The 72089-nt window shown below is 43.4% G+C and overlaps 2 protein-coding genes across 2 annotated transcripts; one reads left to right on the top strand and one right to left on the bottom strand.

Moving 5' to 3' along the window:
* Positions 1-312: 312 nt before the first annotated feature.
* LOC141134126 (extracellular calcium-sensing receptor-like) lies at positions 313-27020 on the bottom strand. Its single transcript, XM_073623711.1, has 7 exons — positions 27016-27020; positions 22793-23005; positions 20317-20608; positions 17663-18484; positions 6281-6508; positions 4098-4221; positions 313-1223 (listed from the first exon to the last, which is right to left on the bottom strand). The coding sequence occupies exons 1-7, from the start codon at positions 27018-27020 to the stop codon at positions 313-315; spliced, it is 2595 nt and encodes an 864-aa protein (XP_073479812.1).
* A 3244-nt stretch (positions 27021-30264) lies between these two features.
* LOC141134125 (extracellular calcium-sensing receptor-like) lies at positions 30265-65981 on the top strand. The gene is made up of 9 exons (XM_073623710.1): positions 30265-30420; positions 46469-46596; positions 50032-50253; positions 52287-52578; positions 54596-55269; positions 56485-56554; positions 58517-58744; positions 60172-60391; positions 65077-65981. Exons 1-9 carry the CDS (start codon positions 30265-30267, stop codon positions 65979-65981), a joined length of 2895 nt encoding a protein of 964 aa, XP_073479811.1.
* Positions 65982-72089: the final 6108 nt, after the last annotated feature.

Genomic DNA, 72089 nt, shown 5'->3' with positions numbered 1-72089 from the left:
TACAACTTGTATTATCTAATTTTGTAACGCAAAGTGTAAAAATTATCCAGGCTGTAGTCTCATTGATATTAAAATTTATTATAAACATAGAATGTTAAATACTATTTGTATAAAACACACAGAAACACAATTCATAAATCAGATAATGCCCAATAATACATCCATGCAATACTGTATATATATATATATATATATATAAATTTTACATTTCACCGAAAGCTACAAAATTGGACAAATCTTCCAGGGAGAGTGATCATCTGACCATTTTTAGTTTTAGATAAAACACTCATATCATGGATTATTATCTACACTCTATTCCCGGCCTCTGTCTTTCCCCATAAGATGTTCTTTGGAGTTTATTTCTGGTCGAAACAGGATGATGAAACATTTAGGAAAAAACATACAGACCACTAGAGCCCAGCTTGATGACTGTATTGCAAAGATTTCCATGGCTACAGTGTACTTTCCTTTTGAGCTGAGAGATGCCGGGATGTAGGAAATCCAGACACTTAAGAAGGCCAACATGCTGAAAGTGATAAACTTGGCCTCATTGAAGTTATTGGGGAGTCTTCTGGCCAAGAATGCAGCAACAAAACTGATGGAGGCCAAGAGGCCAAGATATCCCAGCATGCTCCAAAAGGCCGTGGGTGAGTTCTCATGGCATTCAACAACTATGATTTCAGGTTGTGTTTCTGTGTTATTTTGAGGGAATGGTGGAGCAGCCACCACCCAAATACTGCAAAGAAGAAACTGTAGAAGAGAACCGGTGACAATCACTATATAAGACACATAAGGACTGGTCCATCTCTTTAGGTTGCTTCCTGGTTTGGTGGCCATAAAGGCACACACTACCATTATAGTTTTGGCCAAGATACAGGAGACACAGAGAGCAAAGGCCATTCCGAAGGCAGCCTGGCGCAGAAGGCACTTCACAGGCTCAGGATAACCAATGAAAGTCAAAGAACAGAGAAAGCAGAGTGACAGGGACAATAACAGAATACAACTTACAGAATAATTATTGGCTTTGACTATTGGTGTGGTCTTGTAACGAAGGAAAAGTTTAAAAATGGAAATTGGGATCATGGAAGAGGAAAGGCTTGTGGCCATCAAAGTTATTCCCAACGGCTCACTGTATGAAAGATACTCAATGGGTTTTGGAATACATTGATCTTTTTTTGTATTCGGCCACATATCCCATGGACACTTGGAACAATCTATGGCATCTGAAGATGGAGAATAATTATAAATATGCTGTCAAAACAAGTCAGAGCTTAAACATATTAAGTGCACCTGTCATTTCAGGTAGACATCCTATAGTTATTGTTCAATAAAAAAATAATCCAGGAAGTGAGAAGGAGCGATAGCACTACCCTCCCTCTCACCTCCCATGGTAAAGTGCACAGCAGGTCTTGTGACTCTTGGTCACCCCACAGCAGCTAACCCACAAGAGCTGTTGACATATTCCATCACAATATACAAGTGATGACAGATGTCAACAGTGCATGTACTCATACACAAGTATCAGAACTCTGCCTTCCCCGTCATCTAGCTGCTGCTCTCTTTCTTCTCCCCAGGTCCTACACTAGTCACTCGCAAACTGCACAATGTTCTCATATATTAGCAGTGACTGCTACTAGGCTCTTGACTGATCTCATGCAAAAATGACAGTGATATTGCTTTTGCGAGATGGTACCGTTTTATGGGAGATTAGGCTTTAAATGCCTTCTGTGAATGTATGGTATCAATTTTGTCAAGTGCCTAGAAGTGACTGCAAAAGCCTAAAGCTAAAAAATTATGCCTTACGCCAGAGGCGGCGCTTGGCTACCAGCGCTCAACCACTCATGGATTATTGTAAAACCAATGATATTAATGAGAATAAATTGTTACTGTTAATATGACATACAATAAACAATGATGATAACTAAAAGAAAGGGGGGGGGGGATAAGCGGGTAGCCCTTATAACGAGACAAAGGAAAGGGGTGCTGCTGTCAGCGTGGAGAAGGGACTCCATTTGTGAAAACAAATGTGGGCAAGGGGGGAGGAGAGACAGTGTAACCACTCTAGTGTAGTAAGTTCCAAAAAGGTTTTACTTGGATGTAAGTAAAAATCTAAGTAAAAAGGTTTTACTTAGATAAAAATTGTATACTCACAAAAGTGAATGAAAGACACAGCTGAGGAAGAGGAAGGTCCCTCCAAATGCGTCCTGTGACCCTGGACAACAGGTGGACATCACCATCCATGGCCTATGACTCTGGGAGTGAGGAAGCCGAGACATACCGTGCTAGCCGGGCAGTCTGAGCAGTTTCCCTGAGCAGCCGGTAGCACAGCAAGCTACACTGTCTATAGCAGTCTATCCATCCATCCAGCTGCATGTGTATAGGACTGTGTCTCCACAACAGGCTCATCCTCCACTTGGTTTTTACATGTGTGTCTTTCATTCACTTCTGTGAGTATCACCTTTTTAGAACTTACTACACTAGAGTGGTTGTGCTGTCTCCCCCCCCCCCCCACAAGTGCCTAGAAGTAACCACTACAATTGTTTGGCAGCATTGTGCAGAAGGCCGGTGACCAGTCACCAGTGACCATGTAGGCGACAGAAGGCCAGGGGAGAATGGAGGAGGATGACAGCTACTTAAGTGGGCAGGCTTAAAGCTGAGGAGGGTCCCCTGGCAGAGCAGCTTTGAGGCCAATGTCAGCATAGTACCATGTTGCTTCTAGAATGTATCACCAGATAGGTAAGAGGGGTGACAAACAACAGCTAAACAGGAAATGGTGAAACCAGACATTAGATTACTTCATGGTTGAGCTCAAAGTAAAAGATATATTTCCCCAGGTGGTGAGGTTGTTGCATGGATGATCAGGGACCAACATTAAAATGAAAAAAAAAAGGAGAAAATGCCTTGTAGGAAACACAATAGGGAATACAAATTGTATCAGGGGAAAAGAGGTAAAAATGAAACACACGCACTAGCTAACAAACTCTAACATTAGCAGTTTAAATTGGCTAATATTGCCATTTAAAGAGGAATGCATGTTGTCACAGGGGGTTATTCAGCCATATCCCTCTGGGTGGAAATGGAGCCTGAGGCTATAAAAAGGACAGTCATTTGGGGGAGAATGCAGTGTTTGAGGACCAGGCAGAGAGAGAAAAGAGCTTTGGGATTTAGGTGCTCCAGAGGCTTTTTCAGCAGAGGGAGCTAAGTAGGATCAGTCCACATAAGACAATAACATAGACTAATGCCGCGTACACACGAGCGGAGTTTCCGTCAGAGTAGACTCTGACGGTCTTTCCGACGGAGTTCCGCTGAAACGGATTTGCCTACACACGATCACACAAAAGTCCGATAGTCTAGAACATGATGACATACGACGGGACTAGAAAAAGGAAGTTCAATAGCCAGTAGCCAATAGCTGCCCTTGCGTCATTTTTGGTCCATCGGACTAGCATACAGACAAACGGTTTTCTGGATAGGAATTGAGTCCGTCGGAAAGATTTGAAACATGTTCTATTTCTAGGTCCATCAGAATTTTCGAAAAAAAAAAAAAGATCTGATGAAGCCCACACACGATCGGAATTTCCGACGGAATGATTCCGTCGGACCTTTTCTGACGGAAAGTCCGGTCGTGTGTACACGGCATTAGTGAGCTATGTATGAAAACCAACAATCTGACAGCCAAAACTTAGAGTTGAGAAGATCCCACTATACTTCATTTCATAAGAAAAAAGAATATGAAGTGAATGAGGAAAAAAAGAGCAAAAATCTCACCACTGACTATTCTTAATGGAACAACTGTCCCTACTGGAACATACCATTATATCAACTGTTCCTACCATAAAGCTTTCCATTCCCACCCACTTTTTATACAGTGACAATGATCCACAGGACAAATATTGAGGATACATCACTAAGCATAGGAAACCAGACAAAAAAAAAAACCTTACAAAGGTTCTAATCCTCTTTCACTTTATCAAAAACAAAACTACATTTTGACCAGGATGGCATTTTAAAACCAAAGAGAATAAAGGGACAAATGTACAGTGTGTGCCTTTTCTGCAACTAAATTGCTTTTTTGTTTTTTTCATGAATCTACTTACCTGTGTTATTAGAGATCTCGCCTTGTGGACAAGGAACACATTCAAAGCAGCATATAGGCTCTCCTCTGTGGGATGCCTTCCTGAACCCTGGCAAGCAGCTAACACTACAAACAGAGACTGGGACCTGGGAAGAATATAGGAATGGATTCAAATTTATTGTAGTACAAAGGGATAAGAAGTTTGGTAATAGCTCGACTAGATAGAGAACATTTTAGAACATGATGGAAATTTGTTGCATGAGGCTAACCATAGACAGTGTAGAGCTCACCAGTGAGTTCAGTCCATGCCAGATATGTTGTTTCAGGGCTTATTGGCTCACTTTTATTTAAAACGAACAAAAGGAAAATCCAAAAAAACAAACAGTTACCCTCGCAGGAGTTCCCACCCTCACTGCAGCAAGTTTAAGTAAATTACCTTAGCCTCCTGGCTTTGTTTTACAGCTGCTCAAGTCTCAGGCTTAGACCATTTATTTGGTCCCACAGACCAACTCACTCTTAGCACTGTTGTGCTCTCGTGCAACCTCTACAAGTAACACTCAGCTCTATCTTGCAGCTCCCTGTTGCTCTGGACCTCAGGCTTAGGTGTTCCATTACAGACTACATGTGCACCAAACAGACAAGTACGCCCCATCGCAGCCTCACAAACTTCTTGGGAGGGTGGAATCCCAAATTGCTGCTATGCCTTTGATTATAACAGGTGCTGCTATGCCCTTGATTATACTCAGCCTGCTGGTCTCTGGCAAGAACTGAACTCAGGATTTGTGGCTTCTTCCCAACCAATCTCTTGCTCTTCAAAACCTCCAAGATCCAAACCTCCAAGCTCCAGACCCTGATCGGGGAATTACTAAACCTGAAGAAAACCAAAAGCTTAGTTTTCTCCGCTCTAAATAGAATTCTGGAGCCCCTTACTCTGCTCACTCCGAGATCCAAATTCAATCCAGCTAATCCAGTAGCAGGGCCTCACATTGTTCAGCTAAAATAACCACAGACACAAGGACAAGAGTATGGACCTGGCACCAAACCATAGGTGCAAAATGATTTTATAGTGAACTAAAAATGTAAATAAAAAAACCTTAGATTTTTAGCTCTGTCCCTGTAACTTTCTATTGTGATCTCTAACTCTGACCCTTACAAATCTACAGGACCTATTCTAAACTATGATTCATGCCTCTTTGCGTAAGCAGTGTGAGCCAACTTAAAATGTATGAAACGTTAACCATGAGCTTCTCTTATTTGCCTCCTTTTGGTCTTGTTATATCTGTTCGATAAAAAAAAAATAAAAGAATAAAAAAGGTTGATTCTGTCAGAAATCTTGTGGGAGCTTCCGGTGCTCTCTGACCCTGCAGATTGTTTTCTGTTAGCATTGTTCTCATTGCTCTCTGGACTAAATAACACCTGCTTCCTATGTTATGGAGATGAGGAGAGAAAAAAAATGTTCTGTAGTCCTAATACACTTGTAGGCAGGTGCAGTCTACTTTCTCCACTGCAGGTGGCATCTCCCGCAGTGGCACTGCAGTTGGAGAGGAAGTCAGGAGGAACAGGGTTTCTCTATGGTTTGCTGGCTCACTTGGGAAGCTATCCCATTAGATGCTGCTGCCCCATGTGACTCTGGTGGCCATGTTGGGTCAGGCAGAGCCTTTTTAAGGCTCTGGCTCCCAGGTTTGGCACATATTTGCTAGTTGGTAGAGTAGAGACAGTTACCCCATCTGGTTGGGACAGAACTAGCGGCAGCGAAAGGTTCCTAACAAGAAGGGAAAGCTTAGGGCTTGCAACTCCTCTAGACACCTGCCCACACGAGGGCCAGACCGCATTCTTCCCATCTCTACAGGGGATATCAGTTCAACTAGATTGGTTGGGCTGCCTTACCACTGGGTTATTTGTGAACTGTTTCTGCTTTATTTAAATACGAGTCCTTTCACTGCACTGGAGTATGTTATTCCCGCCGCACAGCGCTACACCCCATCTACACACTCCTCCTTGGGTCCCAGTGCACTCAACAAAATTAGCCTTTTCAAATATTCTACCTTACTAAAAATAAAAAATGTATGAAAATAAGTTGAAGAATGATTTGATGCACCGGTATTCACTTCTACTGATGCCTATGTGTAGACCTGTTCCAACACCATTGTAATTTATGTCATTATAGTCACAAAAACAGATTTAATAGCAGATGTATGGATTTACCTCCTGTCTGCCATTTGGCCACCGCACTGAACTTGCATTTATGGAGAAGGTTTTTCCAGATGAGGCCACACTGTCGTAGTTTCCAACCTTTACCTGGACCATGGCACTCTCTTGGTTCTTTTGCCAATTCACAACATCATATGCAGCTGGTGGATCCCCATTCTCATCAAAGAAAACTTCTCTCTTGTCACTTAGTTCAACCCGTACTTTCTTCAAGTAGTGCAAAAGCTGTACAGATAGCAACAACCCAGCAACAGAGTTACCTTAAATTTAATCAACAAACAAAATGTGTGTATAGTGTAACTTAAAACTTAAAATTAATTAGCTTTTGGGAGCTTACAGTATTCAAACCAAAGAAAGACCAATAAGAGTTAATTTGGGATTGATTGCTACCGGGGATGAACAAACTTCCAGGTACTTGCACAATACAAATGCATAAGGTCCTGTATTATGAATAAGCAAATGATGGAGGTTCAAGTTTATTACAGCTTTTGATATTTGCCATAATGTTTGTTACCTCATAAAATAAAAATATTAATTTTTGTTGTAATATGTGGACCAAAGGATCCCATGGGCAATGTGGTCCCCTTTTGGGAAAATAGTCATTTTTCAATTTCTACTAAAAGATTGTGAAAGAAAATCTCTAATATTAATAATAAAGAGGCCAACATTGGCCTCCTTCTAAAACAGCTAATTGGCTGGCCATTATGGTGATCTGGCTTTCTACGTCACTTTCTTACTATAAAATAGGGACGTGAGAACTACTGTACATGTTCATAAGATTGGCATAACACCAAGGTCAGCACTGACTGCCTATGTCATTTTCTTATTTGTAGAAATATCCCTGAATGAATTTAAAAAAAAGATTGAGTTTCAAAAAGTGAAATTAATGGTGTAAATGAAATGTGTCCCCATTCTGTAGAACCTGCCATAGGCTCTCCAAGGATTGGAGCTGGAGTTCATGTCTACTGTTGTATACATTTGCAAATAGGGGTAGGGGTTGGGTTTGCAGACTTAAAAATGCCACCACCAATCAGTTATTTGCTGGGTCATCGGTTTCCAAGATCTTGGTGCTCATAGATCATGCCACGCTTTAGGGCTTGTATGTATTGTGTTTGATATGTTTATTTCCAACTTTAGGAGCTAGGTTAGTGTTAGGGATTTAATTAAGGCTTAAATTAATGTCAAGGGATAAGGGTTAAAGTCTTCCCACTCGTCAATCTGTAAATTAAAATTTGAAAGATTGCGAAAGATGCCCATCACTGGGATCCATCAGTTAACACTGTATCCTTGTTGCATTTCAAATTAATTTCATATGCAAAAATACAGACACTACCGCTCTACATGTTTCGCTTCGAATTAGCTTCTTCAGGAGATTCTAGAGTGCTGTATGAATTGATTGCTAAAGAAATATAATAAAGAGGACAAAAAAATAGAAATAATGACATAAAGTTAGAAATGGAGCTGTTGCATCTATCATGATCCATCAGTTAACACTGTGTGTGGGTAGTGACTCTTAATCCCAGCTGTCAATGACAGCTCAGGTCTCCATTATTGACTGTGAACCAATCAGAGTGCTTCCTGATCATGTGATCACTATGTCAGCTATGACATAGTGATTGATGTCATGCAAGCTGGAGGCTTTATCGATAAAATAAGTCTCTAGCCTGCAGATGCCCCTTTAGTCTGAAGTTGGCAGTGTTCCTCTGTATAACCGCTTCAGCCCCGGAAGAATTTAGCCCCTTCCTGACCAGAGCGTTTTTTGCGATTCGGCACTGCGTCATTTTAACTGACAAATGTGCGGTCAGGCGATGTTGTACCCAAAACAAAATTGACGTCCTTTTTTTCCCACAAATAATAGGATTTTTTAAAACAGCTTACCTGTAAAATCCTTTTCTTTCGAAGGACATCACGGGACACAGAGCCACAGTAATTACTGATGGGTTATATAGGTATCACTGGTGATTGGACACTGGCACACCCTATCAGGAAGTTCAACCCCCTATATAATCCCTCCCCCTTGCAGGGATACCTCAGTTTTGTAGCCAAGCAATATAGTGTATTAGAAGAGGGGTGGGACCTCTGTGTCCCGTGATGTCCTTCGAAAGAAAAGGATTTTACAGGTAAGCTGTTTTAAAAAATCCTATTTTCTTTCTCGAACATCACGGGACACAGAGCCACAGTAATTACTGATGGGATGTCCCAGAGCAATGCTACCTGAGGGGGGGGAACCACGACCAAGTAGGGTGCAATCAGACCTGAGGACCCTGTACCGCTGCCTGCAGCACACTACGCCCAAAGGCGATATCCTCATGCCTTCTCACATCCACCTGATAGAATCTGGTGAATGTATGAACTGAAGACCAGGTTGCGGCCTTGCAGATTTGAGCCATAGAGGCCCGGTGATGCACTGCCCAAGAAGCACCAATAGCCCTTGTGGAATGTGCCCTGATCTGAAACGGAGGAATCTTCTGTTTCAAACCGTAAGCTTGAATGATCAACTGTCGAATCCATTTAGAAATGGTAGCTTTTGACGCTGCCTGTCCTCTATTGGGACCCTCTGGCAGCACAAACAAAACATCCGTCTTGCGGATCTGAGTAGTTGCCCCTAGATAGGCCTTAACTGCTCTTACTACATCCAACGAATGTAGAGATCTCTCTTCCGGAGAACAGGGATCTGGAAAAAGGAAGGTAGAACAATGTCTTGGTTTAAATGAAAATCAGAAACCACCTTCGGTAAAAAACTAGGATGAGGGCGTAGCACCACTCTATCCTTGTGTATAATCAAATAAGGCTCCTTACAGGAAAGAGCTGCTAATTCTGATACTCTTCTAGCAGAAGAGATGGCCACCAGAAAAATTAATTTCCTTGTCAACAAGACCAAAGGAATCTGACTTATTGGTTCAAAAGGCCGTTTCTGTAACACAGCCAGGACCAAATTCAAGTCCCAGGGGTTTAGGGGCGCTTTAACCGGAGGATTAAGACGCATCACCCCCTGCATAAAGTTTCGGACCAAAGAATGCGAAGCAAGTGGCCGCTGAAATAATACTGATAAAGCAGAGACCTGGCCCTTGATGGTACTCAAGGCCAGCTTCATCTCTAATCCCATCTGTAGAAAATCAAGGATTCTACCTATGACATATTTCCTGGGATGCCAACCTCTGGATTCACACCAGGTTATAGAAGCCTTCCAGACTCTATGATAAATCATCCTGGAAGCTGGCTTCCTTGCATTAATCAAGGTAGATATGACAGGACCTGAGAGCCCACGGCTCTTCAGAACGTGGGTCTCAATAGCCAAACCGTCAAATTTAGCGTTTGTAAGGCAGGATGGAACACTGGACCTTGAAATAACAGGTCTGGGCGTTCCGGTAGTGTCCACGGGGAACCTACCGTCATCCTTACTATTTCTGCATACCAAGTCCTTCTGGGCCAAGCGGGGGCCACCAGAAGTACCGACTTCCTTTCCTGCCTGATCCTGCGAAGGAGTCGTGGTAGTAGCAGAATAGGCGGGAATGCGTAAATCAGTGAGAACCGATGCCACGGAATCACCAACGCATCCGTCCCGCATGCAAGAGGATCTTTTGTCCTTGCCACAAATCTGTCTATCTTTTTGTTGAATCGGGATGCAAAGAGATCTACATCTGGAACCCCCCATCTTTGGCATATGGCCCAAAAGACGTCGGGATGCAGAGACCATTCCCCTGGAAGTAACTGCTGGCGACTTAGATAGTCCGCCTGCCAATTCTCTATTCCCGGGATGAAAACTGCCGATATGCATGGCACATGCATCTCTGCCCAGACTAAGATCTGGTTCACCTCTTTTTGAGCAGCTCGGCTCCGGGTGCCTCCCTGATGATTGACATAAGCCACTGCTGTGGCATTGTCGGACTGGATCCTGACCGGACAACCCTGTAGCCTGATAGTCCAGGCTTTTAGAGCTAGATGTATCGCCCGGATCTCCAGAATGTTGATGGGTAAGGTCCTCTCTGTCTTGGACCATACTCCTTGGACCGCAGCCTGTTCCAGAACTGCTCCCCAACCTGACAGACTGGCATCTGTTGTTACCACCGTCCAGGTAACCGGTAGAAAGGATTTCCCCTTCTGCAGGTTTTCGGGTATGAGCCACCAATTGAGGCTGTGACGCACCGCATGCGACAGGTGCATCGGAAAGTCTAATGCCTGAACCTTCTTGTTCCAGGTCGACAGAATACTGTGTTGCAGCATTCTTGAGTGAAACTGAGCATAGGGAACTGCTTCGAATGAAGACACCATCTTCCCTAGTAGCCTCATACAAAGGCGGACTGAGGGACCCTTCTTGGTCCTTACTGTCAGAATCAGCTCTCTCAAAGCAGTGATCTTTGCCTGGGGTAGAAATATTTTCTCCTGGCTTGTATGTATAATCAGACCTAAATATTCCAGTCTTCTTACTGGTTTTAGGAAAGACTTTTCTAAGTTGAGGATCCAACCCAGGTGTTCTAGATACCTGACCGTGGTCCTCAAGTTTCCATTCAAAGAGGCTACCGACCGGTCTATCAAGAGCAGGTCGTCTAGGTATGCTATGACAGCTATACCCTGAGCTCTTAATCTGGCCAGAGGAGGAGCCAAGATCTTTGTGAACACTCGAGGTGCAGTGGCTATCCCAAAGGGCAGAGCCATAAACTGGAAATGGCGCCCTCCTACCTCGAAGCGCAGAAACTTCTGATGAGCAGGAAAAATGGGCACATGCAGATATGCATCTCTGATGTCTATTGATGCCAGAAATTCTCCTCCCTGCAGGGTGGGAACTACTGTTCGAATTGATTCCATGCGGAAGGATTGAATCCTTAGGAATCGGTTCAGATCCCTTAAGTCCAAAATGGGCCTGACATCCCCATTTGGCTTTTGGACCGTAAAAAGGTTGGAATAGAAGCCCAATCCCTGGTCCTTTGCGGGAACTATCATAATGACCTCCTGCGACAAAAGTCGCTCTAACGCTAGAAGGAGCGACTGCTTCTTCTCTGGGTCTCTGGGAACATTTGATCTGAGGAACCGAGGAGAAGGGAATTCCTGAAACTCCAGCTTGTACCCTAAGGTTACTGTGGAGACTACCCATCTGTCCTGGAAGTCCTCCTGCCAGAGCTCTGAGAATTGTCGCAGTCTTCCCCCCACTCGAGTGAGCGGGGGCGCCCCCTCATGCAGAGGTCTTAGTGTTTTGCCTAGTAGGCTTCTTTCCCCAGGACTTCTTTTGTCCCTGGGGTTGACTCTTGTCTCTGGACCCTGATGGAGGCGGCCGTCGAGACTGCCTGGAGGCTGAAGCCCCCGGCGCTGGGGAAAGAGTCCGTTTGAAAGAGGGACGCTTACTCTTCTTCTTGACAGGTAAGAGAGTGCTTTTCCCACAAGAGATTCTCTTGATATAGTTATCCAAGTCCTCTCCAAACAACCTTGCACCACGAAATGGAAACCCAGCCAGTAGCTTCTTACATGGTGCTTCGGCTGACCAATTTTTCAACCATAGGATTCTACGTATATGCACCAACCCCAGTGAAAGACGGGAGGTTTGCACGATAGAATCTCTAATGGCGTCAACCACAAAGCATAAGGCCGCTGGAAGGTTAGCAAACCCCTGGGCCTGCTGTTCAGGTAATACTTTGATGACCTGCTTAACATGGTCTCTTAAGTATTGACAGACTCCAATCGCTGCTATTGCAGGTTGGGCCACTGATCCTGCTAAGGAGAAAACATCCTTCAATAGGGATTCCATCCTTTTATCTACAGGATCCCTGAGCATCTGAGCATTGTCTACAGGACAAGTCAGGCTATTATTTATGGAGGAAATGGCGGCATCAATAGCTGGTATTCCCCACATTTTAATAAACCTTTCTTCCATCGGATAAAGTGTTGAAAACTTTCTCGGCGGAAAAAAACGTTTGTCTGGGTGATCCCACTCAGAATAAATAAGCTTTTCAAGTAAAGTATGAACAGGAAAAGCATGTGCTGCTTGGAAAGGTTTCAGTGACCCCAAAGCAGAAGAGGATTCTTTAGCAGTTTCAGGTATGGGCAACTTAAATGTGGAGCGGACCAATCCAGTGAGGATCTGCACTAAGACTTTCTCCTCTTGGGAAGTCGCAGAGGGTCCCTCTCCACCTGAATCCTCCGAAGAGGAATCATCCATCCCATCCCGATCCTCTGAAAGGGATTCATCTCCTTTATCCCAGAGCTCCTCTGTCTGAGGGTCTTGGGGAACAGAGGAAAGCCTAGTGCGTTTTCTTCCACTGAGTGAAGACGTAATCACGGCCATTAATCTTTCCTCTAGACCATTAATGGTTGAGGAAAAAACCTCTTGTGTAATATATACAGGGGCTGAAGTGCCAGAAGCAGGTGTAGCCCCTGACCCCGATGGCTCTCCCTGGCTAGCCGTCCCTGGCCCATCTTTAGGGGGGAAGGATGCTGCCGACAGGGGGCCCTCAGAACCTGAACGAGATCCCCTAGTGTCTCTGGTTCCTGGGGTGCTTGAACCTCTTCTACCCATAGTGCAAAGCAACAAGGTGTGAGGTATACAAATGAACACTGTCCGCTGAGCGATGTAGTCTGGCTAAAAGCCTTGCTACCCAATGCTCAGTCTGGTGTTACTTCAGTAAATGCTGCCTAGGAGAATGCCTGTGTCCCACCTTACATGCGACCGTCAGCTCTGTGTCTCTCAGAAGGCTGAGTGCACCTGTACAGAGTGCCTTTAATAGCCTGCAGCTGGCCTGAGTGGGAGTCTAAACACACTGTGCTGACATCCCGCCCCCTCCTCTACCGCCCCCCCCCCCCCTCGAGTTTTGAAAAAAACGAGCGCTTCCCGCACTGCCGACTCTCCTGTCATGCTCTGGAGAAAAGGCTGGGGATGGGGGGGGGAAGGAGGGAGACTGGTAACAAGATTTGCCTGAACGGCTATCTTCAGAGATGGTGGCCATTAGGCCACAGAGCCCGGGTGGTATAACCACTTTCTAGACCCCTGTGGCCCCTCTCTAGCCTGGGGGGGGAACATTCAAACATGAGAAATCCCCCCATCCACCTTACCTGCTTGCAGCCTGCTTGATACGCTGGGACATACACAGCGATTACAACACCTGAGACAGACATTCAGCATGTGTAGGTTTGTGCTCTTGGCAGCCCCCGGTGGTCACAATAGGCATAGCATGCATTTACCTTAAAGGAGAAAAGCCACTAGAACTCAAAAATTCTGTGGAATCTCCTCTTACCTTATCCAGCCGCAGGGTGCCGTTTACACAGACCCAATCTTCACCTCTCACGGTGGGCTCCGTTTGAAAAAACCGTCAGAGACTGGGGCCCCCATCAGTAGGGGGATCCAACAGTTCTGGGACCGTAAAGCACCTCGCCAGAAATTAGGAAGTTTAAAGCCATTTTCTGATCTGCGGGGTCCAGCTCTCTAAAAAGAGAAGCATTACGGGTAAAACCTCGTTTCTTCGGACACGAGGCCCGGGTACCATTCAATTCGGCCATGAAAAGACACTTTGAATGGATCCGGTTCGCCTGGCTTGCCCCAGTATAGGATCTTAGGATATTCCCTTTGGAGCTCAGCACAGGACATCTTTACACGTCCATCACCTAAGACACTGGCGTAAAAACTGAGGTATCCCTGCAAGGGGGAGGGATTATATAGGGGGTTGAACTTCCTGATAGGGTGTGCCAGTGTCCAATCACCAGTGATACCTATATAACCCATCAGTAATTACTGTGGCTCTGTGTCCCGTGATGTTCGAGAAAGAAATAGCTTTCTTTTGGTGGTATTTGATCGCCTCTGTGGTTTTTATTTTTTTGCGCTATAAACAAAAGAAGAGCGACAATTTTGAAAAAAACACAATATTTTGTACTTTTTGCTATAATAAATATCCCCATTTTTTTTTTTTAAAAAGCCAATTTTTTCTCGGTTTAGGTCGATATGTATTCTTCTGCATATTTTTGGTAAAAAAAATCACAATAAGCGTATATTGATTGGTTTGCGCAAAAGTTATAGCAAAATAGGGGATAGATTTATAGCATTTTTATTATTATTATTTTTTTAGTAGTAATGGCGGCGAGCTGCGATTTTTATCATGACTGCGACATTATGGCAGACACATCGGACAATTTTGACACATTTTTGGAACCATTGGCATTAATACAGCGATCAGTGCGATTAAAAATGCATTGATTACTGTAAAAAATGTCACTGGCAGTGAAGGGGTTAATAATAGGGGGCAGTGAAGGGGTTAACTGTGTTCCCTGCTACGTGATTCTAACTGAAGGGGGAGGGACTAACTACAGGAAGTGACAGATCGTGGTTCCTAGCCAATAGGAACACACGATCTGTCGCTCCTGTCAGAACAGAACAGGGAAGTGTGTGTTTACACACACTCGTCCCTGTTCTGTGTCTCCTGGTCACGATCGCTCATGGCTGGCGGTCATCGCGACCGTCAGCCGCTAGCATCGGCACCCCCCGCTATGCGCAGGGGAGCTAACCTGCCGCAGTATAACTGTGGCGGCTGGTCCGGAAGCAGTTAATAATGTAATTGTTCGAGGCATATGGACGATGATAAATTTGGCCTGGGCATTTAGGTGTCAATGACCTCTGATCACAAAAGGGTTAATGTTAGAACTGTGGTTTATAAGTGTAGCGGGTGTCTCACTCTATAACCTGCAAATCTGGCCAAGCTGGCCGAAACAATGTACACAGGTTTTCCAGCTGGAGTTTGGGAGAGCTGTCTGCTAGCAGCTGTAAGGGGGATTTTTCACCTCCTTCTTCCTGTTTTCACTGACTGAGTTAATGTAATATGAGCTGGCACACACAAAGCTCCACATTCAGTGGCCTCTCTTGTGCCCCTATTGGCCTGGAAGAGGAAAACCAATTAAGGGCACAGTTACAACAGCCAATGGAAGAGATTGTACTGAACTGAGGAGAGAGCAGCAATTAATTCTTAGACATGCATTTCCCACACAAAAATGGCCCCATAGACCGGTATACAGGGAGAAATACAAATCCCAGCAGGCTTTGCTGACAGGAAAGTAAAAGACTCCATTTTGTGTCCTGAGGTAGAGTTCAGTCAGCGACGAGAGAGTAAAGAGATCAGACCCGAGGGAGAGATGCTGTCTCTCAGATGATCTCCCTGCGCGATTCAGACCTCCACCGCAAGTTGGGACATCCAGCCTGAGAGAGGGGGATCCCAGGTGAATATTGAGGTGCATCTCCACCAACGGTGAGCTGTTCCAGCATGTGTGGACCGGTCAGGTCACCATGAAAGCCTGCCTGTTCAAGGACATTCTCTAGGGCCCTGTTGACAGGAATTGGTGAGAGCGCATTTCTGCCCATCTGCAGGGAACAAAGACACTGCACTACAGAAAAAGTTATTTGAACACTGTATGCAGACATCATTGCTGGTAGTCATCTTGCTGACACTTCTAGTACTACAGGGATAAAGGATAAGGCTATCCATTTCTGGGACACTGTATACAGACATCATTGTCCTCTCAGCTTGTTGCACAAAATCCTGTCTGTTTCACTTGATAATCTGGGCCAGTTATATTGTTTGCCCTGCTATCCAGGAGTTAAAGTGCACCAACGAAAGTGGCTAGCTGAAGACACCAAATCTTATCTTTTCTTCAAAAAGTACTGAAGCTGTTAGTTCCATACAGATCCACACACATATTCAGGGCTCTGCATATGTATTGGGTGTGCAGGACAGTTTATCTATGAAGTTAAACCATTGTTTATTGACTTGAATAGGTGTGTAAAGTTGGGCCTGTGGTGTCAGGGGAAAGTAGAGAGAGGCTAATTTGAAGGGCAATATTGTGTTTTATTTACCATTTAAGTGTGGCTCTGCTCTTGGGGACATTCTAGTGTTTGGAATCCCCTGAAAGCAGCTTGAGAGCTATATTGCTCTTAAATCTCAGATATTGCTCTCTATGTTAATTACTCGAATATATCTTGTTACTGTCTGTTACTCTTTTCCACAGAAATATTGCAGTAAAGACAATTTCTGTGTTTTATTATAACGTGTGTGTTTCTCATTGGTTACTGCACTTACACTATTGCCAGGTGTGCCAGAGGGGGCTGAGACTGTTATTGGGGTTGAAAGGCAGAGTAACGGACTGAACTAACTTAACTGCTGGCCGACCAGCCGCCGCAGTTTTTCTGCACCAGAATAGCACGGCTGGGAGAAACGGCGCTACCTTACGTCTCTTCACCTATTGGCCAATAGGGGGGATCCCGAAGCGTGTGCCCGGAGCCGATGCGAGTGCCCGGCGGGTGCGATGACTGCTGGGCACCTGCGCTCGCTCGTGACAGAGCAAGAACCGGGATCTGTGTATGTAAACACACAAATCCCGGTTCTTTCAGGGGAGTAGAGACAGATCGTGTGTTCATACTAAGTATGAACACTGATCTCTCTCTTCTCCTAGACATTCCCATCCCCCCTACAGTTAGGACACACCTAGGGAACACAGTTAACCCATTGATCGCCCCCTAGTGTTAACACCTTCCCTGCCAGTGACATTTATACAGTAATCAGTGCATTTTTATAGCACTGATCGCTGTATAATTGTCAATGGTCCCAAAAATGTGTCAAAAGTGTCCAATTTGTCCGTCACAATATTGCAGTCCCGATAAAAATCGCAGATCGCCGCCATTACTAGTAAAAAAAAATAAATAATAATAAAAATTCCATAAATCTATCCCCTATTTTGTAGACGCTATAACTTTTGCGCAAATCAATCTACGTCAACCAATCAATATACGTTTATTGCAATTTTTATTACCAAAAATATGTAGAAGAATACATATCGGCCTAAACTGAGGAAAAAATTAGCTTTTTTTAAAAAAAAATTGGGGATATTTATTATAGCAAAAAGTACAAAATATTGTGTTTTTTTTTTTTATCAAATTGTCGCTCTTTTTTTGTTTATAGTGCAAGAAATAAAAACTGCAGATATGATCAAATATCACCAAAAGAAAGCTCTATTTGTGGGAGAAAAAGGACGTCAAATTTGTTTGGGTACAACAATGCATGACCGCTCAAATGTCAATAAAAGCGACGCAGTGCCGTATCACAAAAAATTGCCTGGTCATTGAGCAGCCAAATCTTCCGGGGCTGGAGTGGTTAAGCAGCTCCTGTGGGTATTTTAATGTTTAACTGGATATATCTGTAAGGGTTAGGTTAACTGTTAGGATTATGGTAAGCCTGGGGGTGAGTGTTAAAGATTAGATAAAGGATTTTGTTATCCAAATATTAATTATAACACAAGCAAAAACATGAAATTAACTATTTGTTTAAATGCAGTATAAGGACAATGAATATTTATCTCCTAAATTTGCATGGATTGCATATGTATTATCAAACTCATATTTGGACAGTCTTTTACCTGCCATGTTTTAAATTTTCCGATATCTGCACACGTTCCCCTTGAAAAGGACCCTTCCTCATCTTTGCAAAACATAAGGTCATCAAGAGCTTTAGCTATAACATAGACAGCAGTGTAAATATTGTAAGATGCTCTCAGGCTTGACACATCATTATAAAGATTATGGATGCTATTAAGGTCTTCATCTCCGGTACATGCATTTAATGCATTCCTTGATCCATTAACCATCTTTTGGTCAGGTAACGTGCATCCAAAAGCTTCTTTCCAAAAAATATTGACCCAAGAAGCACCTGGAGTATTGTATGGGTCAATATTGTTAAGATAGCTTTGGAAGCCTGGGATCTTTGAGCTGCGGAATGCAAAACCAATTGTTCCCAACAAGATGGAAGAATATTTATCTATTGAGAGTACGTTTGAAATAGACCAAGCTTCGCTAGCTACAAGGACTTTCCCAGTTGTGTTAAGTTTCAAAAGTTCAACAAGTAAAGGAATAAGATAGACATCCGTAGAGAAAACCACCACAACTTTAGCTGTTGAGGTCTTAATAACCTTGGCAATATTATGGATGTTTCTATAATAGGTCTGTATATACTCTATGAATGCCACACAAGCTCCAGATTTTGCTATTTGTTGCTTAAGGATCTTAATGCCCTCTTGGCCATAATCATTGTCAGCGGCAACCAAACCTATCCATGTCCATCCAAAATGCGTGACCATCTGTGCCAGTCCCTGAGACTGGAAAGCATCGCTTGGAACGGTCCTGAAGAAGGAAGGGAACTTTGCCCTGTTGCTTAGAAGAGAACTGGTTGAAAAATAGCTTATCTGTTGGGTGAAAAGGTGCAAGCCAATTATCATAGTTAATAAAATATTTGATAGTGAATTTTTATAATGTTGTTATGGAGGAAAAATGTAAACATATGAAGGGTGGTCACGATGAGGATACGAGACCACTTATGGTGTAGTAATTATATGTTCAAAAATATTTCCAAAAGAAGTATGATTGAGAAAAAAGTTGTACTTGAATAGCAATCTGGATCTTCTGCAGGTGGAGAATATATCTGTCTCTACTCGTGTTTTTCAATATTGGGAAGCTGGGTTTTTTTACTTTCCTAGATGCCCCAATTAAATGGTCTTGATCTTGGACTGGTTTGTGTGTGCTAAAAAAAGATCTACTATAATAGGTATGAGTGTCAAAGTTCCTTTAAAGGACTATGTAATGAATAATGATCATTTTTTTGACTGCATTCCAGACAAACTTAGCAAAAAATATATGTTTACAAATTGATCTGAATTAATAGCATTTAATACGGAAAACAAAATAAGCAAACTCTTTGTTAGGAATACAATCAATGTGAAGAAAAGTAATATTATACAGTCCTTTTTTAAAGAGCCATCATTGCCATCTTCTTCACTGCACTTTAAATTCAGAGTCTTCTCTCTTCTGTCATTGGGAGCCACTGATGATGTAACTCTTGAGCATGTGCAATGGCAGCTGTATTGCACCAGCACCTGTCTACACTCTTGGCATCTGACAGATGGCAAATATGAACCCAGAGTATACATTGAACTATGCATGTGCTGCTAAATAGGTGCAGTTAATACTCACTTCTGTAGGTGGTACTTGACTTGAGCGGCAATACAGAAGGGAAGGAAGTTGGGAGGAACTTGATTCTTCTATAACTTCCTGAGTCATTGGCAGAGCAGCTGTGTGTTTGGATGCTGGTGCCCTGCGTGATCCCAGCAAACATTTCGGGTGAGGGCAGTACTTATATAAGGCATGCCCCTCGGCTTGGTGCACATTCTGCAATGGGACAGGTTCCCCATCTGTCAGGGACAGTATCTAGTGTTAGGGAGAGGTTCTGGAGGACAGGGACTACATGATTATGTTGCTGTCCACTTAGGAAACCTCCTAGTTTTGTTGGATCACCCAGGCCCCTTTCCTGATCGCCCTCATTGGAATTTCTGTGTCACCCCAGCCTGCTGCACCTTGCTCATAGGCAGTGTACAAAAAATTGGGGACAACGTTTTTAGGCAGAAGAAACATGCAAAGTCTCTTCTACTAAAATGTTCTACCTCCTAGCTACTTTTTTTTCAAGCTTTAGTATGGCCCTTATGTCTAAAATCTGAACATTACCTTTAGAAAGATACTTTTGTAAGAGAATATTCCAATACTTCAAGTTTTGTCCTTCTTGAAGTATGCCACAGAGTGAGCTGCCTAAATTTGTCCCTATGTAAAACTAGTAAAAATGTACTGTTCTTTGAAGTCACTTGACCTGATTTGCTTTAATTTCCAATAATTCTGTAATTCTTTTCAGCTAGTGTTGCGGACACCAGACATCCCTGCCAAACAACACAGCCAAGCCTGTGAGTACCACAGCAGCAGTGACAGCACAGTTTGGTAAAGAGAACACCCCCAGCCTGCTGATTGGACAAGCAAAGGAGCAGCAGAACTGTGATAAGTCATTATATTAGTTTAATAAAATAAACAATTAATGCACATAAACCAACGTTCCCTAAGGTTACTAGTGAATTTAACTGCATTGAAAACACATAGAGGCTCTGATTGGCCATTGTTTGACTAATGGCAAAACCTGGATCCAGCCTGTATCCCAGATACTTTAGTTTCCTCAACTCTAATGGCTTATGTATCTTACCTGTGGGTATCTATACAACCCCAAAATGTGAGCCATGAGAATGGAGTATGTGGACATTGAATGGCCGATGACGGCAGCCAGTGGTGGACGGTCTTGACAGCAATAGTTGGGTACGACCCAATCGTTACCCGTCATCATCCACAGAGTGCTCTCTAGCTCCCTCTGCAGTACAGTGCAGGAATCATAAGCATAGAAGCCCAAAGTGATATTGGGGAGAAGTTTGACGCTTTGGTTGATCTCGTCAACAGCAAACCGCATAGCCTGCAACAGCTGATACTGTTCAAAGAGGAACCTGAAAATGAAGAATGAAACAAGTGTAAGAAAATAAAACCCAACTTTTTCGTTAATTGTAATATTTCAACAGCTGGAGCATATCACTATCAAACAGTAATAACACAAACCAAAAACATACAAAAACAATAAAAAGGTGTATGGTATAACCCAGACTGGTAGAGGGAGAGGCAGCACTAGGAGCCAATCAAGTGTGCTGTGTGCACATAGGCTCCCAATAAACCAGAAAGAATGATAAAAGAACAAATTGATGACCTCGTTAATCAACTGCTGCTCTTTCATTGTCCAATCACTGTCCAGGAAGGTTACTGTATTGCTTTATCTGCAAGAAAGGAAAGTCAGATATCCAATGCTATTTGGTAGTGCTAGGTGAGTCTCAAAACAGCTCTCATATACAGGAAAATGGGGTATGGCTGGAGAAACTTCACAGGATACGGCACCTCATCCCAAAGTGTCAAATTCGAAATGTAGAGGTATAGGGGGATTATAACGGTGCCAAAAAATGCAAGTAGATAGATATATTAAAAATATACAAAAACACTTTATTGAAGTATATTAACACATAACATAGACAGTGGATATACAGGTCTAGAATCTTAAAAGAGGTGCAATACACAATTAGATTGTAAAAAAACAATACAGTCAGATAGGCCTGATGGTGAGGGCCTCCAAAACAGGTAATCAATTCCTACATGTTTTGCCAAAGCATTGGCTTCCTCAGGGAAGTGATATAGGCCTGTGCCAACATTGAAGGTTTCTACATGAAAACAAATGAATAAACAATGAGAAACATTGTACAAAAATTATACAAGACATGTGGTACATGCTTGGATCGCTGGGTTTTCTTTCCCACTCTGGGAGTATCGTCATGTCACACACTCATTCAGTTTTTTATCTATTATACTATGTTATTTGTGTCTTGTATAATTGGAGGCCCTCACCATCAGACTTATCCGACTGTATTGTTTTTTACAATCTAATTGTGTATTTCACCTCTTTTAAGATTCTAGACCTGTATATCCCCTGTCTATGTTATGTGTTAATATACTTCAATAAAGTGTTTTTGTATATTTTTAGTATATCTATTTACCTGCATTTATTTGCACCGTTATAATCCCCCTATACCTCTACATTTCAAAGCTCTCATATACAGTAGGTATTTAATTGGTGTATTTAGCTGATTGCATGGAGTACAACTTTAACAATGGGCACTGTTTAGCTTTTTGGTGTTATGTTTGCATTGGCTGGCAAGATAACCTCCCAGGTTCTCTGGTTTGTAGGTGGCATACTGCATACTATGGCTTCTCTTATGCTCCATAGTGAAGTGGTGTGTAGTTCTTTGGACCACCTTTTTACAAGTTCTGTATTACAGAAAGCAAAGTGAAAGATGCCAAACACCAGGACCCAAGTTGAGGGACTTTGAGCTGGTGTCAATGGGTAAATGCATTTGACACCAGTTTGAGATGCTTTAGAGATCTTTCAGAGTTTAGTGACAGATGTATCGACCAGTAGCTGATTCTTTTTGACCTGCGCTTGATCTGTTTCTAAATTGCATCAACCTGCAGTTGACCTTATTCTGACTTGCACAGATCCTGCTTCTAAGTTGCATCAATTTGCAGCAGACCTCCTTCTGACCTGCATGTGACCTGCTTCTAAGTTGTACCAACCTGCAGTCGACCTCATGCTGACCTACCCTTAACCTTCTTCTAAACTGCATCAAACTTCAGCTGACTTCCTTTCGACCTGCACTTGACCTGCTTCACCTGCTTCTAATTTGCAGCAACCTGCAGTTGACCTCTTTCTCATTCTGCATTTAACCTGTTTCGAGGTTGCATCAACCTGCAGCTAACCTCCTTCTGATTTGCACTTAACCTGTTTCTAAGTTGCATCCACCTGCTGTTGACCTTTTCCTAATCGATGAGCTGCTTTCATATAACTGTTGACTTGTATTGGGAGAAAAGAAGTTCTGATGTGAACAAACACTCAAGTGGTGGACCCATAACACAACGTGCACTGGGGCACCAGGTACCTTCTGCCCAAGCTGTAATTGTGTATCTCATGTGATAGAATCACTTAAGAGTTAATTTCCATGCAATGGTAATAAATAATTATGGAACCACAGAATGGTGTGAGATTCCTTACCCAGCCTCACAACCATACACAGAACTTCTATGACTTGTCTTACATTGTGCAAACATCTGCGGGGGGTTTCTCTTGAAAGGTGACTTCTCGGTAAATAGGGTTGATGTGGAGGGGAATCACAGCCCCAATGAGAACATCCCCAGGTACCAGTATCCCGCTGGGAGGCAAGCCTGTCGGGTTATCATCTGAGTACGAGATCGGGACATTGTACAAGACAACAAGGTGCCAGAGCGTTTGGTATAAATGGGGCATCAACCTGCACAAAGAAAAAACCTGATTATTTTTCAAATATGTTATTTAGCAATTAGATGTCAATCTGGTCTTTTATTTGGCCCCCAAAAATAAATAATTATATAATTATATATCCAAAACCTTCCCTGTATTTGCGCATGGATGGAAATCCACATGTGCATGTGCAGATGTGCCTATGGGCTCTGCCAAGACCTAATGGCAGGGCAGAGCTTATGGGCACATCTGCACGTGTGCCATAATGGTGGAGTCCGAGGTGAGGGTGGAGCCGCCGGGAAGATGGACTAAAATTCCACTTTAAATTAAGGCAATAATTTGCATATCTAGAGCCCATTTTACATTGCTTGTAACTTTCTGTGTGCCTTTTTTTTAAAATATTAGCCATTTTGGTGGTTAAACATTAGACCCAATTGAAATGGGAGCACTGCAGTCGCGCTAATAGATGGCCTGATTCTCATTTTGCCAATTTTGGCTGACCCAGCACATGTTATGCAGAGTTATGCATGGGCGGCAGAAATGCAACCCAAAAATCAGCAAACAGGCCGTCATTTTTAATAACGAATCTTCTAGATAAATGCATTCATATCGGCTTGTAAATATTTTTTTCCAACATGTTTGACATTATTGGAAGGGGCTGGGCATGACCCAGCTGTCTTGGTCCATGCTGGAACCAATGACAGAATGCATAGAAGGTTGTGGCTCATTAAGAATCAATTTAAAGAACTAGGCTGCAAGTTGAAGGACCTTCAAGGTGATATTCTCTGAAATATTGCCAGTGCCATGCGCAACACAGGAGAGACAGGGGAGTTTAGAGATCTGAATGCATGGCTAAAGACCTAGTGCAAGAGGGAAGGATTTGGGTTTTTTAGAGCATGGAGTGGACTTTTCATTGGGGTGCAACCTATCTGCTTAAGATGGCTTTCACCTAAATGGAAGGGGGTCTCCTGTACTAGGGGAGAGGTTTATGGGAAGGCTGGAGGAGTATTTAAACTAAGACTGAGGGTGTAGGGTGAATTTGGTTTTAATGGGGCAGACAGGTCCGACAGGGGTCAATCCCTAATGGTGGGTGGAAAAGGGGAAGATGGGGGAGGGGTATGACAGTTGATAAGAAGGTTCCTGTGTTACAAACAACCATGGGAAAGGGTACTATTTGTACTACAAAAAAAAAAAGCAAAATACAAAATGTGACAATAAATTAAAGCGTTTGTTCACGAATGCCAGAAGTTTACCAAGCAGAGTTGGAGCCTTGGTATTGGTATTGCTGAATCTTGGCTTCATTCTCCACATGACTGGGCTAATAATATTCCTGGCTATGCTCTCTTTCAGAGAGACAGGGTAAAACGGAAAGGTGGTGGTCTCTGTCTCTATGTGAGAAGTGATCTCAAAGCGACTGTGAAAGAGGACCTAGTTGATGAAGGGTGCGATAAGAAGCTGAAGCAGTATGGGTGGTCAACAGTGTCAAAGGAGTTAGTCAATCGTTAGTGAGTTTAGTTGGGCAGTTTCTGTGGCGTTCTACAAGTGAAATCCAGACTGTAGGGGCTCAAGAAGGTTGTTTTCAGTGAGGTAGAAGGTCAGAAATGTTTCCTAAAATTTAGTAGGAAATGGGAGCAAGGAAATAGGTCTTAAGTTGTTCAGGCTGGTGAGGTACAGTGAAAGCTTTTCACGTATGAGATTGGTTTGTGCATGCTTTAAAAGCAAGGTGAAGGTGCCAGTAGAGAGGGAGAGATTGAAGATGTGAGTGAGAGAACATAGGATAGAGGAAGAGGTTGACCATAGTAGCTGCGACCATAGTAGTTTTCTGTAGTACCCTGGTCAAAAGAGGAAAGTATTGAATGTGCTGTTAGACAGCGTATGTTATGCTGGGTGTACAGTGATGTCCTCACAAAATGCATAAATCTTGTTTTTGAAGTGATTGGTGATCTCTTGGGCAGGGACAGAGTTAGTGGGTAGAGGTGGTGGGGGACAAAGTAGAAAGGTAACGTTAGAGAAAAGCTGATGAGGACTTGATGGCAGAGTATTAATTAGAGTGACAAAATATTTTTTTTTTAGCAGCATGGAGGCAGGAGTTCTATTTTAGGAGGGCAGATTTGTATAGGGTAAAGTCTTGCAGAAATTTCATTTTACACCACAGTCACTCAAGAGCATGACTCTGTCTCTTGAGATTTCTGGTGTTGGCAGTTTACTGAGGTTGTAATGGTCAGGGCCTGATTTTGTGTGTAGTTAAAGGAGCAAGTTAGAGGAGCAAGGGTGTCCAATGAGGATGAGAGTGAACTGTTGTGGACAGAAATTGCCAGGTTAGAGAAGAAAATTGGGTCAGATTTTGTCATAGAGGTGGTCAGTAGCAGATAATAATTAAGAAAAATGAAAAGACCCCCTGTCACCCTGCCTACACACAAGTATGTATGTGTATGTATATGGAGAGACCAGGAGAAGATGGGAGCACCAGGGATGAGCTAGAGCGGTAACTGTGCAGCACTGGAGGGCTCAGTTTAAAAGATAAGTCTGTCATAATGTTCTAGTATGTGGTACATACTAGCACAGTATGTCATATTATGTCACTGGTACGACCAGACAGACAGAGAGGGGAGGGGGGAGGAGGACAGGGGAGACACAGGAGACAGATAGCAGGGCTGCGGATGAAGGAATCACATAAACTGACCACGGTGTCAGGGCCCAGCAGCCATGATATACCGTGGTCAGTTTGCAGAGGGGAGGACATAGCCAAGCAGGATCAGCCAGGTTTTTAGGTGTTACAGGGGGCCAAATGACACAGCACAAGCACTGTGCTGTACAACATGCTTTAAGGGAACAGAAAGTTTTTTTTGTTTTTTTTGGGTTAACAAACGCTTTAAAAATATGATGCTTAATATTATTGTAAATTTTATTTTAACTTTTATCCTAAGCACTGGTCCCTACTATTATTATTATATTATACAGGATTTATATAGCACCAACAGTTTGAGCAGCACTTTACAACATGAGGGCAGACAGTACAGTTACAATACAATTCAATACAGGAGGAATCAGAAGGCCCTGCTCCTTCGAGCTTACAATCTAGGAGGGAGGGTCAAGTGATACAAAAGGTAATAACTGTGGGGGATGAGCTGATGGAGAAGATAAAAGTACAGTTGTTAGGTGGGGGCAGGATATGCTTCTCTGAATAGGAGGGTTTTCAGGGATCATCTAAAAGCAAAAAGTAGGAGATAGTTGGACAGATTGGGGTAGAGAGTTCCTTAGGATAGGAAAGGCTTGTGAAAAGTCCTGGAGGAGAGCATGGGAGGAGGTGACGAGGGGGCTAGAGAGCAGGAGGTCTTGGGAGGAACGAAGAGAACGATTTGGTGGGTATTTTGGTACTAGGCTAGTATTGTAGCTGGGGGCCGGGGATTTGGATGGCTTTGTAAGTTGTTGTTAGTATTTTGAATTCTATTTGTTGGGTAGCGGAAGCCAATGGAGGGATTAACAGAGAAGGGTGGAGGACACTAAATAGTTGGTAAGGTGAATGAATCTGGCAGCAGCATTCATAATGGACTGACTAGTCTGACTATGCTGACAGATCTCCCCCTCCCTGTCCTTGATTTACACATGCTTTGTGTTAAGATCAATACACCTAAAGTTGATATAGCCAGCTGCTACAGATGGTTAGCAGGGAAACCTCCAACAAAATTTTACTATAGGGCCCCATTATTCATAGGTATCTCCCTGCAGGCAACGGAGCTGACCTACTAAGGGCAAACAGGCTGTTAAATTTGCAAGGTAAAATACAAGAGAATTTGCTCAAGATTTTGGCAAAGAACACCCAATCACACACAAGGAAAGCAAAAAAAAAACAAAACAGCATTTTGGCTTGAACATCGCTGGATGATGGAAGTCAGAAGAGCTTCATGTCATTCAGTAAGCTTTGGGGCAACTTCCCTTGGAAAGTGAATAGTCTTTTGCCTTTAGTAAATCAACCTCAATGAGACTTTGGAACAGACCTAAAATTAAATAAAATAAGTTCTTATCTTCCTATGCACCTACCTCATTCTGTCTCCCTATACCGCATACACTGCCTGTCCTTTATATAAGATTCATACAGGCAAACAATATCACCCCCTCCCTCTCCTAATTACAGTCCATTGTGGTTACCTCAGATTGTCAGATAATTAACAATAAGGCCCATGTGCATTTTGCAGCATGGGGACACATAATAACTCAACATCTTAAATAAATAATGCAGATGTAATCTTTTGAATGACAAAGCCTAAATATCCATATAACAATCCGGCACACATTCAGATTATAAATGTGACTATGGGTTAAAGGAAAATGTAACTGGATTTGAATCGTTATTTTCCTTTTTTTTTTTAAAGCGGAACTAAACTTTCTCAATCAAGATGAACTACTTTTAATCCTTATGCTCCTAGCGTTTGTAAAAAGATAAGGAAGTATATTATATTTACTCGCTTTAAACTTTTTTTTTAATTTCTTCAGTTTGGTCCTGGTTTCTGGCCTAGGCCAAAATGATGTCATACATCCCAGGAGTCCTCATGGGTATTTTGCTTTCTTCCATCTGAAGAAGGGGAGGAGGGGCAGACTTCCCATCATTCTGATCTGCCGCTGTCACTGAAGCAGTAGAAGTGGACTTCCTGGGATCCCCCTGACTAAGCTCCGGTGGGAGCCCAGGCTAAGGTTGTCTCTTTCATAGGATTTTGTGAATGTGCGGCACCAGGGATATTTCCTTTCCTCTTTACAAGAATTTAAATGTCAGACAGCCACACCGCCTGCACCCAATTAGTATGCCACTATCTTACTGAAAGCATATGATCTTTTCCGATGTTTTTTTAAGGGAGTCTATGTAATTTGATGGTGCCCACAAAGCTGTTGAGGTCTTGAGCCTCTGCCTACAGTGTATTGGTGGTAAAAGTGACAGCTGTTTGGTTACCACATGCCTCTTCCTCATTCCTCACTCTGTTTTTCCCCCCTCAATGATTTCCTGGTGCATCCGCCGCAACATTTGCAGCCGCACGACAGGAAGGGAAGTGTCACAAGAAGTATTAGAGGCTTCGGATAAGCCATGTCAAGTGTAGAAGCAGCAGAAGAAGGTAATAGGGGCCACACTGAGGAGGGTCTCATCTGCAGCTGCTGGAGCAGTAGAAAAATCCCCAAATCACTCCCATACTCAATGTGCTAATGCCAGCTTGGTAAAACTTCTGGCTTTGCAGCTGCTCCCATTCTATCTCTTGGATTCAGCCCCCTTCCACAAGTTTATGGTCTCTGCTTCACCATAGAGACAGATACACAGCTAGCAATATTTTTCTGAGAATGTTGACCATGTCCTCCAACAGAGTGTGGAATGTAATGTTTCTGCATCTCTGGACTATGCTGTCATTGGCAGGGTACACATGACATCTGGTCCAGCAAGCATAGGCAAAGATGCTACATTTTCTTCATGGCACACTTGGACAATCTTCTGGTGCCCAAGAAATATGCAAGATGGGGCACACTTCTGGAGCTGATGGTGCCACAACTGTCTTGTCCAATGGTGATGCTGCAGTCTCCTATACGCCCTCTTCCTTACTGGACTCATTGTCTGATTCTACAGAACCAGCATTCTACAAGTGCTCCAGAGCATATGAATTATTTCAAGCTAAGTTCTGCCATGCAGGGAATAGGAGCCACACTGGGGCAGAGCTACTGGCAGCTCTCCAGGCCCAGGACATGAGGTTTCTGATCCTACATTATCTTCAGACAGACAGGGTCATGTGTGACAATGGCACTACCTACTGGCCATTCTTTGTCAGGAAAAATACTTTCCTTGGAACATCCTCAACCTTGTGGTACAGTGTGTAATCATGAAATACACTGGCTTTCATGAGGTCTTTTGTAAGGCCAGAAGGGTTTCTGGCCACTTTAGATGGTCATACACGACCAGTATTCACTTAGCAGAAGTACAGCTCCAACATCAGTTGCCTGCCACCTGCCTCATCTGTGATACACCCACATGCTGAAGCTCAACTTTATCCATGCTGCAGAGATTGTACCTGCAGCAGTATATCAATAAGTACATATGTGAATATGGACTGAGGAGAAATGCTGTGGAGCCGGAGTTCTTTTCAAAATGTTATTAGCTTATCATTCAGGATGAATGCAGTATTTTTTATACCTTTTGAAGAGACAACTAAAATGGTGAGCCACTATGAGACCGTAATCAGTGATACATTCCCTCCTGCATTCCTCTTGAAGCACCTTCATGGCCTGACAGTCCAGGGACTGAAGGCACAGCAGCAAGGGGAAGAATAGGCCAACAGGATCCTTTGCTTACTGCCTCCTTCCTGTGAGACAGAGGCAGCAGAAAGCAGAGGAATGGTAGAAGAAGGAGGACTGGGATGATTGCAGTGAGGGGGAGGGGGACATGGGGAAGGCTTCAAGGAGGACTTTTACCCCCCAAACCCCAGGAATTGTATGAGAGTGGTGAGATTGTTGAGGACAGTGTTATTGTCATGAAGGGTAAGTCAGTAATCAAGATGGCAGCCACAGAAGAACGCCTGTGCTCTGTTTTCCTATGAGAAGAGCTGCACGGCGCATGCGCAGATGCGCAAATGACGGTGCTTGTGTGCGCACGGGGACGCACGTGCGCACGTTGTGACAGTTCTTGGCGCCAGATGTGTTATTTAAAGGAGACTGATGCTCAGATTCAATGCTGTCTGGTCTACAGCGTTCCCTGTGACCCTTGATACCTGTTTATCTGGAAAACCTGCTTCAGTTGCCTTGTGGCTTGTTCCTGACTTCTCCTGCTATCTGCCTGCATCCGACCCCGGCTTGTCCTTGACTCTGCTTCTGCCTCTTCCCTGGTTACCTCTCTGCCAGCCTGTTACCGACCTGGCCTGTACCCTGACTCTGCTCCTGTCACCACATCTGTTCCTGATCTCTCTGCCTGTGGATGACCCGGCTCGCCTGTATCTGTCTGTGTTCCTATCTACAGGACACCTCTTCGCTGATTGCTGTGTCCTGCTTCCAATCAGATCCTGTCTCCAGCCTGCCAGCTGTTCCGGTCAGCCTCCTCGCTGAAGTCTCTCCACGGCATCATCAGAATTTCCGACCAGCCCCTACATCAGCGATCCTGCCAGGCACTCGTGCCACTGTGCACTCCCGAGCTTCCTGTCTGCTCTATCAGGGGTTCTCAAGTCAGAGTTGTAAGAGAGGCCTTCCTCTGCATTTTGGGCTCTAAGACCAGGTATGGGACAGTGCCAGACAGCCATGTCTGAGCCCAAGTGAGGAACCTCTCCAATGGAGGAACTTTGTCAGCATCTTGCTGGTCTAACACAGGACGTGAAGAACCTGCAAGAAGGTTATACCCAAATGGAAAAGCGTGTTCAGGCCCTTTCTACTCCTGCTGCTCAGCCTGCCGCCACTTCAGCTGGAACATCTACTGCACCTACAGTGGTAATGTTGCCTCCAGAGCCCAAGGTTCCTACACCTGAGACATCGCATCCCCCCTGTTTCCCATTATGCTTGGCATGCCCTGGTTACAGGCTCATAACCCACACATCAATTGCGCCACAAGGGAAATCAGTTTCTATTCTTTCTACTGCCGTCAACACTGTTTACAGGAAGTTACTCATGCTCCACCATCCCTGCTATGTCTAGACTCTGATGCTGAAACCTGCCAGTCTGTCCCGGCGGTATATCACAGTTTCTTGGATGTATTCAGTAAAAAGGGAGCAGGAACTCTTCCCCCATACAGGCCCTATGATTGTCAGATTGAGCTCCTTTCCGGAGCCAAAGTCTCCTTTGAAAGAACCTTCCCCCTAACGGAACTCGAGTTGGGAACCTTAAAAGAATGCATTGATGACAATCTAGAGAAGGGGTTCATCTGCTCATCCACTTATCCGGCAGGGGCATGGTGTGACAGTTCTTTGCTGCCAGATGCGCTATTTAAAGGAGACTGAAGCCCAGATTCAATGCTGTCTGGTCTACAGCGTTTCCTGTGACCCTTGCTACCTGTTTATCCGGAAAACCTGCTCCAGTTGACTCTTGGCTTGTTCCTGACTTCTCCTGCTATCTGCCTGCATCCGACCCCAGCTTGTCCTTGACTCCGCTTCTGCCTCTTCCCTGGTTACCTCGCTGCCAGCCTGTTACCGACCTGGCCTATACCCTGACTCTGCTCCAGTCACCGCATCTGTTCCTGATCTATCCGCCTGTGTTTGACCCGGCTTGCCTGTACCTGTTTGTGTTCCTATCTACAGAACATATCTTTGATGATTGCTGTGTCCTGCTTCCAGTCTGATCCTGTCTCCAGCCTGACAGCTGTTCCGATCAGCCTCCTCGCGGAAGTCTCTCCATGGCATCATTGGAAGTTCCAACCAGCCCCTACATCAGAGATCCTGCCGGGCACTTGAGTCAATCTGTACTCCCGAGCTTCCTGTCTGCTCTATCAGGAGTTCTCGAGCCAGAGTTGTAAGAGAGGCCTTCCTCTGCATATTGGGCTCTACAACCAGGTACGTGACAGTTATCCTTAGCAACACCAAGGATTTGAGGTCCTCTGCTAGTTCGACCATTCATCTTTACATTAGTGTGAATGTAGGGGTAGTTCAGTTAGTGTGAGTGTAGTGACTGTTTAACACAGTATATTTTATTATAGTTATTTTTTTTAGTTATAGTAGTTATAGTAAGTGAAGTTGAAAAAAGACACAAGTCCATCAAGTCCAACCTATGTGTGTGATTATATGTTAGCATTACCTTGTATATCCATGTATGTTGTGGTTTTTCAGGTGCTTATCCTAAAATTTTTTTAAACTATCGATGCCCCCCCGCTGAGACCACTGCCTGTGGAAGGGAATTCCACATCCTTGCCGCTCTTACAGTAAAGAACCCTCTATGTAGTTTAAGGTTAAAACACTTTTCTTCTAACTTTAATGAGTGGCCACGTGTCTTGTTAAACTCCCTTCCGCAAAAAAGTTTTATTCCTATTGTGGGGTCACCAGTACGGTATTTGTAAATTGAAATCATATCCCCTCTCAAGCATCTCTTCTCCAGAGAGAATATGTTCAGTGCTCGCAACCTTTCCTCATAACTAATATCCTCCAGACCCTTTATTAGCTTTGTTGCCCTTCTTTGTACTCGCTCCATTTCCAGTAAATCCTTCCTGAGGACTGGTGCCCAAAACTGGACAGCATATTCCAGGTGTGGCCGGACCAGAGTCTTGTAGAGCGGGAGAATTATTGCTTCATCCCTGGAGTTAATCCCTTTTTTAATGCATGCCAATATTTTGTTTGCTTTGTTGAATTATTTTACATTTTTCTACATTAAACCTCATTTGCCATGTAGTTGCCCACCCTATTAATTTGTTCAGATCTTCTTGCAAGGTTTCCACATCCTGCGGAGAAGTTATTGCCCTGCTTAGCTTAGTATCGTCCGCAAATATGGAGATTGAGCTGTTTATCTCATCCTCCAGGTCGTTTATGAACAAATTAAATAGGATTGGTCCCAGCACAGAACCCTGGGGGACCCCACTACCCACTCCTGACCATTCCGAGTATTCCCCATTTATCGGAAACAGATAGGGGATGAGTACAGCGCTGCTACAAAGATGTTGAAAAATAATATTTACACAATAAGCAGCTAACACACCTCTAAGACAAAGAAGTAAAAAATCAACAAATATATATATAGTGTAGCGCTATGTGTATGAGTAGATAAGAATGAAATGTTAGAATCGAGCCATCTTGCAATGGCCAGAAAACAAACAAAAAATTTGTTTTGAAAAAGTGACTTAATGAAAAAAATTGGTTGCACTAATACAAAATCACATATAAAGCATAATAGAAATACACCAGTGAAAAAGTGAAAACAGGATCAAAATATAAATCAACCATAAATAAAGTCCATATGAATAAGATGTGTCCTTGATGGAAATCAAAAACCACCACCAACAGTCTCTGAGGATTAGCTGATGAGGACAACAACAGGGTGTCACTGGTGGGTGAGACGGAGAAACACCAAATCCAATGTGACGTCTATGTGTGTGTCAAAACCACCACCATAACATCTGAGGAGGCTTACCAGACGCAAAGGACTTGAAAAGACATACGTCTTACAAGTCACAAAAAGCTTGTTTAACCACCGAGGCTAGCAGGATGAAAACATCGGGTATCCAAAACTTCAATTAGAGGGGAGGGAGGGTCTGTCGACAGCTTCAACCATCCAGACGTATCAGCAGACCAACCGGATGTGTGATTGGAACCATGAGAGAAGAAAGACTCACATGGCGTGATATCGTTTTAAAAGGCATGCATTTATTAAAACAGTAAAAAAGAAACACTCACATGGTATACGATCGTAAACAGCTTAAATGGTATCAAACGCGGTGATCATAGGAGGTCCACCACTGTTTTAATAAATGCATGCCTTTTAAAACGATATCACGCCATGTGAGTCTTTCTTCTCTCATGGTTCCAATCACACATCCGGTTGGTCTGCTGATACGTCTGGATGGTTGAAGCTGTCGACAGACCCTCCCTCCCCTCTAATTGAAGTTTTGGATACCCGATGTTTTCATCCTGCTAGCCTCGGTGGTTAAACAAGCTTTTTGTGACTTGTAAGACGTATGTCTTTTCAAGTCCTTTGCGTCTGGTAAGCCTCCTCAGATGTTATGGTGGTGGTTTTGACACACACATAGACGTCACATTGGATTTGGTGTTTCTCCGTCTCACCCACCAGTGACACCCTGTTGTTGTCCTCATCAGCTAATCCTCAGAGACTGTTGGTGGTGGTTTTTGATTTCCAACAAGGACACATCTTATTCATATGGACTTTATTTATGGTTGATTTATATTTTGATCCTGTTTTCACTTTTTCACTGGTGTATTTCTATTATGCTTTATATGTGATTTTGTATTAGTGCAACCAATTTTTTTCATTAAGTCACTTTTTCAAAACAAATTTTTTGTTTGTTTTCTGGCCATTGCAAGATGGCTCGATTCTAACATTTCATTCTTATCTACTCATACACATAGCGCTACACTATATATATATTTATTCCCCATTTATCACCACCCTCTGAACTCGCCCTTGTAGCCAGTTTTCAATCCATGTACTCACCCATGTCTGGGAGGACAGCAAGAAGTGGCAGACGTTCCAATGGCCCTGTAAGGAGGCCAGCAGCGTAGTCCTCAGGCAGGGCATCATTTTCTCTGTTTAGTGATGTTACCCATGCTATCCAGCCACAGCATGCAGAGGAGGTGGTGGATTGGCTTACTAAACCGTCCTCATCCTCCTTATCCTCCGTCACCCAAGCAGAGACTGGTGCGCAGTCCCCTGGAGCTGCCAGAGTGGCAAAACCTGCCTCCTTGTCCACAGCTATTCCTGTCATAGCCCCAGCATCAGGCATGGAGGAGTCAGCAGAGTTATTAGAACACAGTGTCAGCCACTTGCTCCTTGATGATGCACAGCAATTACTCGATTCAGATGCTGGTTCTGACTCTAAGGTTGAGGAAGGCAGGAACATGAGCCTACAGAGAGGGAAGAACACTGGTACACAAATTGGCAATCATGTTCCCCAGTTGCAGTGTATTGCCAAGTTGTCTCCAGTGGTAATGAGGATGGAGGAGATGATGATGATGACATCACTGACTTGACTTGGGTGCCAGATAGAGCAGTTGAGAATAATGAGGGTGAAGCACAACCCCAACGAGGCAGCCATCATGGAAGAGTAGAGAGCAGCCACCCTATTCCAACACATTGTGGAGCTGTTATCTCCTGGCTCACTTCCTAGAGCTCAGCTGTCTGGGCCTTTTTTTTAGTATATGTGCAGCTGATCACACTGTTGCTATTTGCAAACTTTGTCTCAAGTGCATCAAGCGTGGCAAAAACGCCAACCATTTGGGTACCACATGCTTGACAAGGCATTAACCCCCCACCACTCATCCCATTGGCAAGAGCACGAAAAAGCCACACAAAAGGGGCACAAATCTGTCCCTCCTCTTTACTCACCTCAGTCTGTCCCTGCTATACCTTATGACCTCTCAGCAGCCTCCACTGACAGGAATGATGGTATAGTGCAGAGTGTCCCAGGACCTTGCAGCACATCTGGCAGCAGCACACCACCAGCTATAGACTATAGCCGGCAAATTTCTCTGCCCCATGACATAGACCATGCTCAGGGCCAATCCTAGGGTCATATGCGCCTTGGTGCAGAAATATTTCTGGCGCCCCCACATGGGGGTGGTCATCTTACTAACTCCTCCCCTTTACATACGTTTCTATGACAACGACTCAAACACAGAAATGCTCCCCTAAAGAGTCTTTGTTACCCTGGGATCCTTCCTTCATCCCTTAACAATAAACAAAATACAAGTTTTCTCTAATGGACACAGAGAGGGCTTCTGTTAGAGAGTCCGTTGGAAAAAGCACCAAGACATACTGCAGACAAACTACAAGAGATGGTCAGAGACTGCAGACATGATAAAAGCGATGGTAAGAGACTGCAGACATGATACAAGAGATGGTCAGAGACTGCAGACATGACACAAGAGATTGTCAGAGACTGCAGACATGATACAGGAGATGGTCAGAGACTGCAGACATGACACAAGAGATTGTCAGAGACTGCAGACATGATACAGGAGATGGTCAGAGACAGCAGACATATTAAAGAAGATGGTAAGAGACTGCAGACATGATACAAGAGATGGTCAGAGACTGCAAACATACTACAGGAGATGGTCAGAGACTGGAGACATACTACAAGAGATGGTCAGAAAATGCAGACATAATACAAGAGATGATCAGAGATTACAGACATGAAAAAAGAAACGGTCAAAGACTGCAGATATGATACAAGAGATGGTCCAGAGACTGTAGACATAGTACAGGAGACAGTCAGAGACTGAAGACATACTACAGGAGATGGTCAGAGGCTGCAGACATGATACAAGAGATGGTCAGAGACTGCAAACATGACACAAGAGATTTTCAGAGACTGCAGACATGATACAGAAGATGGTCAGAGACTGTAAACATATTAAATGGGATGGTCAGAGACTGCAGACATGATACAAGAGATGATCAGAGATTGCAGGCATGATACAAGAAATGGTCAGACACTGCAGACATGATACAAGAGGTGGTCGAGAGACTGCAGACATAGTACAGGAGACGTTCAGAGACTGAAGACATACTACAGGAGTTGGTCAGAGACTGCAGACCTACTACAGGAGATGTACAGAGACTGCAGACATAATACAAAAGATTATCAGAGACTGCAGACATAACACAAGAGATCGTAAGAGACTGCAGACATGACACAAGAGATGGTAAGAGACTGCAGATATGATACAAGAGATGGTCAAAGACTGCAGACATGACACAAGAGATGGTAGGAGACTGCAGATATGATACAAGAGATAGTCAGAGACTGCAGACATGATACAAGAGAGGGTCAGATACTGCGAACATTATACAAGAGATGGTCAGAGATTGTGGAAATTATACAAGAGATCAATGCATCAAATGCAGCCTACCAGTGCCCACCAAGTGCAGCTTATCAGTGCCCATCAGGTTTTCTCTAATGGACACAGTGAGGGCTTCTGTTAGAGCAGTGGTTCTCAACTCCAGTCCTCAGGACCCACCAACAGGCCAGGTTTGCAAGATAGCTGAAATACATCACAGGTGATATCATTTGCTGCTCAGTGATTGCAGTATTCTAGTCTGCAACTCCCTAAGGTAATACTTAAAATCTGGCCTGTTGGTGGGTCCCGAGGGCTGGAGTTGAGAACCACTGTGTTAGAGAGTCTGTTGGAAAGAGCACCCAGACATACTGCAGACAAACTACAAGAAATGGTCAGAGACTGCAGACATGATAAAAGCGATGGTAAGAGACTGCAGACATTATACAAGAGATAGTCAGAGACTGCAGACATGACACAAGAGATTGCCAGAGACTGCAGACATGATGCAGGAGATGGTCAGAGACTGCAGACATATTAAAGAAGATGGTCAGAGACTGCAGACATGATACAAGAGATGGTCACAGACTACAGGCATGATACAAGAGATGGTCAGAGACTGCAGACATACTACAAGAGATGGTCAGAGACTACAGACATACTACAGGAGATGGTCAGAGACTGCAGACATACTACAAGAGATGGTCTGAGACTACAGACATACTACAGGAGATGGTCAGAGACTGCAGACATACTACAAGGGATGGTCAGAAACTGCAGACATGATACAAGAGATGGTCAGAGATTACAGACATGATACAAGAAATTGTCAAAGACTGCAGATATGATACAAGAGATGGTCCAGAGACTGCGGACATGATACAAGAGGTAGTCCAGAGACTGCAGACATAGTACAGGAGACAGTCAGAGACTGAAGACATACTACAGGAGATGGTCAGAGACTGCAAACATGACACAAGAGATTGTCAGAGACTGCAGACATGATACAGGAGATGGTCAGAGACTGCAGACATATTAAAGAAGATGGTCAGAGACTGCAGACATGATACAAGAGATGGTCACAGACTACAGGCATGATACAAGAGATGGTTAGAAATTGCTGGCATGATACAAGAAATGGTCAGAGACTGCAAACATGACACAAGAGATTGTCAGAGACTGCAGATATGACACAGAAGATGGTCAGAGACTGTAAACATATTAAATGGGATGGTCAGAGACTGCAGACATGATACAAGAGATGGTTAGAGATTGCATGCATGATACAAGAAATGGTCAGAGACTGCATACATGATACAAGAGGTGGTCAGAGACTGCAGACATGATACAGGAGATGGTCAGAGACTGCAGACATATTAAAGAAGATGGTCAGAGACTGCAGACATGATACAAGAGATGGTCACAGACTACAGGCATGATACAAGAGATGGTCACAGACTGCAGACATACTACAAGAGATGGTCAGAGACTGCAGACATACTACAGGAGATGGTCAGAGACTGCAGACATACTACAAGAGATGGTCATAAACTGCAGACATGATACAAGAGATGGTCAGAGATTACAGACATGATACAAGAAATGGTCAAAGACTGCAGATATGATACAAGAGATGGTCCAGAGACTGCAGACATGATACAAGAGATTGTCAGAGACTGCAGACATGATACAGGAGATGATCAGAGACTGCAGACATAATACAAGAGATTATCAGAGACTGCAGACATGACACAAGAGATGGTAAGAGACTGCAGATATGATACAAGAGGTGGTCAAAGACTGCAGACATGACACAAGAGATGGTAGGAGACTGCAGATATGATACAAGAGGTGGTCAAAGACTGCAGACATGACACAAGAGATGGTAGAAGACTGCAGATATGATACAAGAGAGGGTCAGAGACTGCGAACATTATACAAGAGATGGTCAGAGATTGTGGAAATGATACAAGAGATCAATGCATCAAATGCAGCCTACCAGTGCCCACCAAGTGCAGCTTATCAGTGCCCATCAAATGCAACCTACCGGTGCCCACCAAATGCAACCTTATCAGTGCTCATCAAATGCAGCCCACCAGTGCCCAATAAATGCAGCTTATCAGTGCCCATCAAATGCAGCATCATCAGTGCCCATCAATAGCAGCCTACGAGTGCCCACCAATAGCAGCCTACCAGTGCCCATTAAATGCAACCTACCAGTGCCCACCAAATGCAGCCGTATCAGTGCCCATCAAATGCAACTTATCAGTGCCCACCATATGCACCCTTCCAGTGCCCACCAAATGCAGCCTTATCAGTGCCCATCAAATGCAACTTATCAGTGCCCACCATATGCACCCTTCCAGTGCCCACCAAATGCAGCCTGCCAGTGCCCACCAAATGCAGTCTTCTAGTGCTCACCAATTGCAGCCTGCCAGTGCCCACCAATTGCTGCCTGCCAGTGCCCACCAAATGCAGCCTGCCAGTGCCCACCAAATGCAGCCTGCCAGTGCCCACCAAATGCAGTCTTCTAGTGCTCACCAATTGCAGCCTGCCAGTGCCCACCAATTGCTGCCTGCCAGTGCCCACCAAATGCAGCCTGCCAGTGCCCACCAAATGCAGCCTGCCAGTGCCCACCAATAGCAGCCTACCAGTGCCCATTAAATGCAACCTACCAGTGCCCACCAAATGCAGCCTTATCAGTGCCTATCAAATGCAGCTTATCAGTGCCCACCAAATGCACCCTTCCAGTGCCCACCAAATGCAGCCTGCCAGTGCCCACCAAATGCAGCTTGCCAGTGCCCACCAAATGCAGCCTGCCGGTGCCCACCAAATGCAGCTTGCCGGTGCCCACCAAATGCAGCTTGCCGGTGCCCACCAAATGCAACTTGTCAGTGCCCACCAAATGCAGCTTGCCAGTGTCCACCGATTTCAGCTTACCAGTGCCCTCCAAATGCAGCTTGCCAGTGCTCACCAATTGCAGCCTACCAGTGCCCACCAAATGCAGCCTTAACAGTACCTATCAAATGCAGCTTATCAGTGCCCACCAAATGCACCCTTCCAGTGCCCACCAAATGCAGCCTGCCAGTGCCCACCAAATGCAGCTTGCCAGTGCCCACCAAATGCAGCTTGCCAGTGCCCACCAAATGCAGCCTGCCAGTGCCCACCTATTTCAGCTTACCAATGCCCTCCAAATGCAGCTTGCCAGTGCTCACCAATTGCAGCCTACCAGTGCCCACCAATTGCTGCCTGTCAGTGCCCACCAATGGCTGCCTGTCAGTGCCCACCAAATGCAGCCTGCCAGTGCCCACCAATAGCAGCCTACCAGTGCCCACCATATGCAACCTGTCAGTGCCCACCAAATGCAGCTTGCCAGTGTCCACCGATTTCAGCTTACCAGTGCTCACCAATTGCAGCCTATCAGTGCCCACCAAATGCATCCTTAACAGTACCTATCAATTGCAGCCTATCAGTGCCCACCAAATGCATCCTTAACAGTACCTATCAAATGCAGCTTATCAGTGCCCACCAAATGTACCCTTCCAGTGCCCACCAAATGCAGCCTGCCAGTGCCCACCAAATGCAGCTTGCCAGTGCCCACCAAATGCAGCCTGCCAGTGCCCACCTATTTCAGCTTACCAATGCCCTCCAAATGCAGCTTGCCAGTGCCCACCAATTGCTGCCTGTCACTGCCCACCAATAGCTGCCTGCCAGTGCCCACCAAATGCAGCCTGCCAGTGCCCACCAATAGCAGCCTACCAGTGCCCACCAATAGCACCCTATCAGTGCCCATTAAATGCAACCTACCAGTGCCCACCAAATGCAGCCTTATCAGTGCTCATCAAATGCAGCTTATCGATGCCCACCAAAAGCACCCTTCCAGTGCCCACCAAATGCAGCTTGCCAGTGCCCAACAAATGCAGCTTACCAGTGCCCACCAAATGCAGCCTGCCAGTGCCCACTAATTGCTGCCTGACAGTGCCCACCAAATGCAGCCTGCCAGTGCCCACCAATTGCTGCCTGCCAGTGCCCACCAATTGCAGCCTGCCAGTGCTGACCAATTGCAGCCTGCCAGTGCCCACTAATTGCTGCCTGATAGTGCCCACCAATTGCAGCTTACCAGTGCCCCTGGATCACACAGAGTGGTGATGATCTCCTGCTGTCACAGAGTTTGGATTTGAATCTCCCGGGCAGCCTCTGTAACAAAGTCCAGCCTCCTAGACCGACTCACAGCTCCTATGATACACGTCACACTGATTCAATTTCACTGCATTGGATCAGTGTTCCATCTATTACAGGAGCCGGACTAGGAGGTGGGACTTTGTTACAGTGCTGCCGAGGGGCAGACTGACAACTCATGGGGCTCCCGGGCAATAGGAGATTATGGGCTCCCAAGGTTTAAAGATGGCTGCCGTCATACTCTCAATACTCCTCTCCTGTACAGTGGGCAGTATTGGATCGGCCGCTCTGCCCCCTCTACAGCCCAGCGTTCCAATGAGTGAGGAAGGAGATGAGCAGAAAGCCGTGACTGACAGTCTACAGCTGTCTGCTCGGGGAGCTCTGAAAAACGAGCGATCGACGGTGGTCGATCGCTCGGTTCTCCGTGCAGGGGCGCCAGGGGACAGATGCCGCATTCACCTAGGTAAGTATAAAAGTGCAAAAAAAACTTTTAACTCTTTTAACTTCGCATTATCTTGACAGAGTGATTGGGGGTTGTTTATATAGATAGGGCTGTGTGTTAGTTTGGGAAATGTCTGAAAGCTCTCGGGGGTTGCTGCTGACCCCACTGAACTCTGGCGCCACCGAAACACTGGGCATTTCAGACACACACAAAGAGAGGAGGGGGAGGGAAGCACTCTTCGGCACCCCCACCTCTGTGGCACCTGGGTGCAGTGCACCCTGCACACCTGCCCAGGATTGGGCCAAACCATCCTCCACACCGCCATCAATGTCATCCCTTCCACGCTACGCTTCATGAGCGCTTCAAGCCTCGCTTTCAAATCGCTCTACTGCAGGGTAGTCTTCCCAGTCATGATTGCAGACTGACATCGGTGAGAGCCGGCGGTGCGGAGGATGGTCTATGTGGACAGCTTTACCCCGGATGCCTCCATACTTAGATGTGCCTGTTTTAATCATCAACCATGTGAGTTGCTAAATGTTGTACCTTCATTAAATGTAACCATATTGCTACACTTAGAGGCACCTCTCTTCTCTTTTATACTCTGGAGCTCCTGCTGGGTTTTGTTTTTAATCCCCTTGTAGAGGCTGCTATTTGTGGATGGACATTTTATGGTTACACAACCTATCACATTGCTATAATCTTTTTATATGGACTATAAACTGAAGGACTTATGAATAAATGATAGTGGAATGAATCATCTGAGTTTGCATTATTTCTTATAGGGAAATTCGCTTTGATATACAAGTGCTTTGGATTACAAGCATGTTTCCAGAACGAATTATGCTCACAATCCAAGGTTTTACTGTGTAGTGTTTAGGGGTCATTCTTTGATCTGTTGGTTTAATACCAACTGTATACTCTATTTTGCTACTGTTTTACTTATTTGTTTGAGAGGCTATTGCCATGTCCCTTTTAGTAGTATTACACGTATTGTTGCAATAAATATCCCCTTTTCACCTCTGGTGTGCCTGAGAGCATGGTGCTGCTTACAGACTTGTGGACTCTGGGAACAGGTGACAGTTTATACACAGTGGAGGAGTGAGTGTAGCCACCCTAAGGCAGGAGGTGTGTTACTGGCCAGATCACCAGGTGAAAATGAAATTAAAAAAAGGCTAAAAAAGGAAAACTGCTATAGCCACCACATCTAATGCCGCGTACACACGAGCGGACTTTACGGCAGACTTTGCCCGGTGGACGGGATTTCGTCGGACAATTCGATCGTGTTTGGGCTCCAGCGGACTTTGTTTTCTCAAAAGTTGGACGGACTTAGATTTGAAACATGTTTTAAATCTTTCCGTCAAACTCGAGTCCGGTCGAAAAGTCCGCTTGTCTGTATGCTAGTTCGACGGACAAAAAACCACGCTAGGGCAGCTATTGGCTACTGGCTATGAACTTCCTTGTTTTAGTCCGGTCGTACGCCATCACGTACGAATTCGACGGACTTTGGTGGATTGTGTGTAGGCAAGTCCGTTCATTCAGAAAGTCCGTCATAAAGTCCGTCGAAAAGTCCGCCGGGCAAAGTCTGCCGTAAAGTCCGCTCGTGTGTACGCGGCATTAGGATTAGTAAGCTGCACTATATTAAAAACATTTTCTTGGAATTACAAGCACTTTAACTGGTTTGGAAAACTTCTGAATTACCCTCCTAGATAAATTGCTTTAGGTTCTTTAGGCTCCTCTGTAAACAGTTGAGCAGCTTGTAATTACATTGGGTTGTTCTGGGTCTCACTGATAGCAGGTTTGACTACCCCCTGCCTTCTGGAGGATTCTGGAATGTAATGGGATAGGAGAGTCAGATTTACAGCCTGAATATTTATGTGGTCCCAGTCCTGGCGGAGCCTGAGAGCTGGGGCAGCCGGGTTCTTGTCCAGGAGGGGAAAATCCCAGCCTTAGGGGTGCTGCCCTTCTGGGTAGTCCAGCTGTACTTCTACATTTGCTCATCCAGGTCCCAGTTGTGCTAAAGCTGGGGGGGGCTGTTCCAGTGCTCATTGAGGTTCCAGCTGTTATAGAGCTAGGGGCCTATGAATACTGAATTTTGCTGGAGCTACAAAAGGGATTTCACTTAGGATCTGGTCTGTGGAGTTTACAGGAGAATTGTCTGGCTGATATTGGAAGGAGGCATCCAAGTATCCAGATACATTTGTGAGTACAGACCGGTGTGTAGGATCCTAATGATTGTGTGTTGCTACTATTTTTTTACACTCTACCACAGAGTTAACTACAACACAAAACTAATTAAAATATGCAACAGTATTTCCAAGACTACAATGATTATAGGAAAATTTGAAAGCCGAGTCCCTTTTATGGGAATTCTTGGTCTCCCCTGGGCAAACTCATTTCATTATTAGCAAACTATAAAATCCCTTCTGCTCTTGCCTGTCGTAGAGCCAGTTTGCCATATCACCTGGCACGTGTCTGCAATTTATGTACTTCCAGGGGGTCAACACTTACTAGTCTTCTTCTGATAGTGAAGTAAGTCCAATATTGGACTGTATTAAATGTGTGGATTGCAGTAGGAAGCTCTTCTGGAAATCTGGAGATGAGGTAAGGACACATATACTGCTGATTTTGGACATTTGCCCACTGACAAAGAAATGATCAGTCTATAATTTTTAATGGTAGGTTTATTTTAACAGAGAGAGACAGAACAACAAAAATATCCTGAAAAACGCATTTCAAAAAAGTTATGAATTGATTTGCATTTTAATGAGTGAAATAAGTATTTGACCCCTTCCCAAAACATGACTTAGTACTTGGTGTCAAAATCCTTGTCACATCACAGAGGTCAGATGTTTCTTGTAGTCGGCATCCAGGTTTGCACATATCTCAGGAGGGATCTTGTCCCACTCCTCTTTGCAGATCCTCTCCAAGTCATTAAGGTTTCGAGGCTGACGTTTGGTAACTTGAACCTTCAACTCCCTCCACATATTTTCTATGGGATTTAGTTCTGGAGACTGGCTACTCTAGGCCCTTTTCGTGCTTCTTCTTGAGCCACTTCTTTGTTGCCTTGGCCGTGTGTTTTGGGTCATTTTCATGCTGGAATACCCATCCACGACCCATTTTCAATTTTAAATTAAATTAAATTTATGTTAAGTTAAATTGCACATGCAATAAAATGTGATCACCTTTAAACAGGCAATGTATATTACAAGTAATCTCTGTATACTAAGAAAGTAATTTTTTCAGTAAGTTTCTCACTGTAATCTTTCAGATATTGATTCAACATTGAAGCCTATGTGGGGTGTTTAGGGTGCCTACACACAGATACACCGATCGGCCATAACTTTATGACCAGGAGCATCCGGTCCATTAGGGGCGCAGGGGCACTGTCCCCCTGCAGGGCACCTGACTCATAGGTTTCTATGAGTTTTTTTTTTCAAGTCGCATGATTAGAGCCTTAGGCTCTAATTGGCTTGAAAAAGGTTGGGCTCAGGGTGCAGTGCTCCACCCACTTGTGACACTAGTGAATTATTATTTGCTATTGTCTTCTGGCCTCTCATCCCAGCCAGTCAGGAAAAGAGGTGGGTCGGGTTGGCCGGGAGGAGAAGCAGAGGAAGCCGTGGAGGGGTGAGTGCAGGGGGACCGTCATTGTGGAAGGGCTGAGTGCGGAGGGACAGTCACCTTGGAGGGGATGAGTACGGGGAATAGTCACTGTGGAGAGTGAGTGCAGGAGACCATAACCGTGGAGGGGCTGAGTAGGGGGGAAATGTCACTGTGGAGGGGCTGAGTGCAGGGGGGGCGTCACCTTGGAGGGGTGAGTGCGGGGGACCGTCACTGTGGAGGGGCTGAGTTCAGGGGGGCCGTCACCATGGAGAAGCCGGGTGCGGGTGGACCTGGGGCGGGGGTTTGTTAGCACCAGCCGCCACTGTTTATGACCACTGGCAGGTTAAGTGAATAACACTGATTATTTTGTTACAATGGCATCTGAAAGTTGGTGGAAAATATTGGGCAGCAAATAAACATTTCCCTGAAGTTAATTTGGTGAAAGCAGAAAAAATGGGCAAAACTTGTATAAATCTATTAGAAGTACAGTTCTTTTTATTATGTAAGGTAAAAGATACAGAGGCGCCTTCTGGATCTAGCAGAGTGGCCGCGCATCACCCACAGCATGAGCGTCTGATTTCTCCCACACCGAACATAGACTACTTATGTGCCTGAGGATATCTTACCAAATGTGAGTGTATTTTATGATTCCGTTCTGTAATAAATATGCCCTCAGTCCATTTCTCTGTCCCAAAAGTGAGACATCAGGGGTGTGATGTTTCACCAAAGCCCCCCAATGGGGCTCATAAAAAATTGCCAATAAAATAAAAATAAATAGTTATTGTAAAAAAAAAATTGTAAAAGTAAAAAAAAAAAATAACTGTAAAAAAGTAATAAAAATAAACTGCTAACACAAACATCTGCCCTACTGACATCATCCACTGCTCTACTGACACTGTCCATTGCCCTACTGCTATATACAGTATGTCACAAAAGTGAGTACACCCCTCACATTTTTGTAAATATTTTATTCTATCTTTTCATGTGACAACACTGAAGAAATGACACTTTGCTACAATGTAAAGTAGTGAGTGTACAGCTTGTATAACAGTGTAAATTTGCTGTCCACTCAAAATAACCCAACACACAGCCATTAATGTCTAAACTGCTGGCAACAAAAGTGAGTACACCCCTAAGTGAAAATGTCCAAATTGGGCCCAAAGTGTCAATATTTTGTGTGGCCACCATTATTTTCCAGCACTACCTTAACCCTCTTGGGTATGAAGTTCACCAGAGCGTCACAATTTGTCACCAGGAGAACAAATGAATGAGATTTAAAGCCTGGTTCACACGGTAAGTTTTTTTTAGCTCAACCCAGCGGGCTGAAGGAAAAAAAAAAAACTAGGGAGCTTAGGAGGAGCTCGCTGAACTAATGAGTACACTACCGTACCACAACTGCGTGCATTGCGTTCTATTCAGTTGAATGGGGATAATTTTTGCTGCGCTGCAATGCAAAGCCTCATGGCGCCACTCTGGTGTCACATGTTTTTACCGCACTTCCCCCAACATAAAAGTGTAAATGAGGCCTTTAAGTTTGAAAGACCTGAACCCCCCCCCGGAAAAAAATTCTACGGGCCTGTATATATATATATATATATATATATATACAGTAATTAAATATTACCAAAAGAAAGCTCTATCTGTATAACTGTTGCCTGACTGGGTATTTGTCGTTCAAAGTGTGACAGGCAAGAAGATGATGCAACAGGCAGATCTCCAAATAGTAAAAAAGAAAAAAAAAAATCACTGCTCCCGGTCACATGTAATTTTGATTTGCCAGATTCAGCTTTTACATGATTTCAATTTGCTTTGCTTTTTGATTCAGTATCTAAACTTCTCTGAAGTTCACAAAACCCTGCTTGAATGGAAACCAGGACAGTTCAGCTCATCCCCAACTTTAGTTGAGGAAAGCTGGACAAAAGTCATTAATCCTTATCTGCATACTTGTTCCAGGTCAGCGATTCCCAATACCAAAGCCAATGGTTTAGCATGACAACCAGGTACAGTAGCTGGCATTGTTTGAAAGAGAGGCGAGCAAAGGCTCTCTCAGTGCCTCTGTTACAACTAGTTACCTTTAACCTTTTTATTCATTATTTGTTGATTGCGGACCAGGACAATAAAGACAGACAGACCTAAAGTGGAAGTCCATGCTAAAACTAAAATCCCTGCATCTATAGCCCCCAACATTCTAATACTAACCTATCTAGCCCTGAAAAGAAAAAAATCAGTATTTATACCTTTTCTGCAGGTGATCCGACCCGATCTCCAGTAGCGGAAGCTCTGCAGAGGAAACGTCCGACAACGGCTGTGAAATGAATGGGAAGTGACGTCACCCATAGAGTTACTATGGGGCTACCGTTGACGGACATGTCCTCTGCACCCGCCCACACAGCAAAGCCCCGGCTAACAGCTCAGCGTGGGATCAGAGCTTCCGCCGCTGGCCGGGTCGGATCGCCTGTAGAAAAGGTATGTATACTTATTTTGTATTTTCAGGGCTAGATAGGTTAGTGTTTTTTTTTTTTTTTCTTAGTTTTAGCATGGACTTCCACTTTAAATAACAATAAAAAAGAAAATAGCAAAAAAAAAAAATTCAGTTTTGATCACCAGTCTATTTGATGTTTTCTCAGTTTCAGAAAATGCTTATGAGAAGTGGTAGGCCATGTGTATGTCCTGTAAGCTGCCTCTTTTTACCACTTCAGCCCCGGAAGATTTGGCTGCTCAATGACCAGGCCATTTCTTGCGATACGGCACTGCGTCGCTTTAACTGACAATTGCGCGGTCGTGCGACACTGCACCCAAACAAAATCGATGTCATTTTTTTTCCCCACAAATAGAGCTTTCTTTTAGTGGTATTTGATTTCTTTGCGGTTTTTATTTTTTGTGCTATAAACAAAAAAAAGAGCGACAATTTTGAAAAAAAATACAATATTTTGTACTTTTTGCTATAATAAATATCCCCAATTTTTTATTTAAAAAGCTAATTTTTTCCTCACTTTAGGCCGATATGTATTCTTCTACATATTTTTGGTAATAAAAATTGCAATAAGAGTATATTGATTGGTTTGCGCAAAAGTTATAGCGTTTACAAAATAGGGAAAAGATTTATGGCATATTTATTATTATTTTTTAATTTTACTAGTAATCAGCGATTTTTATCGGGACTGCAACATTATGGTGGACAGATCGGACACTTTTGACACATTTTTGGGACCATTTACAATTATACAGCGATCAGTGCTATAAAAATGCACTGATTACTGTGTAAATATCACTGGCAGGGAAGGGGTTAACACTAGGGGGTTAACTGTGTTCCCTAGTGTGTGTTCTAACTGTAGGGGGATGGGAGTGACTGGAGCAAATGACAGAGGAAACGCCTCTCTTCTGCTCACAGAACAGGGATTTGGGTGTTTACACACACAAACGTCCCTGTTCTGCCTCTTGTGCCCGCGATCGTGCATGGCCGGCGGTCATCGCGACCGCATCGGCACCCCCGCAGTGCAGCGGGCGCTATCCCGCTTAAAGGGACCAATGTACAGCTATGATGATTTGCGGGATTGTGCCGACCTGCCGCAGTATAACTACTTAAGCCCCGGACCATTTGGCTGGCCAAAGACCAGAGCACTTTTTGCGATTTGGCACTGCGTCGTTTTAACTGACAATTGCGCGGTCGTACGACGTGGCTTCCAAACAAAATTGACATCTTTTTTTCCCCACAAATAGAGCTTTCTTTTGGTGGTATTTGATCACATCTGCGGTTTTTATTTTTTACTTTTTGCTATAATAAATATCCCCCAAAAATATATCTAAAAAATTTTTTTTTCCTCAGTTTAGGCCAATACGTATTCTTCTACATATTTTTGCTAAAAAAAAACGCATTAAGCGTTTATTGATTGGTTTGCGCAAAAGTTATAGCGTCTACAAACTAGGGGATAGTTTTATGGCATTTTTATTAATAATTTTAATTTTACTAGTAATGGCGGCGATCAGTGATTTTTATCGTGACTGCGACATTATGGCGGACACATCGGACACCTTTGGTGCTATTTTGGGACCATTCACATTTATACAGCGATCAGTGCGATTAAAAATGCATTGATTACTGTGTAAATGTGACTGGCAGTAAAGGAGTTAACACTAGGTGGTGCTCTAGGGGTTAAGTGTGTCCTAGGGAGTGATTCTAACTGTGGGGGGGCGTAGCTATGTGTGACACGACACTGATCACCGCTCCTGATTACAAGGAGCTGTGATCAGTGTCCTGTCACTAGGCAGAATGGGGAAATGCGTGTTTACATCAGCATTTCCCCGTTGTTCCTCTCCATGAGACGATTGCGGGTATCCCCGCGGACACCGAGTCCGCGGGACCCGTGATCACACTCACAGAGCTCGCAGTGGGCACGCACGCAATGGCACGGCGGCATATTTAAAGGGGCGTACCTGTATGCCCATTTGCCTGTCTGTGCCATTGTGTCGACGGACGTATATCTACATGCGGAGGTCGGCAAGCGGATAATGACGGCGGCTGGTCGGCAAGTGGTTAAAGTTACAGTTTAATTTGTCTATATTTTACCTTCCTTAGTTCTTCCTTTCCTGCCTTATCAACAGGCTAAGGATATGTTTATATAAAACCTTTCTATTTTCATGACACACCATATTTTAGATCTAGTGATTTCATCATTTGCAATGCAGGCAGGTCATGACTGGTGGGAGGGGCTGGAAGGGTGCTGTACATTCTGAAAACATCATAGCACCCTTTCTTAGTACTCGTGGAGCCTGACCTAGGTAATGTCCACATGTAATGATAAGCCTCCATAGCTGAAGGAACTGAAATCTAATGATTGAAAAGGGCGGGCAAGGGATAGGAAAGGGTTGGATGATGCTGAACATCCTCCAAATAGGAAGTTGGGAGATCTCTTTGACTTGCTGCAGCTTTTAATGCACACATAAAGACACAAGGTGGGGGAGAGCTAGTAGGTTCAGGTCTGGTCAGTAACCAAACCTGAACCTACTAGCTCTCCCCCACCTTGTGTCTTTATGCCCCAGGTTGGCATGGTGTCCACCATAGCATTTGCAGTGTCAGAGCACTGTAGGACTGGCCATAAGAGGGATTACTTTGACACAGTTTGGCCAGCTTAAGCATGTATTCCAATATGTGTGAACTAAAAATCCCAGTTTTTCATTGCATAGTTTGCTGGGAAGGGTGTATACTGTAGCAGTGTGCAGAGGATCCATCCAGAATTTGTAGTGTTAATATGTGGTCACACCCCTTTAGCGCTTGATAGTTTAAATACATGTACAAGCTATTGGGATTTGAGCACAGATATATCTTTTCTCTGTGTAATATGTATCACATGTGCTTCACATACAACTCCTTGTGTATCCTTCACCCAGATTGATCTTTCAAGTGTACTGGTCACTGTGGCATATTACTCTGACCTATGTCATGCCAACGTCTCATTTGGACCAGATGGTGAGCAGACTGAGTGGCTTGAGCCTTGTTGGAGCCACAAGGAGTGGAGATGTGCTAATTGGAGCAATACTTCCCATCCATTTTGATAAAGAGTTCCCGAACGTGGATTTCACAAGCAGGCCACTACAAGGAGCTTGTAACACGTAAGATGGAAAAACATAATTCACTATATCCCATTGTTTTCTGCGATCAGAGATGATGTATGTATAGAATTTTTTTTTTGTTTCAATATTTTTATTAAGAATTTCATTGTACGAGAAACGAGATATAAAGCAAGTTGCAGGTACGGTCACATAACAGTTTAAGTACATCCACAATAATGAAAACAATAGTGGTAGTAAGCATCAATTTGGGCATGTCAATGTATCTAGACTTAAAGTTTCATGAGGGTCGAGCCCAATGAATGTTGAAATTTGACATAAGACCTAAGAGATACTCTAGACAGAGTATTTGGGGAGGCCGCTCATGCCACCAATGCACCCATTCACACTTGTTGGGATCATACTGTGAATGGGTGGAGGTGTTCACAGCCGGGTTTAGTTAATTAAGTTTACCGGCTCTCTGGGTAGTATATTCGGATTGCTCTATGTCTCTGGTAGTATCTGTGTATCATACTATTGTTCTGGGGGGGGTTCCTGGGGAGAATCCCTTATTCGTATATTGGATGAAAGTAGAGCGTACTTTATGTGGTATAGTTCAACCTATTATCAAGGAACCTAATGCCGCGTACACACGATCAGACTTTCCGCCAAAAAAAAGTGGATTTTTGTTCGAAGGTTGTTGGTTCAAACTTGTCTTGCATACACACGGTCACACAAATGTTGGCCAACTATTACAAACGTGGGAACGCGGTGATGTACCAGACGAGCCGCGAAAAAGGAAGTTCAATAGCCAGTGCGGCTCCTTCTGCTTGATTCCCAGCATGCGTGAACTTTTGTGCGACGGACTTTCTGACAACAAAGTTTTGTTGACGGAAAATTTGAGAACCTGCTATCAAACATTTGTTTGCGGAAAGTCCGACAGCAAATGTTCGATGGAGCATACACACGGTCGGACTTTCCAACAACAAGCTCACATCCAACATTTCCTGTCGGAAAATCCGACCGTGTGTACGTGGAATTTGTTTCTGTATTTGGGCATGGAAGGGTATGGATAGGGTGGGAAACAAGGGAGGGGTGGGAAAACAGTTAATTGTTGTTGCATTTAGTCATGTTATTCTTTGTAGTATGTATAGAATTTTAATACAAGGGCTGTACTAAAAGTATTGCAAAAGTGGGTATAACTATTTTATTAACTTACATAGGTTGTATAAATTTCACATTGGTAGAGTAACTCTTCCTCTATAGTAACTCTTCATCTTTTTTATTGTAGGTAAATAATGGATTAAAAGCAGAAGCAACATGCCATCATTTAGTTCTTGACGAAGGAGGAAATCTTTGTGGAGATGACCCACTGACAAGAGTTAACAATTCAAAGATGTTACGCTTGTCAATAGTGTCAAAGGACTCAATAGCACGTTGCTTCTGCTTGGAATCCATCATTTACCTGCAACGAAAAAGAAGAGATACTATAGAGCAGGGTTATGCAATTAGCGGACCTCCAGCTGTTGCAGAACTACAAGTCCCATGATGCATAGCAAGACTCTGACAGCCATAAGCATGGCACCCAGAGGAAGAGGAATGATGGGACTTGTAGTTTTGCAACAGCTGGAGGTCCACTAATTGCATATCTCTGCTATAGAGGAAGTCTTATTCTACCAAAATCTAAAATTTGACTGACCCATGTCAATCAATAAAAAAGTTATGCCCAATTTTCCATTACTTTTGGTAAAGCCCTGAACTATTCGTCAATGGTACACCTAGAATATTTGACACCCAGGCAGGGTTATTTTTAACACTTCCCACACACATGCTCCATTATACTGTACATAACAATTATTTTCAGTAATAATCATGAAATGAAATAAACACTAATAATGGAGAAAAAAAATGAGACACATAACACATTTTTTGACGTGCTACTATATTAACATGTTTAGGAAGTGCTTCAAAGGTTTTCAATGGTGACCTTTTTAGAGGTTTCCTTAACACTACTTTGGAATTTTGCCTGTATTTAGCATGTTTCTAAATGACCTAAGCTATTGAAATTTGAAATGCCTCTTTTCTGTTTGTCACAGGTTTAGCTTTGAGGTTTTACAGCAGTTCCAAGCCTTGAGGTTTGCTGTGGAAGAGATAAATAGAAGCTTGGACCTACTGCCCAACACCTCCCTGGGATTCCAGGTCTATGACTCTTGTGCAGGGTTTCATGAGGAGATTGATGGGACCCAAAAGCTGTTGACAGGAAGGGAAAGCGGGATCCCCAATTATTCCTGCCAGGAGCAATCACCAGTGGTTGCCATCATTGGGCATTCTGTCTCTTCTTACTCCATACAAATGGCCCATGTTCTTGGACTTTACAAATATCCACAGGTATAGACCCAAGGGTGATGACCAATAGGCAATTTGTAAACTATTACATTTTCTACATTACTTTTTTACATTTGCCCTGTTTAGGTTATTTGCACATAATAATTTATCACACATATAGATAATTATAAGAGAAATTCAAATGAAAGAAAAAAAAACTTTTTTTATACTTAAAAAGAATAGTGAACTTTCAAGGTGCCCTTATACTTTTTTGATGACCTAAACTAATCTCTCCCTCCCCATTTCCCAAAGCATATTAACTTTAAATTGTGGCCCCTGCTGTTTGTACACATTCTTCATGCAAAACCGCTGTGTGCTGCCTGTGCTTGCATAGTAGCTCCCTATAGACGCCTATGAGACCTTTACGTAAGCATCCCTGGTTTTAGGGCAAAACCACATAGAAAGTTTTGGGGAGCTTTAGATACTGTGACCAAACAAGGAGTGAGGACAAATTTCCCCACAGATAGCAATGGAAAACAATTTTCTAGTAGAATGAAGAAGATTTAGAAGCTTTGTCCATGCTAAGTGTGCAAAAACAAGGGAAAAATGTTCAATGACCACATACAGAAGCATATGTTGGTTGTGCCCATAATTTTCCATCTTGCCTGAACATTATTTGATAATAGTAATATAGGGGAATGGTCACTGCTCCCCATACACATGTTGAGTATCTACAAGGTAGTCTGCTTCTCCTCTGTAGATACTGAGGTTATGTAGTAGGTTCTTCAAACCGGTGGTGGTGAGTGCTGGGAGGTTAATGTTAAAATTCAACTTGCATTGTTAGAACCCCCCATGGATGTATATCTCTGAAGACAAAAAAACATGGCAGTAAGCCTAATAGTGATGAGATTTACCTCACAGGTACTTAGAAAGCAGTGTAGTGGTTTTACCACAAATGGGCAAGAAGAAAAGTAGTGAAGCACCAAGTCAAAAAGTGAATTTAGGAACAGGAACATGCTAGAAACAAAGAAGAAACCATAAAGCAAGGTACTAAAACAGTAGACAAGGCACAAGATCGAGCAAAGGTTAATACCAGTAGAAAAAACATTCCTTTTCAAGAGTGATAAAGCCAGTGGGAGAAGCATTGGAAATGAAAATGGAAAGCATGTAAAGAACCAAAGTTAGGTCAGGTTAGAAAATAGGCACAAAAGTAAAAAGAAATGCCTGTAACTAGGTTTCAGAGAAAAAAAGTTTTCATATTTAAAAAAAAAGCCAAAGAAAATTTCCAGCTCAATTTACATGCTAGTCTGCAACCAACTGAATTATTAAAAACAGGGGTTTAGTTAGCACACATTTGCAAATACATGCGTAATGTGCAGAGCCGCCCCGGTTTTGTTTTGAATGCGCTGCCCTTCCATGTGCTCCTTGCTGTAAAGGCCAGTTATAGGTGGGGCAGTGACCAGTTGTTTGTTACTGATGTAGTTCTCATATACCCCAACATTTCAGCAGGAAATATTTCATAATTTTTGTGGAATGCAATGGAGTGAATAGTCAAGGTGAAATGAAGGTGTTTTTAAGGGTGCATTGGGCTTTAATGGCCCTGAGCATTACCAAAGCTTCTTTTTGCAAAGCTGGGGTCCATACAAAGCTGGGGTCCATACAAAATCTGCAGAGCTTATTTATAAAAAGTCAAGTCCAGTATGCAGCAGAAAGCACAAATTTCAGCTTACAAAGCCTTACTCAGTTTAGGAGCTTATGAAATCGAAAGTTTCCAATATTAATTTTACACAAATAAGCTTACTGATCCCTATATATAGTATAAAAATATTAGGGACTTCCAGAAGATTTCCTGCACTTTTTTGTTTCCTGCAAATGCCTATTGGTCATGGATGTGAGGCAGCCCATCATAGTGATGGGTCAAAAGGAATGGACTGTGCAAGGTAGGCAGTGTTAGAACCTTTCCTGTTAGAAAAGTCCAAAATTTGTGAAAAGAAATATACATTTTAGATGGACTTCCCCTTTTGCATCATCTTGTATCTTGTAAGAGTAACATTAAAATTAGCCTTATTTGTTGCCTTAGATCAGTCATTATTCAACCAGCTCAATCCTGAGTGACCGGGTGCAGTTTCCTTCCTTCTTCAGAACGGTTCCCAGTGACCACTTCCAATCTGAGGGCCTGGCTCAGCTGGTGTTGCATTTTGGTTGGACTTGGTTTGGATTGGTGGCTTTGAATGGGGACTATGGCCAACAGGGAATCAATGTCATTCGTCAAGAGCTTCTTAAAGCTGGTGCATGTGTGGAATTTGTGGAATACTTGATGATTGATCGTCAGGATAAAAATGCCCCTCACATTATCAAAGTCATTAAAGAATCCACTGCTAAGGTTGTCCTAATCTTTTCCACTGACCCAGAAATGGTCCCTCTTCTAGATGAGATGTTGGTGCAGAATGTTACTGGAAAGATCTTTGTGGCCAGTGAAGCTTGGTCTACCTCAAATTTGTTATCAGATAGAAAATACTCTTCGTTACTTTCTGGATCTATTGGGTTTTCTTTTCACAGCTCTGTCATCCCAAATTTTAAACACTTTCTTAACAGTATTCAGCCTTTTTCTGGTCCAGGGAAAGAGTGGGCCAAAATGTTGTGGGAGAGTACTTTTGACTGTCAAATATATGATCGTGAAATAAGTGGAGAATCTCTGAGAAATTTTACCAAAGTTTGCACGGGAGAGGAAGATCTAGATAGCATACAGAATAGGTACAATGATGTGTCCAGTTTAAGAGGGGCGTATAATCTTTATCAAGCAATTTATGTTATAGCCAAAGCCTTACATGACTTGCACATGTGTAAAGATGGAGAAGGACCTTTCTATAATGGGGGCTGTTCTACTCTTCAATTGTTGAAGCCTTGGCAGGTAGGAATCTTATAAAATAACAAAATCTAAGAAAGACAAAGGCAATATGATAAGACTCGGAAGCATGTACCAAATATTAACTTCATTTGGCGTCTATATAATTTTTTAATACAAGAATAAAGATACATTTTTTTAACTGGTAAAATATTCATCCATTTAATTATTGTGTAAACTGAAAAGAAGGAATGTATGGTGGATTTTTGGTCACTTTTATTTAAAGTGTTTTCAAAATTTACAGATTCATTAAAAAAAATTTTTTATTGAATGCATACAAATTTATTTTGAAATAAAAATGTAATACTGAGTGCATCTATAGATGCAGGGCATGCTGGCCTTTTTTTAAAGAAAGATGAGCATTGCTTGCATTGTTGTTGTACGCTATTTATATATCTTATTACTTTCAAGCGTGTAAGTATTCTAGAGGTGTAGTGTAGTGCAGCAGCAGTAATGACACTAATTCTGGTTGCAGATAACTCAAAAATTGCAGAATATGCTCAACTAAAAACTATAAACAACTCCAGTGGGAGGATGTCGCATCAGGTAAGACTCACAGTTCTGTTCAATGCAGAGATACAGCAGGTAAGGATGCACCGATAGCGTCTGTCTTCAGTGGGTGGAATGTGGCCTGGCCAGTCCAGTCCTGAAGGGGAGGCTTCCATAGCAGGATTGCGTGTTCCTAGCCTGTCCCTACTCGTTAGGAACCTTTCCCAGCCGCTAATACTTTCCCCCACAGATGGGTGGTCTTTCTCTATTCTCACCACTACGCGAAAGTGCGCCAAAACCTGGGAGCAGGGGTTTATAAAGTCTCTGCTGACCCAAGATGGCCATCAGAGGTCACCTGGATGCAGCATAGACAATTGGAATTCTGCCTTCAGGGAACAGGAAAACTTTGAAAACCCAGGTTTCTCTTGACTTCTTCTCCAGGCTGTGGTGCCACTCGGGTCGAATGTCGCCTACAATAGAGAAAGCAGAGTGCACCTGCCTACATAAAAAGAGAGTTAGAGAGAGAGAGAGGGAACTATTTAATTTAGTTTATCTTTGTATAATCTGTTGTTCAGATTAATTCACAGCATAGCAATAAATCAGAATCCTGAAGTTGGTGGTGTTTCCTTACAGCTGGTAGATGCAGTAGGTGGTGAAAATGAATATGAATATGCAATATTTATATGCAAGATTTCATATTTATCTGATTACAAAGACTATATATATATATATATATATATATATATATATATATATATATATATATATTTGGTGTGACTACTTTATAGGCACTTTGCCCTCAAAACAGCATCAATACTTTTAGGTACACTAGCACACAGTGTTTGAAGGAACTTGACAGGTAGGATGTTCCAAACATCCTCGAGAACCAACCACAGATCTTCTGTGGATGTAGGCTTCTGTTCATGTAATCCCAGACAGACTCCATGATGTTGAGATCGGGGCTCTGTGGAGGCCAAACTATCACTTCCAGGACTCCTAATTCTTCTTTACGCTGAAAATAGTTCTTAATGACATTGGCTGTATGTTTGGGGTAGATGTCCTGCTGCAGAATAAATTTGGGGTCAATCACATGCCTCCCTGATGGTATGGCATGATGGATAAGTATTTGCTTGTATTTCTCAGCATTAAAGGAGACCATTGATCCTGACCAAATCTCCAACTCCATTTTCAGAAATACAGCACCAAAACTTGAAGGAACCTTCACCATGCTTCACTGTTGCCTGCAGACAATCATTACTGTAATGCTCTCCAGCCCTTCACCAACAAACTTCCTTCTGCTACTGCCCAATATTTCAAATTGTGACTCATCAGTCCAGAGCACCTGCTGCCATTTTTTGCACCCCAATTTACTGTGTTTTTGTGCATAGTTTGTATAGCCTTGTTTCCACACCAAAGGTATGGCTTTTTGGCCACAATTCTTCCATGAAGACCATTTCTGGCCAGACTTCTCCAGACAGTAGGGTGTACCTGGGTCCCCCTGGTTTCCACCAGTTCTGTGCTGATGACACTGCTGAACATCTTCTAATTATAGTTGGGGTAACAGTTTGAGCCAAGCAAAAGTTTGGCCTGAGCATCCCCTGTTCACCCATTCGGCAAACAACTGAATTTGCGGGGCGCTCGGCGGGATGTCTGCCTGCGGGCACCCAACAATGCACTGCAATAGAAAAAAGTGAAAAGAAAAACAGCGTGGGGTCCCCCCGAAATTCATTCCAGACCCTTATCGGAGAATGCAGCCCGGCAAGTCAGGAAAGGGGGGGCGAACAAGCGCCCCCCCCCCTTAACCATATCAGGTCACATGCCTTCAACATGGGGGGGTGCTTTGGGGCAAGGGGGACTCTGCCCCCTTCCCACCACAAAGCACGTGTCCCTGAGTATAATAAATTATATAAAAATTTTAAAGTAGCTTCAGGTGCTATCCACCTGATCTTAAACTTGACCTTGGCTCTAATCCAGTGTTCTTCTCTGTGCAGCCCCTGCTACTAGATGTTCTGCATTTCTCCGAAAATGGCCACTTAATGCTGTGAATTGCGTGACAGCCTCATTTATTCTTGTAGGGAAGCTGTACTTATGGTGGCCTTAAGTGGTTGCTCATAGAGCAGCTTTCCCATAGGAATTAGTAGAGCCATAGTGCACTTGCCCATTACAAAGCATTCAGTAAATATGAATAATTGTGGGCTGAATATAGTTTAAGATCAGATGGGCAGCACTTAGGGGTGGGGGACTAAGTAAAAACAAAAATAAATAAAGTACAGTTGTCCTTTAAAGCCAAGTTGATTGATATTGCATATGTTTTTAGGTCAAAGAAAAAAAAATTAAAAAAATGTTAACATGTTACAAATTCATGTTTCAAATGATTATTACATTTGCATATTATAGACGCATTGTTATTCAAATAATGACATTATAAAAAAAAAGAGAAAAATCCCAAAAATTCCAAACGAGAGTACAAATATCATACTGCACCAGGTTAAGCAGCAATTTTTTTTGTTTTGTCGGGTTTTTTTTGGTGTGTATTTTTTTTTTAGCTGCATTTTGTACCTGTTTTCTGAAATATTCTTGAATATGCTCACAATTGTTTCCCTGCAGCTCTCTCACTATATTCAGAAGGTCCATGTCAGGCTGAGCAATGGTGGCGAAATGTTCTTTGATGAGAATGGAGACCCACCTGCAAGCTACGACATTGTCAACTGGAAGATAAATGGCAATGGTATTATGGAGCAAGTGAAGGTCGGGAGCTATGACACAACCCAAACCAAAGGAGAAACTTTCAACACCAACACTAGTGCTGTGATATGGCCATCCGGGAATGAACTAGTAAGAGATTGGCTCAAACCACACATTGTAGTACTGTGCAAGGGTATTAGGCGTGAAGAAATGCAGTAAAGTAACAATGCTTTAAAAATGTATATTTTAATTGTTTATTTTTATCAATTTAAAAAATGCAAACTGAGTGACCAGAAGAAAAATCTAAATCAAATCAATATTTGGTGTGACTACCCTTTGGCTTCAAACCAGCATCAGTTCTTCTAGGTACACTTCCCTGAATACTTCAGAGTTGCCTGCAGATGCTCATTATTGTACCACTCTCCAGTCCCTCACCAACAAACTGCTTCCTGCTACAGCCAAATGCACTATATAACAGCTTCAACTCTTCTGGGAAGTCTGACCACAAGGTTTAGTAGTGTGTATGGGAATGTTTGACCATTCTTCCAGAAGCACATTTGTGAGGTCAGGTACTGATGTGGACAAGGAGGCCTGGTTTGCAGTCTCCACTCGAATTCATCCCAAAGATGTTCTATCGGGTTGAAGTCAGGACTCTGTGCAGGCCAGTCAAGTTCCTCCACTCCAAACTTGCTCATCCATGTCTTTATAGACCTTGCTTTATGCACTGGTCCAAATCATTTAGTGGAGGGGGCATTATGGTGTGGGGTTGTTTTTTTAGGGGTTAGTTCCAGTGAAGGGAACTCTTAAGTCGTCAGCATACCAATTTCATGCTTCCAACTTTGTGTGAACAGTTTGGAGATGGCCCCTTCCTGTTCTAACATGACTGCGCACCAGTCTACAAAGCAAGGTCCATAAAGACATGGATGAACGAGTTTGCGATTCCTGACTTCAACCCGATAGAACACCTTTGGGATGAATTAGATCGGAGACTACGAGCCAGGCCTTCTTTTCCAAATCATTGCCTGACCTCACAACTGCACTTCTGGAAGAATGGTCAAACATTCCCATAGACACACTCCTAAACCTTGTGGACAGCCTTCCCAGAAGAGTTGAAGCTGTTATAGCTGCAAATATTGAACCCTACGTACTAAGACTGGGATGCCATTAGTTCATGTGTGCGTAAAGGCGGGCGACCCAATAACTTTTGGTAATATAGTATATTTCACATTTTGACTGATCAGTCCAAAATTCTGATGGCTGAGAAACCTCCCGCTGTCAGGATACAATAGGGCACCAGGAGGGTTGAAAACATTAAAGTAGTTGTAAAGCCTAAACATTTTTTACCTTAATGCATTTCTTGCATTAAGGTAAAAAAGGTTTAGGCATCAGCATCCCCCCCCCCCTTTTTACTTACCTGAGCCCTTATTCGATCTAGCGCTGTTCATGTCTGCAGCTCTTCTCTCCTCTCACTTCCGGGTCTCACTTGCTTTGCTGGGGCACCGGGAGACATGGGTTCCTACTGCTGTTAATCAAAGCCAGTGATGAGGGAGTGGGGACACTGTCTGTGTCAATGGAAGCTGCAAAGGTTTATTTATATGTATACGTATATATTTTTGCTGAAATATACAGCAATAATTACAGCAATAATTCCATATTTAATTTGTGGTTCCCAGGTCCCTTGTTCGGTATGTAGCAGCAGCTGTCTTCCAGGTTTCAGACAATTGGTGAAAAGAGGACGACCCGTGTGTTGCTTCCAATGCGTTCCCTGCCCCCAAGGAGAGATCTCCAATACAACAGGTAAAAAGAGTTTTAAAAAGATACAAAAAAATACAAAGAATTTAAATCTTAAGCTGTTCTCCAATTAACCCAATTGCCTGCTGGCCACCCCCTTCCTGCCCAGACCAATTTCCAGCTTTTAGCGCTGTCACACTTTGAATGACAATTGCGCGGACATGCAACGTTGTACCCAAATTACATTTTTATAATTTTTTAAATCACTTTTTTGAGACAGATAAAGCTTTCTTTTGGTGGTATTTAATCACCACTGGGTTTTTTATTTTTGCTTAAAAAAAAACCCAAATATTTTGAAAAAAAAAAAAAAAAAAAAAAAGCTTTTCTTAGTTTCTGCTATAAAACCTTATAAATATGTAATTTTTCTCCTTCACTGATGTGTGCTGATGAGGCGGCACTGACGGTCACTGACAGGCTGCACTCATGGGCACTGGTGAGGTAGCAGTGATGGGCCCTGATGAGATGGCACTCATGAGGTGGCACTAACATGCAACACTTATAGGCACTGATAGGCAGCACTGATATGCAGCACTGATGGGCACTGATAGATGGCACTGATAGGAAGCACTCATGGGCACTGATAGGTGGCACGGATAGCCGACACTGATGGGCACTACATGTCAACACTGATGGGCACTGATTGGTGGCAGTGATGGGCACTGATGAGCAGGCACTAAAAGGCAGTACTGACTGGCATCACTGATTGGCATCACCGCTGGACACTGATTGGAATTATTGGTGGGCACTGATTGGCATCACTAGTGGGCACTGTTGGAGCTGCACTGATAATCAGTACCTTGATTATCTGTGCAGATCTCTCCTGTGAGGAAATGCTGCTTGTTTACATGTGATCAGCTGTGATTGGACAAAGCCGATCACATGGGTAAAGAGCCTCATCATGGGCTCTTTCCCGTAATAAAAGGGACAAAAGGGGAAGTTCTGCTTGTTTGCACCCTCCCCGCCCTGCATTCCTGCAGTTCTGCCCTCACTGTGCAGGCAGCCATGGGCAGCAGAGAGATTACGTCATTTCTCTGCTGCCTGACATCACTCTGGGACACAGGACGTGACAATCCCCACCTAAGCAGGAAAGTGACAATTATAGCAGGCAAGTGACAATCTGCAATGTGTGGCAGGTGACGTGGCAAGTGACAATCCACAACTTGTGACAGGTGACGTGGCAAGTGACAATCCACAACTTGTGACAGGTGACGTGGCAGGTGACAATCTGCAACGTGTGGCATGTGATGTGGCAAGTGACAATCCACAACGTGTGGCAAGCGTCAATCTGCATCTGGTGACAGGCAAAGTGGCAAGTGACAATCCGCAACTTGTGGCAGGTGATGTGGCAAGTGACAATCCTCATCTGGTGGCAGGCGACGGTGCTAAGTGACATGCCCAGGGCTCCCACTAATTCTGAATTATGGTGAGTTGAACTATCTAATTTTATATTACAATGTGATAATAGAAATAATGCGCTTCAATCATCCTGACACCATAACAACCATGGTGCTGGGATGATTGAAGCGCCAACACCAGCCATTTCCCGGATAAATTGCCCGCAAGAAAAGTACTTTCTGGCAGTGCCCCTCCCGAGACTAGACTCTGGATTTGCCCCTGTCCTAAGCACTGGCCCACACCAGTGCGCTCTTGCACATATCTATGCACATTCCTATGCGCGCTAATATGCATATACGTGTACAATGTACATACGTGCGCGTGAATGCTCACACACGTGGGCATGAGCATGTGCACATCTCCTACGTGCATGTGATGTAAACAGGAATCTCACCATGGGAGCCATCTTGTTTGCTAGCGTGCCCTTCCTGACACACCTTTTCTCAGCAGCTCCCCTTCCCAGCAGTGATTTGACAGCCTACCAGCCTTCCGATTTCTAATGTAATTGTAGAGTAGGTGCACAGGAAAGGAGAGCACAGTGCTTAATTCTGAACATCTCTGCCTGCTGCTTGGACTAATGCTTTGGCTTTACTGACAATATCCCTGTACTGACTATAGATAATATTCCTGCCTCCTGTGTGGACAATTATTTTAGTTGTTGCTAAGCACGTTCCTGCCTGCTGCCTGTACCAATGCTTTTGTCTGTAGACAACTGCACTACTTACTCATTATGCCTCATAGAATATACGTAGTGGTGTTTGCTTTCCAAAATGTGGTTATTTTGTGGGCGTTTCCATTGTCCTGGTGCTCCAGGGCCTTCAAAAGTATGATAGGTTGTCATGAAATTAATGATTAATGATTAATTAATGATTAATTTATGTCCCTAGAACACTTGACAGTGATCCCTGCATTTTGGGCCTCTCTATGTGGCGAGGTCGTAAAAAGTCTCACACATGTGGTATCGCCATACCCAGGAGGAGTAGCAGAATGTGTTTTGGGGTGTAGTTGCAAGTATCAGGGCCCTCTTTAATATTGATTGGGCCCTGGGCAAACGTTTTCTTGCCCCCCCCCCCCCCCATACAATTTCGCTTTCCACCTGCTCTGAGACATACAATAGATAGCAGCTAGACTTAAAATCAGTTTACTGTATCAGATCAGGCAGCGATTGCGATTGGTTGCCAGAGGTTACAGCGTATCATTACCGCTTACTGACTGGTTGCTAGAGGTTACAGCACACATTACGGCTCACTGATTAGTTGCTAGATGTTACAGCACATGATTTCTGCTTGTTGATTGAGATTACTGCACAGTAATACTGCTCACTTAGTGGTTGCTAGGGGTTACAGCACATCATCTCCTCACTGCAGGGGGCATGATATACATATGAATGCCGCCTTTATTTGTATATCAATGCCACTGGATGCAGCTATTTACATATGAATGCTGGTTATTTACATGTAAACACAGGGTCTGCAGGTGAGTCATCTGTACACAACAATAGGGCAGAGCTGGGCAGCATTAGTAGCAGCACTTCACACTGAGATATCAGGACACAGCAAGGGACTAAAACTTCAAGGGACAAGGGAATTTAAGCTGGGATAGTTGGCATGTATGAGCCAGCTGCTTTGGGCCCCACAATAATGACAGGGCCCAGGGCAGCTGCCCCTTTTGCCCTGCCTTAAAGACGGCCATGGCAAGTATGCATATGCTGTGTGGGAGAAATAACCAGTTAATATGGCAATTTTGTAAAAAAAATACCTTGGACTGTCTACTTTCCAAAAAGATGTCATTTAGGGGGTATTTGTACTTTCCTGGTTTGTTAGTGTCTCAAGAAATGAGATAGGCCGTCAGTACATCAGGTGTGATCAATTTTCAATGATTGGCGCCATAGCTTGTAGACGCTATAACTTTCACAAAGACCAAATAATACACACTGGTTTTGTTTTGTTTTTTTACCAAAGATATGTAGCAGTATAACTTTTGGCCAAAATTTATGAAGAAAAATTACTAATTTGCTAAATTTTATAACAGAAACAAAGACATTTTTGTATCTTTTTTTTTTTTTACAACATTTTAGGTCTTTTTTTTTATTTATAGCACAAAAAAAATAAAAAACCCAATGGTGATTAAGTACCACCAAAAGAAAGTTCTATTTGTGTGAAAAAAAGAACGCAAATTCATATGGGTACAGTGTTGCATGAATGAGTAATTGTCATTCAAAATGTGAGAGCACTGAAAGCTGAAAATTGGTCTGGGCAAGAAGGGGGTATAAGTGTTCTGTAGGCAAAGCAATCTGTCAGGTAAAAAAAAATATAACATTTTTTATTTTAAATGTTCCTCCGTTTAACCCCTTAAACCTTAATTCGCTCGAATCAGCCTTAATTTATCTCCTTATTCTCCTTCTCCATTTAATTATTTTCCTGCTGATTTTTTTTTTTTTAATTTCTATGTTATAAACTATTAATAATTCAAACTATTTTTTGTTTGCTTAGTTCGTTAATATTTTTATACCTTTAACATATATTTACACATTTCACATTAAACAAAGCAAGATATTAAAAAAAAATGATATAATTTGTAAATAACTTTTTAATGCTTTGTACCATTGCTGGCAGCTGAAGTGTAAACAAAACAGTTGTGGTAGGTATCAGTAATTGGTATCGGCGAGTTCAAAAAAGTATTGGTACACATTGTAAAAAAATAGTATCGGCACATCCCTAGTATTTACAGCTTTTTAAGAATATGTTATTTTATATATATGCCCATTGTCTTGCCACAGTTCCACTTCCGGCCATTATAGAGGCTCAGGCAGAGCAATCTAGCCTCTCTCTGCACCAAGTAGATCACTGATATATTGATCCATTGCCGGCTGATTACAGCTAGTAATAAATCACTGTTACAAAGGATCTGCCGCTAAAGGGCAGCATGGGAGGCCTGGATCAGCTCTTCCCTGTTCAGATTGAAACCACCCCCCCCCCCCCCCCCACACCATGATGGGAAAAAAAAAATATTTTCTTACAATTTTATCCCCAAAAACCCCAAGGAAATTAAAATGTATTTATCCAAATTTGCAACCAAGTGAACTCCCTATAGGGTACATTACAAATGCAAAAAGGTACAAAGTGTGTGAAGCTGAGGTACCTCAGTAATAAAAAAGAAAAGAAAAATCGCATTGGGATTTAAGTAGATTTAGGGAGAAAAAGTCCCAGGCACGCCATGTGGTTACACTTTTTTAGGTACAATCATGAGATTAGCATTTCTTTTCAGGTTTTGTTTTGTCTCCTTTTTATTTGCAGATTCTCATGAGTGTATAAAGTGTCCATGGGATCAGTGGCCCACCCTCCAGAAGGACAAGTGTCTGGATAAAGAAGTAGAATTTCTTTCCTATGAGGAACCATTGGGAGCCGCTCTGACTGCCAGCAGTGTTTTCTCTTCCAGCGTCCCATCTTATATATTAGGACTCTTCTTTCATCACAGAAAAACTCCCATAGTACGAGCCAATAATTTTTCTCTGAGCATTCTTCTTCTAGTATCTCTTTGCCTTTGCTTCCTTTCTTCTGTAGCTTTCATTGGATACCCCCAACCTGAGAAATGTCTTCTACGGCAGGCTGCTTTTGGAATGTCCTTTGCCTTCTGTATCTCTTGTATCTTGGCAAAGACTGCCATGGTGGTTTTTGCCTTCATGGCAACAAAACCAGGCAGTAAGCTTAAGAAACTAACCAGTCCAAGAGTGTCTTTAATGATAATTACCATGTGTACATTATTTCAGTTTGCCTTATGTGTCCTCTGGGTGAAGTTTGCACCTCCATACCCAGAGAAGAATGTTCAAACTCAGCCTGGGATTATCATTGTTGAATGTAATGAGGGCTCCCCTACAGCCTTTTGGTTTATGCTGGGATACCTTGGCCTCCTGGCCACTGTAAGTTTTGTAGTTGCCTTCATGGCCAGGAGGTTGCCTGACAGCTTCAACGAGGCCAAGTTCATCACATTCAGTATGTTAGCTTTCCTCAGCGTCTGGATATCCTTCATCCCTGCATACCTGAGTGCCAGAGGAAAGTACACTGTCGCCATGGAGATCTTCGCCATCCAATCATCCAGCTGGGCTTTGGTGATCTGCATGTTTCTCCCTAAAAGCTTTATATTATTATTCCGTCCAAGTATGAACTCTAAAGACTATCTCATGGGAAAGAACAAAGGCTGAACTATAAAGTAATCTTTGATAGTAACATTATCATGATGTGACAGTTTCATTTTTATTAAACTTGAATTTTCATGATGAATTAGGATTAACAAATATCTACAAATGTAACTGGATAGCAAATATTCTCTAGTGCTAGTACTAATATATGGATTGTTGCTCCATTGCCCTTACTTTCTACTGGAGCACATCCAAAAATCTCTGTTGAAGTTCTTGTCAGGGCTTACAGAGCACTAAACACTCTCACCTTGCTCCTAAGTGCCCCTTCCCTGGGGAAGGCATGAAACCTTGGCACATTGTCCTCCCTACCTGGAAGTAGTTGAGTGTTAATGGTAAAGTTGATTCATGGCCAGGCTATGTACATTCCTACATTTACATATTGTTTACAAGCGGTCAATAAGCTTTTTTCAATGCAGGCATATCTCATAATCATTTGGAAACTAGATTTGAACACTGTCCTAACAAAAGAGTTAAGCCGGTCATAAAAGGATTTAAATTTTGCTGGTTCAGCAGGGACTGGCCAAATTTTGATCCATGTATGGGGCAGGTTGGTTGTACACAAGTCAATCTATCAATTTTCAGCATGTTGGGAAATGTTCTCTTCATAACCACTGTCTGTGGGTGGGGCCAGTTGATTGGTACCCAAGATAGAAGAAAAAGTAAAGGATTGTTATCAGCACACCAAGGATGACGTCACCTGCCTGACGAAGGGGCCCTGCGTGGCTCCAGAACGTTGCTGTATTTTTATTATGTGACCCCGAAAATAAAGCTTTGGACCCTTTTGAGGAATCCTTGGTGTGCTGATGACATTTCTTCACTTTGATCATCCACGGTTTCCAGCCTGTGGTCATCACAGCACCCAGCACTACTGAATAGCCGGTTTCTTGAACGTGTGTGTGGGGATTATTGCGTTTGACTTTACAAGATAGAGAAAAGATACACTGAGACCAAGGCAGGTGGCACAATTATTATTTTGGAAAAATACCGGTAACAAATAACATGTGGAAGGCAACGGCAAGGTGCTCACTTACAATTCCAAACAATATAGCAATATAGCAATTTCCTTTAGAAATGTCATTTTGCTGTGGTATTGTTCTAGACACGGGAAAACTGCGCCACTTTACAGGCATACTATAGACAACACCCAGGCACGATATTTAAAGGAATATTTCATTTTTATTGTTTCACTTAAGGCATTATTAAAATCACTGCTCCCAAAAAAATGGCCGTTTTTAAAACTTTTTTTTTACATTGATCCATGTCCCCTGGGGCAGGACCCGGGTCCCTAAACACTTTTTATAACAATAACTTGCATATAAGCCTTTAAAATGAGCACTTTTGATTTTTCATGTTCGTGTACCTTTTGCCCTGTACACACAAGCGGACTTTTCGACCGGACTGGTCCGACGGACCAAATCCGGCGGACAATGCGACCGTGTGTGGGCTTCATGGGACTTTCAGCGGGCTGTTTCTGTCGAAAATCTGACGGACTTTAGATTTGGAACATGTTTCAAATCTTTACGGCAGAACTCTGCTGGACCCTATCGAAAAATCTGTTCGTCTGTATGCTAGTCCGACGGATGAAAACCGACGCTAGGGCAGCTATTGGCTACTGGCTATCAACTTCCTTATTTTAGTCCGGTCGTACGTCATCACGTACGAATCTGTCGGACTTTGGTGTGATCGTGTGGAGGCAAGTCCGTTCGTTCAAAAGTATATCGGAAGTCGGTCGAAAGTCCGTCGGAAAGACTGTCGGACCTTTGTTGCCGAAAAGTCCATTCGTGTGTACAGGGCATTAGACTTTAATAGTGTTCGCGTGTTCGTCCGAATTTTTTGCCTGTTCGCAAGTTCTGCTGCAAACCAAACCGGGGGGGGGGGGGGGGGTTTGGCTCATCCCTAGTAAGGAGCATTCTTTCCAATGTACTGTGTGGTGGAGATATAGTAATTATTAGTAGGGGTTCCCTGAGCCTCAAAAAGTATTCAACGGTTCCTCCATGTTAAAAGAGTTGATAAAGGCTGCTATAAAAGCATAACATTTGGTGCCTAAAGCATTACCTCTTTGCTAGGATTAGCTCTTCTATCCAGATCATTTTACTGCTCTAATCTGGCTTAGAATATTGTAACAAGGTGTAAATAGCTTTATGTGAAATGACTGTATTTCTACCATTAGGAAGACTTTGATCTGTCCTTTCAGCCACAAACCTAATCACCATCCAAATCGTGCAGACTTTATATCCATAACATTTCCAAAATATGCCACTTCTTAATGAATGAAGCTGCCAAGCTACTCATTCACTCCCGTGTTTTTTTTTTTTTTTCCATGATGGATTTTTAATTAGGTAAAAGAATAGTATACAAAGAATTAATAGTACAATGAAAATTGGTGAGAAACAGTAATGTTACGGGTGAGAGTCAATTGACGATGCATAAACCTTAAAGAAATGGGCCCAGTCCGGATTCATGTGTAGCAGGTACCTCTCCAAGCTGGCCGCTGCCAGATTCAATCCACATAGGGGGAGAAAATGCCTGCCAGCAGCTGCAAGTGGGATTTTCACCCCTCCCTCTCCTGAAACACACAGATATCAGCCCTCTCTGCTCTTTCTCTCCAGTCTCACTATTGGCAGGAGGACAGAGCCAATCGGCAGCATCTGCAGCTAAGGATTAAGGGATATGAAGTCCCCTGACAGAGCAGCCTCACTGACTATTAAAGGGGTAGGACTACAAATCCCAAAGGAGTATGCAAAACAGACGGCTGGCTAAGGACTCCATTTTGGAATCTGAGGGCAGTCACCATGAGGCAGTGAAAAAGATCAGAGCTGAAGGAGAGATGCTGTCTCTCAGATGATCTCCCCATACAATTTAGGCCTCCGCCACCAGTCAAGACATCCAGCCTGAGAGAGGGAGATCCCAGGTGCACATCGAGACGCACCGACAGTGAAGCGTTCCAGTGTGAGGTGACTGGTCGGGTCACCTGGAGAGCCTGACTATTCCAGGATGTTCACTTGGGCCTTGATGGCAGAATTTGGTGAGGGGGCTTTTGCCCATTTGCAGGAAACAGAGACACTGTACCACAAAAGGAGTTAATTGAGCACTGTATACAGACACCATTGCTGGTAGTCATCTTGCTGACACTTGTAGTGCCACAGGGATAAAGGATAAGGTTATCCATTTCTGGGACACTGTATATAGACATCACTGTCCTCTCAGATTGCTGAGGTGGATCCTGCCTGCTTCACTTGATAATCTGGGCCAGTTGTGTTGTTTGGTCCTGCAATTCAGGAGTTTTAGTGCACCAACGAAAGTGGCTAGCTAAAGACACCAAATCTTATCTTTTCTTCAAAAGGACTGAAGCTACTAGTGCCATACGGATGTGCACATACATATTCCAGGCTCTGTATATGCATTGGGCGTGTAAGACAGTTTATGTCAGATATGGGTACTCACCAAGGCCGAGATGCTGAGAGCGTAACCTCTTGTGACCAAGCGCCCTCCACTCCGGGAGATGGTACAGGGGGTGAAGGGCACAAAGAGGCACGAGTCACCAGCAGGCAGGGCAGGTCTTGCGTGAAGGTCACCGGGAAGGAGACAGCTGTGCAGGACTGGAAGATGCTGAAGCTCAGGGAGGTAGACGAACAGATAGTCCAACAACAGGCCAAGGGTCAAACACCGATGACTGGCAAGAGTCTCTTAGATAGGCAGAACAGTCTTGTGCTGGAGACTGATAGCAGGTCTGTAAACAGGCTGATGATTAAATGCTGAAGACTGATAGGAAGTCCGTAAAACAGGCCGAGGGTCAAACACAGATAACTGGAGGCAAAGTCTGTGAGCAAGCCAGGGGTCAAGCACTGGAGACAAATAGCAGAGTCTGGGAGCAGGCCGAGGGCTAATCACTGGAGACAGGAAGCAATATCCGCAGACAGGCCGAGGGTCAAACACAGGAGGCAAGTAGCGAGGTCCGAGAGGCAAGCCGAAGGTCAGATGCAGGAAGAGATCAGCGTAAGTCAAGGTCAATCCAGGTCACAACGGGTAATCAAGAATTGGGATACAAGCAGGAAACACACAGGAAGCTGAAAGACAAACCAGCAACTTGGTCATGGCACAGAGTGGCTTTTATAGGCAGTGGGAGGCTCAGGTTGTGCGTGTGCTATTGCGTACGTGCGCTTGCCGTTCCACTGAATTGCGCATTCGAGGTTTTGCTGAATTGCGCAGGCGCATTAGCCGTTCCGCTGTATTGGGTGGACCTCCAGTTTGCATCGCTCTTTGTTATACACGTGCTTTTTTCTACTCTTCCAAATGTGAGTGTTTTATTCTATTTTTAATAAATTGCCTTTTTTTACGGTATCACGCTATGTTAGCCCATCTTTTTATTGCATGATATATCCCTCCTGGCATTTACCTTCCACCCTCCTCATGATGATCGGAGCCTTCAAGTCACTATTCAGTGACAGTCCAAGGTTGATTGATTGATACAGTTCTAGGACCAGCTGTTTCCAACAGATGTGTTCAACCTAATAAGCTCTGCAGACTTGGGTGGTGTAAGCCCCGCCAAGTCAATAAGATCTGGTAAGCCTCCCCCTGTTTATGGTGGTGGTACTTCAGTTTTTTCCTTCACAGTTCATACCGGTGATTGGAATCCCCCATATGTCTAACGGGACTGCACATCTAATTGGATTTCTTTGGACTTTACCATTCACCATTTCTGTTTTTTGAACTTTGTTTATTGTGCAGTTATACTAGCACGTTATTATACTAGCACATTTTTCAGAAATTATTCTAATTTTTTCTGAGTTTGAACTCACATTCATTATGTGTTAATCCTTGTTTATTTGATGTGTTTCTGTTCAATATTAACACCCCAATTTCTAACTCTCACCTTATTTATGGTTTAGTCACCATACTAGCACATTTTTCATCATACCAGCACTTTTTTTTTATGTTTCTTTTTTAACAGGACTGCACATCTAATTGGATTTTTCGGGACTTTACATATTACCATTTTCGTTTTTTGTACTTTTTTTATTGTGCAGTTGTTATACTAGCACATTATTATACTAGCACATTTTTCAGAAATTATTCTCATTTTTTCTGAATTTGGACTCACATTCATTATGTGTTAATCCTTGTTTATTTGATGTGTTTCTGTTTAATATTAACACCCTAATTTCTATCTCTCACCTGATATAAGTCACCATACTAGCACATTTTTCACCATACCTGTATTTTTTCAGAAATTTCACTGTTTCTTTGGTTGATTCACATTTCACCGTGTATGAATCTCTGTTTATTTGATATATTTATGTTTAAGTCACATTTATATAATTTATGCAAATTTGCTTTTTTGCAACCTTAGCGCTGCACTTATTTATTTACAGTTCCGCTGTATTGTGCCCAGGGATGCGCCGGAGTACTGCTCTACCACGCATGTGCGTAGGAAAGCGGCGATATTGGCGAGGCTGGTACTTGCTTCTTTCCTGACAGTTTATCTAGGAAGTTAGGCCATTGCATGTTGATGTGAATAAATTGTTTAAAGTTGGGCCTGTGGTGTCAGGGGACAGGAGAGAGAGGCCTGACACAAAGGGAGTCATTCCTCTGCTCTCCTCCTGCCTGGACTCATAGAGCCAACCTGAGTCCCGGTAACCAATCCGATTTAAAGTGTCATACTGTGCTTTTAATCACCATTTAAGTGTGCTTCTGCTCTTGGGGACATTCTCAGGTTTGGAATCCCCTGAAAGCAGCTTGAATATAGGATTGAGAGCTATATTGGTCTTAAATCTTAGTTATTGCTCTCCAGTTGATTACTTTAATATATACTGTTACTGTCTGTTACCCTTCCACAGAAATGTTACAGTAAAGATAATTTCTGTGTTTTATCATAACCATAAGGTGTGTGTTTCTCATTGGTCATTGCACTTACACTATTGGCAGGTGTGCCAGAGGGGGCTGAGGCTGAGTAACAGACTTAACAAACAAAACCAGCTCCTTCGGGGTTATGGCTACACATGCATCAGGGTAGATGAACCGTAATTATAGAGCAACATGTGAACTAAACAAAACAATTAGTTCAGGGTTTCATCAGTACTTGATTGTGGAGGTAAAGGCCATAGGTAGTGG

Source organism: Aquarana catesbeiana, linkage group LG03 (assembly GCF_042186555.1).
Source record: "Aquarana catesbeiana isolate 2022-GZ linkage group LG03, ASM4218655v1, whole genome shotgun sequence".
NCBI lineage: Eukaryota > Metazoa > Chordata > Amphibia > Anura > Ranidae > Aquarana > Aquarana catesbeiana.
Note: the sequence above shows the minus strand (reverse complement) of the source record. Positions and strands in the feature narration are given on the sequence as shown.

Coding starts and splice junctions, on each gene's coding strand:
- LOC141134125 (XM_073623710.1), top strand. CDS start 30,265: ATGGAGGAACTTTGTCAGCATCTTGCTGGTCTAACACAGGACGTGAAG. Junction 30,421..46,468: donor CATCTACTGCACCTACAGTG/GTAATGTTGCCT, acceptor TTTTTGATTCAG/TATCTAAACTTCTCTGAAGT. Junction 50,254..52,286: donor CTACAAGGAGCTTGTAACAC/GTAAGATGGAAA, acceptor TGTTTGTCACAG/GTTTAGCTTTGAGGTTTTAC.
- LOC141134126 (XM_073623711.1), bottom strand. Junction 20,609..22,792: donor CCCGCAGATGTTTGCACAAT/GTAAGACAAGTC, acceptor CTTCATTTTCAG/GTTCCTCTTTGAACAGTATC. Junction 1,224..4,097: donor CGAGATCTCTAATAACACAG/GTAAGTAGATTC, acceptor CTCCATCTTCAG/ATGCCATAGATTGTTCCAAG.